This window comes from Triticum dicoccoides, chromosome 7A, assembly GCF_002162155.2.
Source record: "Triticum dicoccoides isolate Atlit2015 ecotype Zavitan chromosome 7A, WEW_v2.0, whole genome shotgun sequence".
NCBI classification, from domain to species: domain Eukaryota; kingdom Viridiplantae; phylum Streptophyta; class Magnoliopsida; order Poales; family Poaceae; genus Triticum; species Triticum dicoccoides.
The window spans coordinates 711597455-711669543 of NC_041392.1; the positions used below are offsets into that span (position 1 = coordinate 711597455).

General features: G+C 42.1%; 2 protein-coding genes across 2 annotated transcripts; both read right to left on the bottom strand.

Moving 5' to 3' along the window:
* Positions 1 to 32070: 32070 nt before the first annotated feature.
* On the bottom strand, positions 32071 to 56193 carry LOC119333994. The gene is made up of 3 exons (XM_037606678.1): positions 56165 to 56193; positions 55891 to 56051; positions 32071 to 33329 (listed from the first exon to the last, which is right to left on the bottom strand). Exons 1-3 carry the CDS (start codon positions 56191 to 56193, stop codon positions 32071 to 32073), a joined length of 1449 nt encoding a protein of 482 aa, XP_037462575.1.
* A 4168-nt stretch (positions 56194 to 60361) lies between these two features.
* Positions 60362 to 62451, bottom strand: LOC119328389 (F-box/FBD/LRR-repeat protein At3g26920-like). The gene is made up of 3 exons (XM_037601379.1): positions 61442 to 62451; positions 61221 to 61355; positions 60362 to 61112 (listed from the first exon to the last, which is right to left on the bottom strand). The coding sequence occupies exons 1-3, from the start codon at positions 62405 to 62407 to the stop codon at positions 60750 to 60752; spliced, it is 1464 nt and encodes a 487-aa protein (XP_037457276.1). The 5' UTR covers positions 62408 to 62451; the 3' UTR covers positions 60362 to 60749.
* Between the last annotated feature and the right edge of the window lie 9638 nt (positions 62452 to 72089).

The window sequence follows — 72089 nt, forward strand, 5'->3', positions numbered from 1 at the left end:
TAGATGGATTGCTGGAGCTTGCATATTTTTGTTAACACCTTTAGGATTGACAAAACCTTCTGGTTGCATCATATACAACTCTTCTTTAAGAAATCCATTAAGGATTGCAGTTTTGTTATCCATTTGCCAGATTTCATAAAATGCGGCAATTGCTAACATGATTCGGACAGACTTTAAGCATCGATACGAGTGAGAAAATCTCATCGTAGTCAACACCTTGAACTTTGTCAAAAACCTTTTTCGACATGTCTAGCTTTGTAGATAGTAACACTACTATCAGCATCCGTCTTCCTCTTGAAGATCCATTTAATCTCAATGGCTTGCTGATCATCGGGCAAGTCAACCAAAGTCCATACTTTGTTCTCATACATGGATCCCATCTCAGATTTCATGGCCTCAAGCCATTTTGCGGAATCTGGGCTCATCATCGCTTCCTCATAGTTCGTAGGTTCGTCATGGTCAAGTAACATGACCTCCAGAACAGGATTACCGTACCACTCTGGTGCGGATCTCACTCTGGTTTACCTACGAGGTTCGGTAGTAACTTGATATGAAGTTACATGATCATCATCATTAGCTTCCTCACTAATTGGTGTAGTAGCCAAAGGAACGGATTTCTGTGATGAACTATTTTTCAATAAGGGAGCAGGTATAGTTACCTCATCAAGTTCTACTTTCCTCCCACTCACTTCTTTCAAGAGAAACTCCTTCTCTAGAAAGTTTCCGAATTTAGCAACAAAAGTCTTGCCTTCGGATCTGTGATAGAAGGTGTATCCAATAGTTTCCTTTGGATATCCTATGAAGACGTACTTCTCCGATTTAGGTTTCAGCTTATCAAGTTGAAACTTTTTCACATAAGCATTGCAACCTCAAACTTTAAGAAATGACAGCTTAGGTTTCTTGCTAAACCATAGTTCATACGGTGTCATCTCAACGGATTTAGATGGTGCCCTATTTAACATGAATTTAGCTGTCTCTAATGCATAACCCCAAAACGATAGTGGTAGATCGGTAAGAGACATCATAGATCGCACCATATCTAATAAAGTACGGTTATGACATTCAGACACACCATTATGTTGTGGTGTTCCAGGTGGCGTGATTAGTGAAACTATTTCACATTGTTTTTAACTGAAGGCCAAACTCGTAATTCAAATATTTTACTTCTGCGATCATATCGTAGAAACTTTTATTTTTGTTACAATGATTCTCCACTTCACTCTGAAATTCTTTCAACTTTTCAAATGTTTCAGACTTGTGTTTCATCAAGTAGATATACTCATATCTGCTCAAATCATCTGTGCAGATTAGAAAATAATGATACCTGCCACGAGCCTCAATATTCATCGGACCACATACATCAGTATCTATGATTTCCAACAAATATGTTGCTCGCTCCATTGTTCCGGAGAATGGAGTCCTAGTCATCTTTCCCATGAGGCATGGTTCGCAAGCATCAATTGATTCATAATCAAGTGATTCCAAAAGCCCATCAGCATGGAGTTTCTTCATGCGCTTTACACCAATATGACCTAAACGGCAGTGCCACAAATAAGTTGCACTATCATTATTAACTTTGCATCTTTTGGTTTCAATATTATAATATGTGTATCACTACGATCGAGATCCAATGAACCATTTTCATTGGGTGTGTAACCATATAAGGTTTTATTCATGTAAACAGAACAACAATTTATTCTCTTACTTAAATGAATAATCGTATTACAATAAACATGATCAAATCATATTCATGCTCAACGCAAACACCAAATAACACTTATTTAGGTTCAACACTAATCCCGAAAGTATAGGGAGTGTGCGATGATGATCATATAAATCTTGGAACCACTTCCAACACACATCATCACTTCACCCTTAACTAGTCTCTGTTTATTCTGCAACTCCCGTTTCGAGTTACTATCTTAGCAACTGAACTAGTATCTAATACTGAGGGGTTGCTATAAACACTAGTAAAGTACACATCAATAATATGTATATCAAATATACTTATGTTCACTTTTCCATCCTTCTTATCCGCCAATAACTTGGGGTAGTTCCGCTTCCAGTGACCAGTCCCTTTGTAGTAGAAGCACTTAGTCTCAGGCTTAGGACCAGACTTGGGCTTCTACACTTGAGCAGCAACTTGCTTGCTGTTTTTCTTGAAGTTCCCCTCTTTCCCTTTGCCCTTTTCTTGAAACTAGTGATCTTGTCAACCATCAACACTTGATGCTCTTTCTTCATTTCTACCTTCATCGATTTTATCATCATGAAAAGCTCAGGAGTCATTTTCGTCATCCCTTGCATACTATAGTTCATCACGAAGTTCTACTAACTTGGTGATGGTGACTAGAGAATTCTGTCAATCACTATCTTATCTGGAAGATTAACTCCCACTTGATTCAAGCGATTGTAGTACCTAGACAATCTGAGCACATGCTCGCTAGTTGAGCGATTCTCCTCCATATTTTAGCTATAGAACTTGTGGGAGACTTCATATCTCTCAACTCGGGTATTTGCTTGAAATATTAACTTCAACTCCTGGAACATCTCATATGGTCCATGACGTTCAAAACGTCTTTGAAGTCCCGATTCTAAGCCGTTAAGCATGGTGCACTAAACTATCAAGTAGTCATCATATTTAGCTAGCCAAACGTTCATAACGTTTGCATCTGCTCCTGCAATAGGTCTGTCACCTAGCGGTGCATCAAGGACATAATTCTTCTGTGCAGCAATGAGGATAAACCTCAGATCATGGATCCAATCCGCATCATTGGTACTAACATCTTTCAACACAATTTTCTCTAGGAACATATCAAAATAAACACAGGGAAGCAACAACGCGAGCTATTGATCTACAACATGATTTTCAAAATACTACCAGGACTAAGTGCATGATAAATTTAAGTTCAATTAATCATATTACTTAAGAACTCCCACTTAGACAGACATCTCTCTAGTCATCTAAGTGATCATGTGATCCAAATCAACTAAACCATGTCCGATCATCACATGAGATGGAGTAGCTTCGTTGGTGAACATCACTATGTTGATCATATCTACTATATGATTCACGCTCGACCTTTCGGTCTACGTGTTCCGAGGCCATATCTGTATATGCTTGGCTCGTCAAGTATAACCTGAGTATTCTGCGTGTGCAACTGTTTTGCACCCGTTGTATTTGAACGTAGAGCCTATCACACCTGATCATCACGTGGTGTCTCAGCACGAAGAACTTTCGCAATGGTGCATACTCAGGGAGAACACTTCTTGATAATTAGTGAGAGATCATCTTAAAATGCTACCGTCAATCAAAGCAAGATAAGATGCATAAAAGATAAACATCACATGCAATCAATATAAGTGATATGATATGGCCATCATCATCTTGTGCTTGTGATCTCCATCTTCGAAGCACCGTCGTGATCACCATCGTCACCGGCGCGACACCTTGATCACCATCGTAGCATCGTTGTCGTCTCGCCAATCTTATGCTTCCACGACTATCGCTACCGCTTAGTGATAAATTAAAGCATTACAGCACAATTGCATTGCATACAATAAAGCGACAACCATATGGCTCCTGCCAGTTGCCGATAACTTGGTTACAAAACATGATCATCTCATACAATAAAATTTAGCATCATGTCTTGACCATATCACATCACAACATGCCCTGCAAAAACAAGTTAGACGTCCTCTACTTTGTTGTTGCAAGTTTTACGTGGCTGCTACGAGCTTAAGCAAGAACCAATCTTACCTACGCATCAAAACCACAACGATAGTTTGTCAAGTTGGTGCTGTTTTAACCTTCGCAAGGACTGGGCGTAGCCACACTCGGTTCACTAAAGTTGGAGAAACTGTCACCCGCTAGCCACCTTTGTGCAAAGCACGTCGGGAGAACCGGTCTCGCGTAAGCGTACGCGTAATGTCAGGTCCGGGCCACTTCATACAACAATACCGCCAAACCAAAGTATGACATGCTGGTAAGCAGTATGACTTATATCACCCACAACTCACTTGTGTTCTACTCGTGCATATAACATCAACACATAAAACCTAGGCTCGGATGCCACTGTTGGGGAACGTAGTAATTTCAAAATTTTCCTACGCACACGCAAGATCATGGTGATGCATAGCAATGAGAGGGGAGAGTGTGATCTACGTACCCTTGTAGACCGACACCGGAAGCGTTAGCACAATGCGGTTGATGTAGTCGTACGTCTTCACGGCCCGACCGATCAAGCACCGAAACTACGGCACCTCCGAGTTTTAGCACACGTTCAGCTCGATGACGATCCCCGGACTCCGATCCAGCAAAGTGTCGGGGTAGAGTTCCGTCAACACAACGGCGTGGTGACGATCTTGATGTACTACCGTCGCAGGGCTTCGCCTAAGCACCGCTACAATATTATCGAGGATTATGGTGGAAGGGGGCACCGCACACGGCTAAGAATATGATCACGTGGATCAACTTGTGTCTAGGGGTGCCCCTGCCCCCGTATATAAAGGAGCAAGGGGAGGAGGCCGGCCGGCCCCTATTGGCGCTCCAGGAGGAGTCCTCCTCCTAGTAGGAGTAGGACTCCTACTAGGAGGGGGAAGGAAGTGGGGAGGGAGAAGGAAGGGGGGGCGCCGCCCCCCCTCTCCTAGTCCAATTTGGACCAGGGGGAGGAGGCGCGCGGCCCACCCTGGCTGCCCCTCTCTCTCTCCTCTAAGGCCCATATGGCCCATTACTTCTCCCGATAGGGTTTCGGTAACCCTCCGGCTCTCCGGTTTTCTCCGAAATCACCCGGAACACTTCCGGTGTCCGAATATAGCCGTCTAATATATCAATCTTTATGTCTCGACCATTTCGAGACTCCTCGTTATGTCCGTGATCACATCCAGGACTCCTAACTAACTTCGGTACATCAAAACACATCAACTCATAATATAACTGTCATCGAAACCTTAAGCGTGTGGACCCTACGGGTTCGAGAACAATGTAGACATGACCTAGACACGTCTCCGGTCAATAACCAATAGCGGAACCTGGATGCTCATATTGGCTCCTACATATTCTACGAAGATCTTTATCGGTCAGACCGCATAACAACATACGTTGTTCCCTTTGTCATCGGTATTTTACTTGCCCGAGATTCGATCGTCGGTATCTCAATACCTAGTTCAATCTCGTTACCGACAAGTCTCTTTACTCGTTTCGTAATACATCATCTCGCAACTAACTCATTAGTTGAAATGCTTGCAAGGCTTATGTGATGTGTATTACCGAGAGGGCCCAGAGATACCTCTCCGACAATCGGAGTGACAAATCCTAATCTCGAAATACACCAACCCAACATGTACCTTTGGAGGCACCTGTAGAGCTCCTTTATAATCACCCAGTTACGTTGTGACGTTTGGTAGCACACAAAGTGTTCCTCCAGCAAACGGGAGTTGCATAATCTCATAGTCATAGGAACATGTATAAGTCATGAAGAAAGCAATAGCAACATACTAAACGATCGGGTGCTAAGCTAATGGAATGGGTCATGTCAATCACATCATTCTCCTAATAATGTGATCCCGTTAATCAAATGACAACACATGTCTATGGTTAGGAAACATAACCATCTTTGATTAATGAGTTAGTCAAGTAGAGGCATACTAGTGACGTTTGGTTTGTCTATGTATTCACACAAGTATTATGTTTCCGGATAATACAATTCTAGCATGAATAATAAACATTTATCATGATATAAGGAAATAAAATAATAACATTATTATTGCCTCTAGGGCATATTTCCTTCAGTTGTCTCGGTGCAACTTGCCTCCGGTGACATAAGCCGCACCCAAGAGGTTGCATTTCCTACCGCATCTCAGATCTCTCTCTATTCCCAAGTGTGAATATATGGGCATTAATTTTTTTATATATGTACATTGATGACAACTTGTGGGATGAACTAAAATATTCGGTAGTTGCAAAAATTAAATTCAAAAAAACTTTGAGGCTACATGCTACCGAATACATGCTATAAGAATTTCATAAATTAAAAGAAATACATGTTCAATTGGAACCAATTTCTTTCCTCGGAAACAGAAAGTGACACCGGTTGTTGCTAAAGTGGTATATATATATATGCCTTTAAATTTATGCATTTGCCAATTGCAAAGAACAGGACATCATGTGTTACTGCTTGTTAATAATAAAAACCAACATACAACCTATGATTTATGAAACCAAACTCAAAGTTTATAATAAGTAAACCAATTATTCTTCTGTACTTAGAAGGGTTTGGCTTCTTCAGAAGTTAATAATTTAAATCAGAAAATGTAACAACCGGTTTCCAAAAATCTGAAACTAAATAACATCCTAATAATAGGATTAAGTTTGAAATACTAAAATGGACATACCTCACTCCCAACTACCCGAGCCCTACAAATGAATCATACAACTAGAAGTATCTTTCCTAATATGTTGATCTTGAACAAGTTATGAGTTGTGGTTCGAAGGGGGGTACGAGAACTACTTATATAGATGCACGTGGGATCAAAGCGGAACCATTTATCACGTACTCTAAAGAATAAACATATTTTTTGGTAATGTCATTTGTGGGCCATCCTTCATTCCACGAGCACAGTCAAGAACATGTGTTAGTGCAATTTTAGTGAGAAATGTTTGGTGAATGCAATACAATACTTCATGGTAATAATTAACTAAGGGTTTTGTTTAACATGCACATAGATTATTATGCAACAATGTGAAAGGTCATGTGTTACTAAAGTGCATGCAAATACTCCAAACATATAAAAAGCAAAGTTAATACGTAGGCAAGTGTTGGCTAAAAATATGCTAAGCAGCATTGAAGGTTGTAATTATTTGCTAAACATAGGTTGTCGGATAAGGACACTTAAATACAATCATTGAGAAACATATCTACAAATTTCCAATGTTGAAATTGCGAAACTACATGTTCTTGTTTGATAACAAAATTACAAGGTCAAGACAACACACTCTTTAGAATTAGTAAGTAAAGTAATAATTTACACGCGTTATAAAATTAGAATACACACGACCTTGAAATGTGAGATGGAAAATTAATTATGCAAAGGTGACAATATATAGCATCTAAGGACAATGACAAGCAAAAGAAAACTTCCAACTTATAAAGAATATCACTATATTCTGCAAGCATATTGTATAATCCGATTCCTTGCTATTCGTAGAGCTCAGGATATGAAAATTACAATTGTGATTGTGTTGTTTTCATGCTTGGTCCCATAGAATCTAAAGGCAACTACTGTGCAATTTCTTGCTTGGTCAGAATTACATCTTGGAAATACTCTTTACACTCCTCATGGTTAAGATCATCTTCTTTCATAAAGACATACCTAGCCACCATCACATGCTCTCTTCCTTGATATTCTCAAAGTTTTGGATGCACTGTTGTTGCTCTGTGATTCTCCACCATTAGATATATCTCTAACTGGACAACATCCTTTTCCAACAAAGACGTCATTTGCTGCTTCTCCTAATCCTTGAAATTCCCCACAGTCGGCCTCCTCCCTCTCTTTGGCATAATTAAATTGGAGTGAATCTATAGTGTTTCATCACCATATGTATATATGAGAAGAAGGATCTCACTTCATGTATTCATCTTGCTCAAAACAGGAGTTGTTATCAGAAAGTGGGTATAGAAACACCTTATATAGGTGGAAGTGCATCTAAATTGGAACCATAAATCCATCTCTCAACAACATCCCTCCCACATAAGCATTTTGTGCCACTAGAGAGAAAGTCCACCAACCCCAAACACCGTCTTCCTCATCCCATGCCAGGCTCGACGCTGTTGTCTCGCTGGAACTCGCCTCCGGTGACATTAGCCGCACCCAAGAGGTTGCATTTCCTACCGCATCACAGACCTCTCTCAATTCCCAAGTGTCAATTTATGGGCATGCATTATTTTATAGTAAGTACGTTGATGACAACTTGTGGGATGAACTAAAAGATTCGGTAGTTGTAAAAATTATATTCAAAAAAATCTTTGAGGCTACATGCTACCAAATACATGCTCTAAGAATTTCATAAATTAAAAGCAGCACATGTTTAATTGGAACCAATTTCTTTCCTCGGAAACAGAAAGTGACACGTGTTGTTGCTCAAGTGGTCTATATATATATGCGTGTAAATTTATGCATTTGCCAATTGCAAAGATCGGGACAACATGTGTTACTGCTTGTCAACAATAAAAACCAACATACAGCCTACGATTTATAAAACCAAACTCAAAGTTTATAATAAGTGAACCAATAATTCTTCTCTATTAGATGAGTTTGGCTTGTTAAAAAGTTAATAATTTAAATCAGAAAATGTAACAACCACTTTCCAAAATTTGAAACTAAATAACATTCTGATAATGATTAAGTTTGAAATACTAAAATGTACATAACTCACTCCCAGCTACCCGAGTCCTACAAATGAATCATACAACTAGAAGTATCTTTCCTAATATTTTGATCTTGAACAAGATATGAGTTGTGGTTCGAAGGAGGGTATGAGAACTACTTATATAGATGCACGTGGGATCAAAGCAGAACCATTTATCATGTACTCTAAAGAATAATCATATTTTTTGGTAATGTCATTTGTGGGCCATCCTTCATTCCACGGGCACAGTCAAGAACATGTGTTAGTGCAATTTTAGTGAGAAATGTTTGGTGAATGCAATACAATACTTCATGGTAATAATTAACTAAGGGTTTTGTTTAACATACACATCGATTATTATGCAACAATATGAAAGGTCATGTGTTACTAAAGCGCATGCAAATACTCCAAACATATAAAAAGCAAAGTTAATACGTAGGCAAGTGTTGGCTAAAAATATGCTAAGCAGCATTGAAGGTTGTAATTATTTGCTAAACATAGGTTGTCGGATAAGGAAACTTAAATACAATCATTAAGAAACATATATGCAAACTTCCAACGTTGAAATTGCAAAACTACATGTTCTTGTTTGATAACAAAATTCAAGGTCAAGACAACACACTCTTTAGAATTAGTAAGTAAAGTAATAATTTACACGCGTTATAAAATTGGAATACACACGACCTTGAAATGTGAGATGGGAAATTAATTATGCAAAGGTGACAATATATAGCATCTAAGGACAATGACAAGCAAAAGCAGACTTCCAACTTATAAAGAATATCACTATATTCTGCAAGCATGTTGTATAATCCGATTCCTTCCTATCCTTAGAGCTCAAGATATGAAAATTACAATTGTGATTGTGTCGTTTTCATGCTTGGTCCCATCGAATCTAAAGGCAACTACTGTGCAATTTCTTGTTTGGTCAGAATTACATCATGGAAATACTCCTTACACCCCTCATGGTTAAGATCATCTTCTTTCATAAAGACATACCTAGCCACCATCCCGTGCTCTCTTCCTTGATCTTCTCAAAGTTTTGGATGCACTATTGTTGCTCTGTGATTCTGCACCATAAGATACATCTCTAACTGGACAACATCCTTCTCCAACAAAGACATCATTCACTGCTTCTCCTAATCCTTGAAATTCCCCAAAGTCGGCCTCCTCCCTCTCTTTGGCGTACTTAAATTGGAGCGAATCTGTAGTGTTTCATCACCATATGTATATATGACAAGAAGAATCTCACTTCATATATTCGTCTTGCTCCAAATAGGAGTTGTTGTCAGAAAGTGGGGATAGAAACACCTTATATAGGTGGAAGTGCATCTAAATTGGAACGATCAATCCAGCTCTCAACAACATACCTCCCATTTATGCATATTGTGCCACCGGAGAGAAAGTCCGCCAACCCCCAACACCGTCTTCCTCATCCCATGCCAGGCTCGACGTTGTTGTCTCGGTGCAACTCGCCTCCGGTGACATTAGCCGCACCCAAGAGGTTGCATTTCCTACCGCATCTCAGACCTCTCTCTATTCCCAAGTGTGAATATATGGGCATGCATTATTTTATAGTAAGTATATTGATTAAAACTTGTGGGATGAACTAAATGATTCGGTAGTTGTAAAAATTATATTTTAAAAACTTTGAGGCTACATGCTATCGAATACATGCTCTAAGAATTTCATAAATTAAAAGCAGCACATGTTTAATTGGAACCAATTTCTTTCCTCGGAAATAGAAAGTGACACATGTTGTTGCTGAAGTGGTCTATATATATGCGTGTAAATTTATGCATTTGCCAATTGCAAAGATCGGGACATCATGTGTTACTGCTTGTCAACAATAAAAACCAACGTATAGCCTGCGATTTATGAAACCAAACTCAAAGTTTATAATAAGTAAACCAATAATTCTTCTCTACTTAGAAGGGTTTGGCTTGTTCACAAGTTATTAATTTAAATCAGAAAATGTAACAACCACTTTCCAAAATCTGAAACTAAATAACATCCTAATAATAGGATTATGTTTTAAATACTAAAATGGATATACCTCACTCCTAGATACCCGAGCCCTACAAATGAATCATACAACTAGAAGTATTTTTCCTTATATATTGATCTTGAACAAGATATGAGTTGTGGTACAAGAACTACTTATATAGATACACGTGGGATCATAGTGGAACCATCTATCGTTTCCTCTAAAGAATAATCATATTTTTTGGTAATGTCATTCGTAGTCCATCCTTCATTCCACGGGCATAGTCAAGAACATGTGTTAGTCTAATTTTAGTGAGAAATGTTTGGTGAATGCAATACAATACTTCACGGAAATAATTAACTAAGGGTTCTGTTTAACATACACATCGATTATTATGCAATAATATGAAAGGTCATGTTTTACGAAAGCGCATGCAAATACTCCAAACATATTAAAAGCAAAGCTAATACGTAAGCATGTGTTGGCTAAGAATATGCTAAGAAGCATTGAAGGTTGTAATTATTTGCTAAACATAGGTTGTCGGATAAGGACACATAAATACAATCACTGAGAAACATATGTGCAAACTTCCAACATTGAAATTGCAAAACTACATGTTCTTGTTTGATAACAAAATTACAAGGTCAAGACAACACACTCTTTAGAATTAGTAAGTAAAGTAATAATTTAGATGCATTAGAAAAGTGGAATACACACGACCTTGAAATGTGAGATGGGAAATTAATTATGAAAAGGTGACAATATATAGCATATAAGGACAATGACAAGCAAAAGCAGACTTCCAACTTATAAAGAATATCACTATATTCTGCAAGCATATTGTATAATCCGATTCGTTCCTATCCTTAGAGCTCAAGATATGAAAACTACAATTGTGATTGTGTCATTTTCATGCTTGGTCCCATAGAATCTGAAGGGAACTGGTGCACAATTTCTTGCTTGGTCAGAATTACATCTTGGTAATACTCCTGACACTCCTCATGGTTAAGATCACCTTCTTTCATAAAGACATACCTTTCCACCACCCCGTGCTCTCTTCCTGATCTTCTCAAAGTGTTGGATGCACTATTGTTGCTATGTGATTCTCCACCACAAGATATCTCTCTAACTGGACAACATCCTTTTCCAACAAAGACATCATTCGCCGCTTCTCCGAATCCTTGAAATTCCTCACAGTCGGCCTCCTCACTCTCTTTGGCATACTTAAATTGGAGTGAATCTATAGTGTTTCATCACCATATGTATATATTAAAAGAAGAGTCTCACTTCATATATATATCTTGCTCAAAATAGGAGTTGCTGTCAGAAAGTGGGGATAGAAACACCTTGTATAGGTGGAAGTGCATCCAAATTGGAACCATCAATCCATCTCTCAACCGCATCCCTCCCATATATGCATTTTGTGCCACCGGAGAGAAAGTCCGCCAACCCCCACCACCATCTTCCTCATCCCATGTTAGGCTCGACGCTGTTGTCTCGGTGCAACTTGCCTCCTGTGACATTAGCCGCACCCAAGAGGTTGCATTTCCTACCGCATCTCAGACCTCTCTCCATTCCCATGTCTGAATATATGGGCATGCAGTTTTTTATAGTAATTACATTGATGACAACTTTTGGGATGAACTAAAGTATTCGGTAGTTGTAAAAATTAAATCCAAAAAAACTTTGAGGCTACATGCTACCGTATACATGCTCTAAGAATTCATAAATTAAAAGCAGCACATGTTTAATTGGAACCAATTTCTTTCCTCAGAAACAGAAAGTGACACATGTTGTTGCTGAAGTGGTCTATATATATATGCGTGTAAAATTATGCATTTGCCAATTGAAAAGATCGGGACATCATGTGTTACTACTTGTCAACAATAAAAACCAACATACAGCCTGCGATTTATGAAACCAAACTCAAAGTTTATAATATGTGAACGAATAAGTCTTCTCTACTTAGAAGGGTTTGGCTTCTTCACAAGTTAATAATTTAAATCAGAAAATGTAACAACCACTTTCCAAAGATCTGAAACTAAATAACATCCTGATAATAGGATTAAGTTTGAAATACTAAAATGGACATACCTCAGTCCCAGCTACCCGAGCCATACAAATGGATCATACAACTAGAAGTATCTGTCCTAATATATTGATCTTGATCAAGATATGAGTTTTGATTTGAAGGAGGGTACGAGAACTCCCTACATAGATGCATGTGGGATCAAAGTGGAACCATCTATCATGTCCTCTAAAGAATAATCATATTTTTTTGGTAATGTCATTTGTAGGCCATCCTTGATTCCACGGGCACAGTCAAGAACATGTGTCAGTGCAATTTTAGTGAGAAATGTTTGGTGAATGCAATACAATACTTCACAGTAATAATTAACTAAGGGCTCTTTTTAACATAGACATCGATTATTATGCAACAATACCAAAGGTCATGTGTTACTAAAGCGCATGCAAATACTCCAAACATATAAAAAGCAAAGCTAATACGTAAGTGATATGTCTCAAACGTATCTATAATTTTTTATTGTTCCATGCTATTATATTTCCCGTTTTGGATGTTTATGGGCTTTATTATACACTTTATATTATTTTTGGGACTAACCTATTAACCGGAGGCCTAGCCCAAAATGATGTTTTATTGCCTATTTCGGTGTTTCGAAGAAAAGGAATATCAAATGGAGTCCAAACGGAATGAAACATTCGGGAGAGTTATTTTTGAAACGGAAGCAACCCAGGAGACTTGGAGTAGACGTCAGGGAAGCTTCGAGGAATCCACGAGGCAGGGAGGCGTGCCCTACCCCCCTAGGCGCGCCCCCACCCTCGTGGGCCCCTCATGGCTCCCTGACCGACTTCTTTCGCCTATATATGTCCATATACCCTAAAAACATCGAGGATCGGAATAGATTGGGAGTTCCGCCGCCGCAAGCCTCTCTAGCCACCGAAAACCAATCTAGACCCGTTCCGGCACCCTGCCGGAGGGGGGAATCCCTCTCCGGCGTCCATCTTCATCATCCCAGCGTTCTCCATTACGAGGAGGGAGTAGTCCACCCTCGGGGCTGAGGGTATGTACCAGTAGCTATGTGTTTGATCCCTCTCTCTCTCTCTCTCTCGTGTTCTTGAGTTGGCACGATCTTGATGTATCGCGAGATTTGCTATTATAGTTGGATCTTATGATGTTTCTCCCCCTCTACTCTCTTGTAATGGATTGAGTTTTCCCTTTGAAGTTATCTTATCAGATTGAGTCTTTAAGGATTTGAGAACACTTGATGTATGTCTTGCATGTGCTTATCTGTGGTGACAATGGGATATCACGTGATCCACTTGATGTATGTTTTGGTGATAAAATTGCGAATTCTGTGACCTCGTGAACTTATGCATAGGGGTTGGCACACGTTTTCGTCTTGACTCTCCGGTAGAAACTTTGGGGCACTCTTTGAAGTTCTTTGTGTTGGTTGAATAGATGAATCTGAGATTGTGTGATGCATATCGTATAATCATACCCACGGATACTTGAGGTGACATTTGAGTATCTAGGTGACATTAGGGTTTTGGTTGATATGTGTCTTAAGGTGTTATTCTAGTATGAACTCTTGAATAGATTGATCCGAAAGAATAACTTTGAGGTGGTTTCGTACCCTACAATAATCTCTTTGTTTGTTCTTCGCTATTAGTGACTTTGGAGTGACTCTTTGTTGCATGTTGAGGGATAGTTATATGATCCAATTATGTTATTATTGTTGAGAGACTTGCACTAGTGAAAGTATGAACCCTAGGCCTTGTTTCCTAGCATTGCAATACCATTTACGCTCACTTTTATCATTAGTTACCTTGCAGTTTTTATATTTTCGGATTACAAAAACCTATATCTACCATCCATATTGCACTTGTATCACCATCTCTTCGCCGAACTAGTGCACCTATACAATTTACCATTGTATTGGGTGTGTTGGGGACACAAGAGACTCTTTGTTATTTGGTTGCAGGGTTGTTTGAGGGAGACCATCTTCATCCTACGCCTCCCACGGATTGATAAACCTTAGGTCATCCACTTGAGGGAAATTTGCTACTGTCCTACAAACCTCTGCACTTGGAGGCCCAACAACGTCTACAAGAAGAAGGTTGTGTACTAGACATCAAGCTCTTTTCTGGTGCCGTTGCTGGAGAGGTTAGTGCTTGAAGGTATATCTTTAGATCTTGCAATCGAATCTTTCTGTTTCTTATTTTACCACTAGTTTAGTTTATAAAAGAAAATTACAAAAAAATGGAATTGAGTTTGCCTCATACGCTTCATCTTTTTAATATTTTTCATGAGAATGATGGAAAGGAAAATTGTGCTCAAGTGCTAGAAGAAGAAGTCTATAAAATGTTTGGCACTAAATTTTTGAATGATGAGCATGATTGCAATGTTGTTAGTATGAATTCCTTGAATATCCATAGTACTAATGATGATTGCACTAGTCATAATGAAAATGTCTCTTATAAGCATGTCAATTTTTGTGGAGTGCATAGAGTTTGCAAGTGCACACCAAATAGGGAAGATAGATTTTGCAAGAGGCATAAGTATTTGGAAACTAAGTGGTTGCAAGAAAGGCTAGATGTTTGTGCTGAAAATTTAAAATTTCTTCGCCATACTTGTGAACTTTGCAATGAACATTGTCATTTAAATCTCCAATGCAAATTGTTTCATGATCGTATCATGTCCAAAAATTGTGATGATTTGATTTCCCTTGCACATCATAATGAACTTAGTTTGCTTTCGGGTTATGAAGAAATGAAACATATAACTAAGCATATTCCAGAATATAACCTTGAGAAATCCCTCGATATTGATCTAGAAGAAATTTTTATGTATTGTGTGGTGAATTGCATTGAAAACCCTTATATTGCCAATTACATAAAGAAAAGAAAACACATAGAGGATGAAGAGAATAGTAATGAAAGGGAAGAGACTTCCCAATATTCTCCAATTATTTCTTATGATGAATCAGGTAACGAGGAGGAGCCTCCTATTCAACCAATCTCATCAATAAGGAGCTCCAAAAAGAGGATTGAACCCACACATAATGTGAAGAAGAAAAAGAAAAGACAGAGAAGTAAAGGTGAAAATGTATCCCTCCCAAATGATGTTGCCCCTATTAGTCATTGTGACGATGATAATTGCTATACTATTGGTGCTATCCATATTATTAATGATGAGAGTGATTATGCTTATGATATGAAAAGTCCCAAGCTTGGGGATGCTATGTTTGATGAGAATGACATGTTTGAGAATATATTTTCTGCAATTAATGTTTGTCCCAAGCTTGGGGATGCTATGTTTAATGAACATGATATTTCTAGCCTCTCAAGTTTTGATATGCAAATTTGTTATGATGATAGCATGCCTCCTACTTATGATGATTATATTGATGAAAGTGGGTTTGGAAGAGTGTCAACTTTAGGAAGTAATGATCCCACTATTTTGGAGGATGTTGAATCTTATTGTGATAATTATGAAAGTGGATTTGGAGAGGCCATGACTTTATTTAGTAATGATTCCACTATCTTGGAAGAGGTTTCAATTGATTATTATGAGAACAAAGTTGCTACTTATGATGATTATTGTGATGATACTTATGCTATAAAAAGTAGTGATGATTATATTTATAAAACTTGTCATGATTATGATTACCCTTTTTCTGAACATTACTCCTTTAATGTGGAAACAATTTATAGTATTCGAGTTTCTTATGATACTCTCACTATTCCGAACGAGAAGAATTTTGCTTATGCGGAGAGTAATAAAATTTCTATGCTTGTAGATCATGAAAATAATGCTTTATGTGATGGTTATACTGTTGAATTCATTAATGATGCTACTGAAAATTATTATGAGGGAGGAATATATGCTTGTAGGAATTGCAATAATATCAAGTTTCCTCTCTCTATGTGCTTAAAGTTTTAAAGTTATGCTTGTTTTGCCTTCCTATGCTAGTTGGTTATTGTTCCCATAAGTTGTTTGCTCACAAAATCGCAATGCATAGGAAGTGGGTTGGACTTAAATGTGCTAGTCATATTCTTCATGATGCTCTCTTTATGTTTCAATTCTTATCTTTTATGTGAGCATCATTGAAATCATCATGCCTGGCTAGGGGCGTTAAACGATAACGCTTGTTGGGAGGCAACCCAATTTTATTTTTGTTCTTTGCTTTTTGTTCCTGTTTAGTAATAAATAATTCGTCTAGCCTCTGTTTAGATGTGGTTTTATGTTTTAATTAGTGTTTGTGCCAAGTAGAACCTTTGGGAAGACTTGGGTGAAGTCTTTGCGATCTTGCTGTAAAAAACAGAAACTGTAGCGCTCACGAGTTTTGCTTCCATTTTTTACTGGAGAGTGCGATTAGGTTGATTCTTTTTGGAGATGATTAATAGACAAATTCCTCACGTCCAGTAATTTATTTTAGAATTTTTGGGTTTCCAGAAGTATACGTTTGATCCAGATTACTACAGACTGTTCTATTTTTGACAGATTCTGTTTTCTATGTGTTGTTTGCTTATTTTGATGAATCTATGAGTAGTATCAGAGGGTATGAACCATAGATGAGTTGGAATACAGTAGATATTACACCAATATGAATTTAGAATGAGTTCACAACAGTACCTAAGTGGTGATTTATTTTCTTATACTAACGGAGCTTACGAGTTTTCTGTTAAGTTTGGTGTTGTGAAGTTTTCAAGTTTTGGGTAAAGATTCTATGGACTATGGAATAAGGAGTGGAAAGAGCCTAAGATTGGGGATTCCCAAGACACCCCAAGCTAATATTCAAGGATAACCAAGAGCCTAAGCTTGGGGATGCCCCAGAAGGCATCCCCTCTTTCGTCTTCGTTCATCGGTAACTTTACTTGGAGCTATATTTTTATTCACCACATGATATGTGTTTTGCTTGGAGCGTCAATTTATTTTGTTAGGATTTGCTTACTGTTATTTAGAACAATGTTTTGCATATTTTATTTCAATAAAAGTGGCATTGATGGCCTTTGCTATGCCTATTTTACAAGTCTACATGTTGCTGTTTGAAAACAGAAAGTTTACCACTGTTGCAAAAATTCCCTAGAAAATTCAGAATGTGATAAAATGTTGAAACCTTTTTCATAATAAGCTCTGATAAATTTAATACAGTGGGGATTTTCTTTCATAGTTTTTGGAGCTAAGGAAGTATGGATCTTGCTGCATTCTTCACAGACTGTCCTGTTTAGGCAGATTGCTGTTATGTTTGCTTGTTTAATGATTCTATTTGAGGATAGGACTATTAAATATGCGGAGGCATTTAGTATGCAATGTTGATTAATAATTTTAGTGATTTTATACAGAAGAGTAGGATAAGGTTTTTTCATTGGTTTATACTAACTTATCTCACGAGTCCTTGTTAAGTTTTGTGTGGCCGAAGCTTTTGAGATTTAGGGAGACCGTGATATGAGAGGAATTAAGGAGACACAAAAGCTCAAGCTTGGGGATGCCCAAGGCATCCCAAGATAATATTTCAAGAAGTCTCAAGCGTCTAAGCTTGGGGATGCCCCGGTTGGCATCCCACCTTTCTTCTTCAACAACTATCGGTTAGTATCGGTTGATCCTAAGCTTTTGCTTCTTCACATGATGTTTGCTATTCTTAGCTATCATTTTATTTTATTTTGTTTTTCTTGCTGTTTGAATAAAATACCAAGATCTGAAATTCTTAAACGTTAGAGAGTCTTCATATAGTTACATAATTATTTGACTACTCATTGATCTTCACTTATATCTTTTGGAGTAGTTTGTCGTTTGCTCTAGTACTTCACCTATATCTTTTTAGAGCATGGAGGTGGTTTTATTTTGAAGAAATAAACGAACTCTCATGCTTCACTTATATTATTTTGAGAGTCTTTAGGACAGCGTGGTAATTTGATTTGGTTATAAATTTAGTCCTAATATGATGGGCATTCAAGATGGGTATAATAAAAACTTTCATATAGAGTGCACTGAATACTATGAGAAGTTTGATACTTGATGATTGTTTTGAGATATGAAGATGGTGATATTAGAGCCATGCTAGTTGAGTAGTTGTGAATTTGAGAAATACTTGTGTTGAAGTTTGTGATTCCCATAGCATGCACGTGTGGTGAACCGTTATGTGATGAAGTCGGAGCATGATTTTTTTATCGATTGTCTTCCTTATGAGTGGCGATCGGGAACGAGCGATGGTATTTTCCTACCAATCTATCCCCCTAGGAGCATGCGCGTAGTACTTTGTTTCGATAACTAATAGATTTTTGCAATAAGTATGTGAGTTCTTTATGACTAATGTTGAGTCCATGGATTATACGCACTCTCACCCTTCCACCATTGCTAGCCTCTCTAGTACCGTGCAACTTTCGCCTGTACCACAAACCCACCATTTACCTTCCTCAAAACAGCCACCATACCTACCTATTATGGCATTTCCATAGCCGTTCCGAGATATATTGCCATGCAACTTTCCACCGTTCCGTTTATTATGACACGCTTCATCATTGTCATATTGCTTTGCATGATCATGTAGTTGACATCGTACTTGTGGCAAAGCCACCATTCATAATTATTTCATACATGTCACTCTTGATTCATTGCACATCCTGGTACACCGCCAGAGGCATTCATATAGAGTCATATTTTGTTCTAAGTATCGAGTTGTAATTCTTGAGTTGTAAGTAAATAAAAGTGTGATGATCATCATTATTAGAGCATTGTCCCAGTGAGGAAAGGATGATGGAGACTATGATTCCCCCACAAGTCGGGATGAGACTCCGGACAAAAAATAAAAAAAAGGAGAAAAAAGAGGCCATAAAAAAAGAGAAGGCCCAAAAAATGAGAGAAAAAGAGAGAAGGGGCAATGCTACTATCCTTTTACCACACTTGTGCTTCAAAGTAGCACCATGATCTTCATGATAGAGAGTCTCCTATGTTGTCACTTTCATATACTAGTGGGAATCTTTCATTATAGAACTTGGCTTGGATATTCCAATGATGGGCTTCCTCAAAATGCCCTAGGTCTTCGTGAGCAAGCGAGTTGGATGCACACCCACTTAGTTTCTTTTTGAGCTTTAATACACTTATAGCTCTAGTGCATCCGTTGCATGGCAATCCCTACTCACTCACATTGATATCTATTGATGGGCATCTCCATAGCCCGTTGATACGCCTAGTTGATGTGAGACTATCTTCTCCTTTTTGTCTTCTTCACAACCACCAGTCTATTCCACCTATAGTGCTATGTCCATGGCTATTGCGTGAAGATTGAAAAAGTTTGAGAACATCAAAAGTATGAAACAATTGCTTGGCTTGTCATCGTGGTTGTGCATGATTTAAATATTTTGTGTGATGAAGATAGAGCATAGCCAGACTATATGATTTTGTAGGGATAGCTTTCTTTGGCCATGTTATTTTGATGAGACATGATTACTTTGTTAGTATGCTTGAAGTATTATTATTTTTCTGTCAATATTAAACTTTTGTCTTGAATCTTATGGATCTGAATATTCTTGCCACAATAAAGAAGATTACATTGATAAATATGTTAGGTAGCATTCCACATCAAAAATTCTGTTTTTATCATTTACCTACTCGAGGACGAGCAGGAATTAAGCTTGGGGATGCTTGATACGTCTCTAACGTATCTATAATTTTTTATTGTTCCATGCTATTATATTACCCATTTTGGATGTTCATGGGCTTTATTATACAGTTTTATATTATTTTTGGGACTAACCTATTAACCAGAGGCCCAGCCCAAAATGTTGTTTTATTGCCTATTTCAGTGTTTCGAACAAAAGGAATATCAAATGGAGTCCAAACGGAATGAAACCTTTAGGAGAGTTATTTTTGGAACGGAAGCATCCCAGGAGACTTGGAGTAGACGTCTGGGAAGCTTCGAGGAAGCCACGAGGCAGGGAGGCGCGCCCCCACCCTCGTGGGCCCCTCGTGGCTCCCCTGACTGACTTCTTTCGCCTATATATGTCCATATACCCTAAAAACGTCGAGGAGCAGAATAGATCGGGAGTTCCGCCGCCGCAAGCCTCTCTAGCCACCGAAAATCAATCTAGACCCGTTCTGGCACCCTGCCGGAGGGGGGAATCCCTCTCCGGCGACCATCTTCATCATCTTGGCGCTCTCCATGACGAGGAGGGAGTAGTACACCGTCGGGGCTGGGGGTATGTACCAGTAGCTATGTGTTTGATATATATATATATATATATATATATATATATATATATATATATATATATATATATATATATATATATATATATATATATATATATATATATCGTGTTCTTGGGTTGGCACGATCTTGATGTATCGCGAGCTTTGCTATTATAGTTGGATCTTATGATGTTTCTCCCCCTCTACTCTGTTGTCATGGATTGAGTTTTCCCTTTGAAGTTATCTTATCGGATTGAGTCTTTAAGGATTTGACAACACTTGATGTATGTCTTGCATGTGCTTATCTGTGGTGACAATGGGATATCACGTGATCCACTTGATGTATGTTTTGTGATCAACTTGCGAGTTCTGTGACCTCATGAACTTATGCATAGGGGTTGGCACACGTTTTCGTCTTGACTCTCCGGTAGAAACTTTGGGACACTCTTTGAAGTTCTTTGTGTTGGTTGAATAGATGAATCTGAGATTGTGTGATGCATATCGTATAATCATACCCATGGATACTTGAGGTGACATTGGATTATCTAGGTGACATTAGGGTTTTGGTTGATATGTGTCTTAAGACGTTATTCTAGTACGAAATCTTGTATAGATCGATCCGAAAGAATAACTTTGAGGTGGTTTCGTACCCTACAATAATCTCTTCGTTTGTTCTCCGCTATTAGTGACTTTGGAGTGACTCTTTGTTGCATGTTGAGGGATAGTTATATGATCCAGTTATGTTGTTATTGTTGAGAGAACTTGCACTAGTGAAAGTATGAACCCTAGGCCTTGTTTCCTAGCATTGCAATACCGTTTACGCTCACTTTTATCATTAGTTACCTTGCAGTTTTTATATTTTTAGATTACAAAAACCTATATCTACCATCCATATTGCACTTGTATCACCATCTCTTCGCCGAACTAGTGCACCTATACAATTTACCATTGTATTGGGTGTGTTGGGGACACAAGAGACTCTTTGTTATTTGGTTGCAGGGTTGTTTGAGGGAGACCATCTTCATCCTACGCCTCCCACGGATTGATAAACCTTAGGTCATCCACATGAGGGAAATTTGCTACTGTCCTACAAACCTCTGCACTTGGAGGCCCAACAACGTCTACAAGAAGAAGGTTGTGTAGTAGACATCAGTAAGCAAGTGTTCGCTAAAAATATGCTAAGCAGCATTGAAGGTTGTAATTATTTGCTAAACATAGGTTGTCGGATAAGGACACTTAAATACAATCACTGAGAAACATATGTGCAAACTTCCAATTGCAAAGCTACATGTTCTTGTTTGATAACAAAATTACAAGGTCCAGAAAACACTCTATTTAGAATTATTAAGTAAAGTAATAATTTACATGCGGTAAAAGTGGAATACACATGACCTTCAAATGTCAGATGGGAAATTAATTATGCAAAGGTGGCAATATATAGCATCTAAGGACAATGACAAGCAAAAGTAGACTTCCAACTTATAATGAATATCACTATATTCTGCAAGCATATTGTATAATCCGATGCCTTGCTATCCTTAGAGCTCAAGATATGGAAATTACAATTGTGATCGTATCATTTTCATGCTTGGTCCCATAGAATCTAAAGGCAACTAGTGTGCAATTTCTTGCCTGGTCAGAATCACCTCTTGGTAATACTCCTTATACTCCTCATGGCTAAGATTGTCTTCTTTCATGAAGACATACCTAGCCACCACCCTGTGCTCTCTTCCTTGAGCTTCTCAAAGCTTTGGGGTGCACTATTGTTGCTCTGTAATTCTCAACCATAAGATATATCTCAAACAAGACAACATCCTTTTCGAGCAAAGACATCTTTCGCTGCTTCTCCTCATCCTTGACATTCCTCACAGTCGGCCTCCTCCCTCTCTTTGGCATACTTAAATTGGAGTGGGTCTATAGTGTTTCATCACTATATGTATACAAGAAGAATCTTACTTCACATATTCATCTTGCTCAAAATAGGAGTTGCTATCAGAAAGTGGGGATAGAAATACCTTATATAGGTGGAAGTGCATCAAAATTGGAACCACCAATCCATCTCTCAATGTCATCCCTCCTGTATATACATTTTGTGCCACCGGAGACAACGTCCGCCAACCCCCACCACCATCTTCCTCATCCCATGCCAGGCTTGACGTTGTTTTCTCAGTGCAACTCGCCTCCGGTGAAATTAGACACACCCAGGAGGTTGCATTTCCGGCCACATCTCGCACCTCTCTCTATTCCCAAGTGTGAATATATGGGCATGCATTTTTTTATAGTAAGGATATTGATGACAACTTGTGGGATGAATGTAAAGATTTGGTACTTGTAAAAGTTAAATTCAGAAAAGCTTAGAGGCTACATGCTACCAAATACATGCTCTAAGAATTTCATATATTAAAAGCGGCACATGTTTAATTCGAATTTTTTCCCTCGAAAATAGAAAGTAACACCTGTTGTTGTTGAAGTGATCTATATATGCATGTAAATTTGTGTATTTGCTAATTGTAAAGATCAAGACATCATCTGTTACTGATTGTCGACAACAAAAACCAACATATACCCTGGGATTTATGAAACCAAACTCAAAGTAAACAATAAGTGAACCAATAAGTCTACTCTGCATAGAAGGCTTTGGCTAGTTCACAAGTTAATAATTTAAATTAGAAAATGTAACAACCACTTTCCAAATATCTAAAATTAAATAAGATCCTGATAATAGGATTAAGTTTTAAATACTAAAATGGACATACCTCATTCCCAACTATCCGAGCCCTAGATATGAATCATACAACTAGAAGTATATGCCCGAACATATTTATCTTGAATAAGATATGAGTTGTGGTTCGAAGGAGGGTACGCGAACTCCTTATATAGACGCATGTGGGATCAAAGCGGAACCATCTATCATGTCCTCTAAAGTATAATCATATTTTTTGGTAATGTCATTCGTAGGTCATCCTTCATTCCATGGGCACAGTCGAGAACATGTGTCAGTGCAATTTTAGTGAGAAATGTTTGGTGAATGCAATACAATACTTCATGGTAATAATTAACTAATGGTTTTGTTTAACATAAAAATGGATTATTATGCAACAATATGAAAGGTCATGTGTTACTAAAGCCCATGCAAATACTACAAACATATAAAAAGCAATAACAGCCGGCGCACCCGAGCCGAACCCGGCGCGCTGGGGGCGCCCGCACAAGCGAAAAGGGCGTGTGGGACCGCTCTGTCGGCGAGAGGAGGGCCTTTTCCCGCTGTTTCTTCCAGCTTTCCCCTCGACTTCCCTCTCATTCTCTCCATTCCTCCCGCCAATCTCCTCCTGCTCTCCTCCCCGCCAGCCGCCATGCCGCCGAAGAAGTACGTGGTCCCCCGTGCCGTGACGGGTGCAACCTTCATCGTCGCCCAGCCGAAGCAAAGGAAACTAAGGGCGCCGCCGTCCAAGCCCCCGGGCATGTCCAATGCCGACTGGAGGGCTGAAGTTCAGCGCCGGGAGGCAGTCACCACCGACCGGCAGAACAGGGCCAACGCCAAGAAGGCCAGGGACAGCGCAGCGATCGCGGCTGCGGTGGCGGCGGATCAGGCGGAGCGCTCGGCGGAACAAGCCGAGGTGGCTCGCGTGGGGATGATGAATCCACCAGGTGTCCACGGCCAGTACGCGCCTTGGAGCTAGCAAAGCGTCAGCTCTCCGGCCGGCTTCTCGGCCTTGCTGCAACCCTGGGGCTGCTCGCCGTCGCCGGGCTATGCCGACGGGGACGCGCACGGTGGGTTCAACCCCAACATCACCTTCCCCCATGGTCACCCGGCCCAGCGGACGCCCTTGCCCGCCTTCGCCAGCGTGCAATACCCTCCGTACAACTACTCGTCGCCGGCCTACGCATCCTCCCTGACACCCCCTCTCCGTCGTGGCGCGCTGCCCTTCTCCCAAGCCTCCACGTTGCACCTCGGCGACACCAACGCTACCAAAGCCGACATGGACGACAACATCACGGTAGGCTCGGCCGCCGCAGCCGCGTCCCCCGGATTCAGTACGTAGGATGACACGGTAGACCTCAATGGCGACATGGCCGGCGAGCTCGACTACGGCGAGGAGGGGCCGGATGAGGAGGAGGAGGACGGCGAGGAGGAGGAGGAGGAGGAGGAGCCGACGCCTGCGTCAGCGAGGAAGCGAATGAAGAAGAAGGGGGTGACCAGGACCGGCGAGCCGCGCATCAAGTGGACGTCTAAGGAGTAGGAGTGACTCGCTGAAGCATGGAAAGTCGTTTGCCTCGACCCGATCACCGGCACAAACCAGAGCATCGACAAGTATTAGGAGCGCATCAAGGCCGAGTTCGACGAGCGCAAGCTCGTCAACCCCTACTTCAAAGGCACCCACACACAGCGCGGGTCGAAGGCGATGGCGAACCATTGGGGGCTCATCCAAACGACATGCAACAAATGGCATGGGATTGTCGAGGAGATCACGGCTCGCCCGGAGAGCGGCGCCAGCATTGAGGATCAGGTATGGCACGCTGGTTTCCCACTTCTTTTCGCCGTGGACGCCCGCCAACTGTTTGTTCCTCGTCGTGGCTGGTGCGGATGTTCGCCATGTATCGCCAGGACAGCAGCGACCAAGACTTCAAGTACCTCCACGTCTTCAAGTGGATCGAGAAGTGCGAGAAGTGGGCGGATGTCCGGCGCACCCTCGCCAAGGCCAAGGAGACCTACAAGCCGAACGCGCCAATGCCGGGCGTGGGCGACGGGCGCCCCGAAGGCAACAAAGGGGCCAAAAAGGGGAAGCATGTCGAGTCGGCCACCGCGCGAGTGCAAGAGTCCATCGAGCATTGCCTCGCTGACGCACAGGCCCGGGCCGCCCTACGGGAGGAGAAGACTGAGGCGTGCTGGTCGGCGTTGATAACGAACAGCGCCCTCAAGCTCGACCTACTCCGCACCAACGTCGCCATGAAGAAGAGGAACACCGACCTGGCTTTTCTGATGGGGGGGCGGACATGCTCCAGAGCAATGACGAGCAGCTCAAGGCGTGGTACCTAGCGGAGCGCGGCCTCATCCTGAACCAGCTGCCATCGATGGCGGCGCCAACTCCCACGCCCACGCCGACGACGCCAAGTCCGAGCGAGGATGCCTCCACGAGGCCCAGCAGCACAGAAGCTGCGCCGACACCGCCAAGCCCGTGCACGCCGACTCTGCCGACGCGAGAGGCCGACCCCGCCGTTTGATGCGTTGCCCAGGTGTCCTCTCGTTTTTTTGTACACCGAACTTTTCATCCGATCGCCGAACTTGGCCGCTGATCGCCAGACAAGGCATTTTTTGTGAGCGGGAAGGACCTAGTTTGAATTTGCCGCGACCTGGGGCGGTGCCTGGGGGCGTGGCTGGGAGCTAGATCGCCCCCAGGGGCCAATCTAGCGCCGGTTCGCCCCCGGGCGGCACTTTTTCGGCGCCCCAGGGGACCGAACGGCTGAAGATGCTCTAATTCCTCTTTTTTATGCTTGCTACCTCATGTAATCACATACCTCTTGATTTTCCGGGTGGGCCTAGCCTAAACCTGCCTAATCCCTCAGATCTGCTAGCTTCCTCATGTAATCATCTATATCTATCTATACCAATATAAAAAGACTCAAAGTGGTAGATTCAATTAATCTCGGCCATCAAATCATGTCAATCCAACGACCTAAACTGCTTCAATGTCGAGCGCTCAGCACGTTTAGTGTGCAGTTAATTTCATACCAAATATAGTGCTAATCACATAATAACACGCAAACAATACCCTACTATATACCCGCATGCATTAAATATACTTTCAAATTAACGTGCATTGTACATACACATTGAGTCTATATCTATTCTATCTATATCTATACCTCTATACCTATCTCCAATTTTTTCATCCGTTCACCGTCGAAAAGTTTTTTCTTTCTATCTGAGGTGGTACTAAACTTTTATGCATCTATCCGCTAGAAAAAAAGATTAGTACAGAATTCCATCAATGGGCCACGCGCGCTGCGGCCCAACGATGCCAGCCAATTTATTAATGCCCACAGAGTCAGGAAAGCCTTATTTGTCGCATGGACCGAAGAATAGTTGAAGTTTCGCACAGGGCGCCTATGACTGGGCCGGCCCGTTTCCCTTACTTTGTTGTTCTATTTCTATTTTTCTTTTTCTGTTCCTTTTTATTTCTCTTTTATATTTTTTTCCTTTTTTTCCTTATTTTTAATTATTCTTTATGAAGTAAAAATTTACAAAAATATTCAGAATTTCAGTTTTTATTCAAATATTCAAATAATGGTCAGAATTCCAAAATTTGCTTCTGTATTGAAAATGTTTGAAAATTTAAAATATCAAAATTTCCCGTTTCAAAATTTTCTCAATATTCAAAAAATGCTCTCCTTTTTAAAAATTATTTTGTCTTTTCCAAAAAAATTCAAGATTCTTTTATTAAAATTACATTTTATAAAATTTTCCATATTTTAAACAATTCTTGTTTGAGTGAAATGTTCAAAACCCAAAAAGAGATTGCGTCTAAAACATTTCATGCTTTTTTGAATGTTCCCTTAGAAAAATAAAAAAAATCAAAAATATTTTTGTTTTTTTAATTTAAATGTTTTCGAAATATTGTTTGTGAATTTAAAAAACTATTCATGTTTCTAATTTTGTTCGCGATTTTCTTAAGATATTGGAATTTGCAAAAACAATGTTCGCATTTTTCTAAAATTGTCCGGGATTTAAAAATTGTTAATGTTTCCAAGAATATTCACCAATTCGTTTTTTTAATGTTCAAAAAATCAAAAATATTTCTGATGTGAAACTATATTCATTTTTAAAATATTTGCGCTGGCCATTAGTTAGCTGTGCACATTCGTTCTTTGCTGGTTGACTATAAATGAAAGAAATTGTGGACACGTGTCAATAAATTATGTTATTTGGCTTTAGTTTGAGCAAAATTATGGGTACTTGATCTCTAAAATAATCGAAGAGAATAAACCCTAAAAAAAGGAACATTCATGCCTGATTATACTCATGAAATGGGATTTATGCGCTGCAATTAATAATCCACCCGGTTACGCCGTCGTAGCATAGAGTGGTCGAAGCAACCATGTCCCGAAGATCACTGCGCAGCCAACAAATGAGTAGGCAGGCACAAGCCCGAGATGAAGGCGAACCCGGAGGAAAAACGGCATGAGTTGGGTGCTCGCCACCACACCGACCAACCCCTATTACTATCAAGATTTTTGCGTGTCAAACATGTCCAGCGAGAAGATCATATCTTCTTGCTCTGTCGCCTACCATTGTCGAGACCCTTTTTTGGATGACACATCAATTATTTTCCCCGTTGCTTCTTGCAAAAAAAATATCCCTCCCGTTGCAATGCATGGGCATATGTGCTAGTAATAATAACACCCCGTTATTTTTAGGGTGAGCCCATCTAAGCCTCCTAATCCCACCGATCTCTAATTCCTTCCGATGTCTGAAACCGAGCGATGTAGGGCTCGTGCGCGGAATAGCCTCCTCCAGTTCAAAAAGGAGGAAAATAAATTAAACAAAAAAAGAAGCAAAACAGAAAAATAGAAAAGAAAAAAGGCTTAGGCCTTGGCCCAACTAGGAGACGACATCGCTTCATTGGGCGCCTGTTGGGCCGGCCCAAGCTCTCGCGGATATGAAAAAATTTCATCGATTTAAAAAATGTCCCTGTTTTGAAAATTTGTTCACAAATTCAATAACTGTTCCCATTTTCGAAATTTGTTTAAAAATAAAAAATGTTTGGGGAGTTCAAAATAATGTTCCTGTTTTAAAATTTTGATTGAAATTAAAAAAATGTTCATGTTTTCCAAAAACCAAATACAAACAATGTGTGCGCAAATTAAAAAAAAACTAGTTCCAATTTTTTGTTCGTACTTTCCCAATTTTTTATGAATTCCAAGCTCGTCTGACTACCGGCGAGCAGTCAGTAGCCGCCAACTCCACCACAGCGAGCACCAAGGTTCCCAATACCGGTTTTTTCCTTTTACAGTTTTTTTGATTTTTATTTTGCATTTCTTTGTTTTTTTGTTTCTTTTTTTATTTTTCCCCTTTCCCATTTCTTGGTTTCTTTTTTCGTTTTCATGTTTTTCTGTTTTCAAAAAATATTCATCTTTTCAGAAAAAAATGTTCTCGCTTCAGAAAAAACAAAATGTCAAAAACAATTCGCCTTTTTTACAAAGTTATTGATAAATTCAGCAAACTTTTGTCTTTTTCGAAAGTTGTTCCCGTTCAAGTATTTCTCAAAAAACACAAAACATGTTTGCTCTTATCAAAATTTGTTCAGCATTTCCAAAAAATGTTTCCACTATCAAAAAATTCACGAATTATAAAATGTCGCGTTTTTTGAGAAAATGTTCGGTAATTTTAAATAAAGGTCATTTAAAAAAATCTCATGTTCCAAAGAATGTTCATGTTTTCACGTAATTTTATGTTTTTTAAAAGATATCCTGATTTTCAATAAATTGCTCGAAATTTGGGAACATGTTAGGAATTCAATTTTTTTGTTCACATTCACCAAAAAAAATCCCATTTTTACAATAAAATTTAAGGTTTTAAAAAGTTTTCATGTTTTTAAAAAATGTTCGGAATTTTAAAAACTGTTCACATTGTAAAAACTGTTCATGGATTTGAAAAATTGTTCACTCTTTCAGAAAATGTTCAGAATTCCCTTTTTTACTTTTTGGAATATAGTTTTTTGATTTGATAATTTTTTTGTATTTCTAAAAAATATTCTTTATTTACAAAAAAATCATAAATTTGAAGAAATGTTTCAAAGAAAAATCAAAAATGTTTTCAAACCTCAATGTCGTAGTGTTCTTAAGACATTCGCGCTTACTAGCATCAACATAAGGCATCTATCCTACTGGTTAGCTGCGGTTGGCCTTGATGGCGAGGTCGCAAGTATACGTTCCAGCGGCGATCCCACCATACATACTAAAGTGGGTACGATTCGTCAAAAGTCCATATTACTCTTTACACGTTTAGTGAAGGGGTTGTACCAAAGCGGGGCTCCCGGTAAGATTCGTAACAATGTCAAATGCATTTTGGACCCTAGATTGTGAGATTCCTATCGCTTCCAGTGATGAACAATGAATCTATCCGATTCCTGTTGTTTGGAACAGTGTTGAATAATGAACGCCAAATTATTTGATTGATAGGAATTAGAGGGTGGCTCAAAGGACTTGACTGCTTTCATTCATCTTGGATAGAGTGTTAAGGCCTGGTGGTTGCAATCAGCCTCTACTGTATCCACCAACAACGAGAGAGAGAAATGCGACCTTTAAATATACAGCAGCTAGCCTTACGCAGGGCGCAGCGTGATCTAAGGTACAAGTAGCATGGTAACAAGAACAACATAGACATGACCACGACCGAGTGAAATTCTATAGACTGGCACGCGCCAAGCTGCCAACTTGTCCGAAAGGTGATAACATCTGCGAGAACTGCATGCTATCGAAACCATGGTCGCTTTGAACTCGCAGAGCTGATCTTATGACTACTACATTCAATCTGGACAAACAAAACCCAAAACAAAACGAAAACTCAGACATCGCAGAAGATTTTGTGGCCAACTAGTGCATACTAATTCAAGAGTTCTACCAGCCTAAAGGAATAAAGCTTTAGGTTCTTAGGTAGTACAAAGCAGTATATATCACAGAAGAACGCGGGATAGCATAATACTCACTTCACTGCAATTTTCTTAGGTAGTAATCTTAGCTGAATTTGAAACATGTGAGTGTAGTCAGACACTCACCTCACTGCAATCGTATACTCACTTCAGACAGAGGCATACTAAAGGAATCAGTCCTGTAAAACTCGTGCAGGAACTGGTACCATTGTTTTGCAGGAGTTGATTTACTGCCTAGGCACGCCCTAACAGTATAACAAACTTCTAACTAAAGATATGATGAACCCCATCAACTTGCGATGTGTAATCAGCATGGCAGATCTGGAATTTCCAAAGGTTGGCAGGCTGACATGGCTCCAAATGTTACCGTCCTTCACAGTAAGAAGGAAAGAGGGGTACGAGTCACATCAGCTGAAACGCCTAAACAAACTTGAAGACAAGCTGGAGATCTACAGCCTTGACTCTTCAGAATCTTCAGAGCAAGGAAGAGGCTCCTGAAGTTAATCTTGCTGGCAAGGAATAACTCACAAGTCCAGAACAACAAACATGATCACAGCCAGGTAAAATCCTGTAGATCGTCAGACGTCGTCTTGTCAGTAAGGTGACCACATTCGCGACAACTCCACGCAATCGAACCCGCCGCAGTGGCTTTGAACTCAGAAAGCTGATCTGCTAACGACTCCCCTGATTCTGGAAAAACGAGACAAAAAACTCAGACAATACACAAGATTTTCCGCCCAATTTCAACATCTTTACAAGCATGAAGGAACATAATTTAGGTACTTAGGTAGGTAGTATCCCAGCAAGGGGCAGACTAGCAAAATATTGATCTTAAAACATGTGACCGAAAACACTCACTTCAGTGTGCTTAGCATCAATACAATTTGGGATTGACTGCCTGACAAAGGCACACATGAACATAACGGAATTCAGTCATGAAAAACTCAAATAGAACTGGTTTTGCAGGAGTTCATTTTCTGCCTAGGCACACTATCAGTATGACAAATTTCTAACTAAAGAAAGTAAACAAACTGGGGGTGCTGGTAGCAAGAAACAATACAATAACCTGAAAACTCATAAGTTTCAGTCAATCATATCAACCAATATGATTTGCTTTCAGATTAGGAGCACATCCATTATATGAGGATCTATAAGAGTGCTCGAGATATGGACTGCAATAAAGAACAATTTCAGTTGCTCGCGCTGATAAGCACTCCCTTGATCTTGCGAGATTGATTTAAGATAAAACAACATCACAGGATAAAATTTCAGTTGCCTGGGAGCACAAGCTCTTCTTATTTAGAGCAGTGACAAAAGATCTTATTTGTGACGATGACTAAAAGTGAACTTATCTGCCTCCTTATATCTATCATCTATCAAAAGAGAAGTGTACAAATTGAGATGTTTTTGACTTGAATGAATTTTCTCGAGGTGATGCAATCCAAGGTAAACTGGATATAAATTAAAGTTGTATTCCTTCTATGTTTATCTTGACCAAAACTACTCCTCCAAATTAATTATAATGACATAGTGTTTTTACTAATTCCATCAGGACTCATGAATATGTTGCTCATAATATATAAAATCATTTCTCTTACTAGCCCCATTCTCTTCAAATTGCATTTGAAACAAACAAGACAATAAACGCAATTATGTTCCCGAGCTTGCTTAGAGTTTTTCTGTGAGCACAAGAAATTAAACACTAAAATCAAACAAGAATTACCAATTGCCGTAATGAATATGAAGCAACAGCAAAAGTCATGCGATAATTATGAATGGAAGGAGATACGTTGGAAGCAATAGAAACTTTACCACTTCATACTGTCCTTGAAGACAACAATGATGGTGGGAAGTTTATATATATGTATGTGTCATACGCAAGATAGTCTTGTTTCTTATAAACCCTCTGAAGCTGCAACGTCTTGACATCCATTAAGAAATATTCAAAGAGTGGCTTCTCTAGAGACAGGAGTCGATTCTCTAGAGATGAGGCTTCTATCTTTGTCAAGAGCAAGTACCTCTCTGTTGCAGCTCTGATACTATATGCGTACCCAGAATCTTGTGAGACTATCTTCTCCACCTGCCACTGGCTGGGACTCTTGCCTTTGTTTTGCGCAATGGTATAGCTGAGGCTAGATGCAATTTCACCATGGAAACCAAACATCCCAAGCCTGCCTTCCCCTGCCTCCACAATGGCTATTCCATTCTTGCTCCACTCTCCAGGTGGGAGCTCAGCAATGGAGAACTCCATCGTCCTGATGTCAAGCGCGAGTAACTTTTTGCTGTTGATCGTCAGCCAGTCCCAGTAAAAGCAGCCATAAGCATAATGGCGCCTGAGAAAAAAAGGGTTGACCTGTGACATGGCGGCCCGGTCGCCTGTGCTACTGACCAAATCACTCCAACCATTTGATGCAGCGGCTTGCCATTGTCCGGTGCTCGAAGAGAAGACGAAGGCAGACAGACTAGTTTTGCAGTGTGCCATCAAGACCACTCTGAATGTTGTCTCCCGCGCCGCCGCCTCCTCCGCTCTGAATGTTGTCTCTGGCGCCGCCGTCTCCTCCTCGCCGAGGGGAACGAGGAAGGGCTTGCACCGGACCCGTATCATGCGGACAGGTTGCTCAAGCGAAGCGGTTAGGTCGTCAGGAACCGGGGGGAGCAGCACGTACCGCCGGCACATGGGGTCGCACACCACGAGCTCCCTGAAGACCGCGGGAAACTCCTCTTCTCCGAGGTCCCGGTCGAGGAGGACGCGACCGGCGCGCATGTCCTGCACGATCCAGTGGCAGGGGGAGGGGAGGAAGGAGAAGGAGAAGTCGGCGGCGAGGTCGAGCGCGCGGGCGGCGGGCGCAGACGAGTGAGGCGGCAGGACTGGATGGAAGCCGTTGCAGTCGAGGAATCCGAGGAGGGGAGGGCCGTGGAGGCGACGGAAGCGTCGGAGGAAGGAGCCGTCGACGCAGATTTGGCGGAGGGAGACGCAGACGGCGGAGGCGCGGGTGAGATCTTCGGAGGTGGTTAGCCGGAGGAACATCTCGTACAGGAGGTGGTCCGGGATGCGTTGGAAATATGAGCAAATTACTACGAGATTTAATCCGAATAAACAGAAGATAAATCATGACCACAGCAGCAGAGATTAAACTAATCATGCGAACTAGCATAGCAGATGAACATATCACATCTAGGGCATATACTAGAAGCATGAATTCTACCACGATTTCGAACAGGAAGGATAGAATCACATACGGTGCAGCGGGTGCAGCACCGCCGGCGTTGACGGTGTCGCCCATGTCGTCGAGGACGAGGTTGCCGAGGTCGGGGAAGAAGTCGTCATTCGCGAAGTCGTCGATGCCAGCAGTCGCGCGAGTGCGCTCCCCAAAAACCTGATCGCCCCTCTCCCGTACAGGATCACGAGAGGCGGGGTTCCGGAGGCCTGCTGTCCCTTCTCGCGATGCACGCCGGAAGGAGGGATGGAGAAGACTTGCTTGGCGGCGCAATGATCTGGAACGGTGGTGAGAAACCATACGAAGCGGCGGCGGCTAGAGTAGACGTCTGCCTGACTATATAGTGCGGGCCGAGTAGGTCGTGGGAGTAAACCCTAAAGAATCGGAAATGGTTCAGTAATTAACGCGTCCGTTAATATTAATTTCCCATGCAGCAAAAATATAGACAACGTGCATAGCTCTGTCCTCGGCTCGACTCAATCCGGCGGCGCGGCGCGGCGCGGCGCGGCGCGGCGCGGCGCGGCGAGCGAGGAGGAGCGCGCGTGTAGGTCTCCTCTTCTCATGCTCATACAAGTGGTAGAAGAGCTCATCTTATAAAGAGGTGCAACTCTCTCTCAACTTCCGGGGTGGGACTAAACTTTAGCCTCACTCATTCTACTCACATGTGTGCATGAATGGGCCAAGAGAATTTCAGAATTTTAGTTGGGCTTTGGGCCAAAGGCCTACTAGCAAAATTCCAACAATCCCCCACAAAGTCTCATTGGCACATCTTATCATTTAGTTCCAAAACATTGTTTTATATATCGGTGCTTAGTGGAGACTGTGAAGTTGAACTTCCACTTAGAAATTTATGCTACACTAGATCACAACTTGAATAGTGGACTATGCCTTGAACTACAAGTTTTCTGTGAAACTAGTTTCACACAAATTCTTGACCGATACTGGGCTGCCGCAAGGCTTCCCCGCGGGTGGAGCGTATACGTCATACTCCAGGGCCTTTCATGAATTTATTAGAGAACACCCAATTCTCACAGACTGCGACGTTAACAGTCAAATTCATATAGGTGTATTCCTCAGAAGATGTTCTGCAGGACAACATCTCTGCTTACCCGAATAAGCCACTTGGAACACATTAAGATAAGTATCAACCTGCCATGCAGATCAGGAGAGTATTGCATCTTCACGAAGTGGGATAATTAATATAGGGACACTCTCCTCCCAGCTGACCAACATCTTGTCTCCCATTTCTACTTCACGGGATCTCCGATCACATAGAGTGGTTTACCACTATGGACAACTCATGCGGTGGGTCTCAAACCCATCTCCATCGATGCATTATCTATCACATTACGTGATAGACCCTTTGTGAAGGGATCTGCCAAGTTTTTCGACGTTTGGATATAATCCAACGCAATAACTCTGGAGTTCCTCAATTTTCTGACAGATTTTAGTCTCCTCTTCACATGCCTTGAGGACTTTGAAAGTGGTTTTGGTAATTCATAACAACATATAGCTCATTGAGCTAATGCTATTCCAAGATGATTATTTCAGGAAAGCTCAATGATTGGCATGGCATGGATGTGAAAGTGGAACCCTCAAAATGCTAAGGACAAAGGATTGGCTCAAGCTCAAAAGCTCAAGACTCTTCATTTTATATTTTAGTGATCCAAGATCACATTGAGTCTTTAGGAAAAGCCAATACTATCAAGGAGGGATGAGGTGTTGCTTAATGAGCCTCTTGCTTCATGTGCTTAGTGATATGCTCCAAAACCCTCAACTACTTTTCCATATCCACATATGACCTAAACCCTAAGCCAAACTCAGTCCTACCGATTCTTCCTATCCGGCGCCACCGAGTTTCACTTGTCATAAGCCACTGCCAAACCCTAGCAATTCGGTTCTACCGATAGGGATCTCGGTCTCACCGAGATGGGATTGCAAACTCTCTGTTTCCCTTTCATAACTTTTTGGTCTCACCGAAAGAGCGAACCGGTCCCACCGAGATTGCAATGTAAATTCAGTGTTTCCCCTTTGTAACTTTCGGTCTCACGAAAGAGCAAATCGGTCCCACCGAGTTTGCCTGACCAACTCTCTGGTTAGCTAATTACCAAATTCGGTCTCACCGAGTTTGTGTAATCGGTCTCACCGAGATTACGTTATGCCCAAACCCTAACCATATCGGTCCTACCGAGTTGCATGTCAGTCCCACCGAAAATCTCTAACGGTCACTAGGTTTACATTTTCGGTCCGACCGAGTTTGTTGATTCGGTCCCACTGAGATTGGAAAACTGTGTGTAACGGTTGGATTTTGTGTGGAGGCTATATATACCCCTCCACCTCCTCTTCATTTGGAGAGAGAGCCATCAGAACGCATACATCATTCCAACTCATATGTTCTGAGAGAGAACCACCTACTCATGTGTTGAGACCAAGATATTCCATTCCTACCATATGAATCTTGATCTCTAGCCTTCCCCAAGTTGCTTTCCACCCAAATCTTCTTTCCACCAAATCCAAATCCTATGAGAGAGAGTTAAGTGTTGGGGAGACTATCATTTGAAGCACAAGAGCAAGGAGTTCATTACCTACACACCATTTGTTACTTCTTGGAGAGTGGTGTCTCCTAGATTGGCTAGGTGTCACTTGGGAGCCTCCGACAAGATTGTGGAGTTGAACCAAGGAGTTTGTAAGGGCAAGGAGATCGCCTACTTCGTGAAGATCTACCGCTAGTGAGGTAAGTCCTGTGTGGGCGATGGCCATGGTGGGATAGACAAGGTTGCTTCTTCGTGGACCCTTTGTGGGTGGTTGCTTCTTCGTGGACCCTTCGTGGGTGGAGCCCTATGTGGACTTGCGCAACCGTTACCCTTTGTGGGTGGAGCCCTGTGTGGACTCTCGCAACCGTTACCCTTTGTGGGTTGAAGTCTCCATCAACGTGGATGTAGGATAGCACCACCTATCCGAACCACGGGAAAAACATCCGTGTCTCCAATTGCGTTTGAATTCTCCAAACCCTTCCCTTTACATTCTTGCAAGTTGCATGCTTTACTTTCCGCTGCCAATATACTCTTTGCATGCTTGCTTGAATTGTGTGATGATTGCTTGACTTGTCCTAAAATAGCTAAAATCTGCCAAGAACTAAAATTGGGAAAAGGTTAAGTTTTTATTTGGTAAAGTAGTCTAATCACCCCCCTCTAGACATACTTCGATCCTACAAGTGGTATCAGAGCTTTGGTCTCCATTTGCTTTGATCTCCATAGCTTTTGGTGGTCATAGCCTTGGTTTCACAACCTAGGAGAGTATGGCGTCTAGCGAGGGAAATTATCACCGTAGAGGTCCCTACTTTGATGGTACTAATTTTGCTAGTTGGAAGCATAAAATGAAAATGCACATTCTTGGACATAACCCCGCCGTTTGGACTATTGTGTGTGTTGGTTTGCAAGGTGACTTCTTTGATGGAAGAGAACCAAACCGTGAAGCTACCGCGGATGAGTTGAAGATGTTGCAATACAATGCTCAAGCTTGTGATATTCTCTTCAACGGATTGTGCCCCGAAGAATTCAACAAAATCAGTCGTCTTGAGAATGCAAAGGAAATTTGGGACACTTTGATTGATATGCACGAAGGTACCGACTCCGTCAAGGAATCCAAGTTGGATGTGCTTCAAATCCAACTTGACAAGTTCAAGACGAAGGATGGTGAAGGTGTCGCTGAAATGTACTCTAGGCTTGCTCTCATCACAAATGAGATTGCCGGCTTAGGAAGTGAAGAGATGACCGATAGATTCATCATCAAGAAGATTCTATGAGCCTTGGATGGAAAATATGATACCGTGTGCACATTGATCCAAATGATGCCCAATTACAAAGATCTCAAGCCAACGGAGGTGATTGGAAGAATTGTTGCTCATGAGATGTCACTTAAGGATAAAGAGGAACTTCACAACAAATCAAGTGGTGCCTATAAAGCCTCTTGTGAAGCCCCTACATCATCAAGTGAGAAACAAGACTTCAATGAAGAATTGAGCTTAATGGTGAAGAACTTCAACAAGTTCTACAAGAGTAGAAGCAAAGATAGAAGCTTCAAGTCAAGGTCCTACAATGACAAAAGATCTTCTAGTCGAGAGCGAAACTGCTACAGTTGTGGAAGACCCGGACACTATTCCAATGAGTGTACGACTCCCTACAAGAGAAGAGAAGATTCTCCAAAAGGAAGAAGCAAAGAATCACCACCAAGAGAGAGAAGGAGTAGAGATGATCGTTATGAACGAAGATACTCACGGAGAAGCAAGGATTCGGAAAGAAAGGAAAAATCATCAAGGAGCTACACAAGACGAAGACATCAAGCTCATGTTGGTGAATGGGTATCCGGCTCCAACTCCGACAGCCACTCCGAGAGAAGTTATCACTCCGACTTCGAAGATACTCAAGATGAAGGTGTTGCCGGTCTAGAACTTGTGTCAACCAACTCCTACGACATATTTGACTCACCAAATAAAGGAATTGGAAGATGATTCATGGCCAAAGGTCCTAAGGTAACACACCCCAAGTATGTTGATTTCAGTAGTGATGAAGATGACTTGTTAGGTGATGATTTGCTTGTTGACAACTCTAGTGATGAATACTATGATGAAACGTCAATTAAACATGCTAATCAAGATAAAATGAATGACAATGATAAGGAGAAGATTGAGGCCCTAACTAAAGAACTAAACACTCTTAAGTTAGCCCATGAAACTATCTTCGAAGATCATCGAGAACTTTTAAGAGCTCATGAGAAATTACGCTTTGAAAAGCTCAATCTTGAGCAAGAGCATGAGTTCTTAAAAGCAATCAATGATGATCTCCGCAAGAAAAGTTCTTCTCACATTGCCAAGCGTTTACTCTTATCCACTTACATGCCTCAAGTCAAGTCTAGTAACAAGAACAAGAAAGATTCTTCCTCTAGTAGTAACAATGATCATGATAAATCCAATATTGTTGCTTCTAGTAGTTCTCTTGATTCCACTAATGATTCTCTTAGCCAAGTTACACTTGAGCAAGAAAATAGCTTACTGAAGGAATTATAGAGAAAGGAGTGTACAAAAGCCTTGCCGGGAGTAAGCAATTCGAGGAAATTGTGCACAAGCAAGGAATGCACCGGAAGAATCAAGGTGTTGGTTTTGAACGAAAGTTCAATGCCAATGGAGTTGAGTGGGAAGAAGATCAATACCCCAAGACACAGTTTGTTCCTCAACAAGAGAAGTATGATACTTCTTTCAAGGAGACACAAGCTCAAGATGATCTTCCACCACAAGACTACAAGCAAAAAGGCAAGGACAAGCTTCAAGAGGAAATTGACGCGTTTGAAGAAGCTCCTAAGACCTTAGTCAAGTGGATTCCCAAGACTACTTCAAGTTCCACTTCATCAAGTACGACTACAACTCCAAGGATTCCCATCAAGATGGTGTGGATCCAAAAGAAGAAGAACTAGAGAGTTCTTGAGGGTGACTCCGCCAACATACTTCACTCTTATCATTTTGGCAAGAACAAGTGCAATCAACTTCCACATCTTGCACTAGTTCAAGGAGTCACAAACCCTCTTGTTGGTAAGACAAGGGACAAGGTAACCTAAAAGTTTTCATGGACATCATCTTGTGTGTGCATCACTCTATGTCTATGGATATCCTTGTTTGTTCCTTGTGGGACTAACCCATGTAGGTATTGAAAGTGCAATTCACTCAAATGGATAGCTCCAAGTGATCTACATCAACATTGAGCATCCACATCTTCAACATCTGCATGAAGTCATCATCGACAAAACCCAAGGTTAGTTCATCCCTCTTAGGGGGGATATCACATCTAGGGGGAGCTTTACTCTAAGACTGAGCTAAAGCAACTCTAAAGATGTGAACACAACAATGCTTTATGTAAAAGTGGTAACCCCACTTGAGCTTAAACGATGAGTATGACCTATGATCAAGTGTTCTCACTTGACTCCTAAGTCAATATACTCATATATAGATGACCTAGTCATCGCAAATTGCTTGATAGATGCTAGAATTGGTTGTGCATGCCTTGTCACATATTTCACTTGCCATCTTATTGTGTGAGCATGCTGGTTGCATATTTTACTCATTCGAGGACATCCACTTGTTGTTTTGATTGTTTGGTTTTATTTTCTTTTGCCAAGTGGATGGACAAGAATGCCTAAGAACCTCCTCTAGCTATCTATGCTTTTCTCGTCTCAAACTCTATTCATGCTGCATCACAAAATTTGATCAAGTCAGATTCAAACCACTCTGTGTGAGGAGCGCTCGGAGTCCCCGATTCATCATAGACTTAAACTTCCAAAACCTCTTTATGATTCTCGGTCTGACCGATACCCCACTTTCGGTCCTACCGAGATCATTAAGTTGATCTAGGTTTTCGATCTCGGTGCAACCGATTTGACCATTTCGGTCACACCGAGTTTCAGTAACTGCATGCAGTTATGAATCTCGGTGCCACCGAGTTGTTCCACTCGGTCACACCGACAGGGTCGGGCTATATATAGTCACGGGCAGAATTTGGAAATTTCTCCGAACCCCTTCGCCCGCGCGATAGCCTGCTCTGCCAACGTGGTCTCCGGATCGTCTCCTCGCCGCCAGCCGCCTCCAGTCGCTGGTCTCCGTCGCCGTCAACGGGAATTCTGCCCCGCTGTTGCCGCCGTAGCGAGTCTCCGCCGAACTAGGGTATGGACTCGATCTTTGTGCTATTCCCCAATCCGATTCTTAGCACATTGTGATCATCATGATTCTTGCCACAATTGAAACACTCCTATCCAGTCAATACGCTCGTAGATTAGGTTTGATTCGAAAATTTTAGGGTTAGGTTTCCGCCGAAACCATCTCGGACCCACCGAGTTGAAAAACTCAGTCCCACCGATTTGGCTTATGCCATTGCACAAGTGAGACTCGGTCTGACCGAGAATTACTTATCGGTGTAACCAATTTTGGAATTCTGTGAAACCCTAGCAGTCTCGGTGCCACCGAACTGTGACTCGGTCCAACCGAGTTCACTAGTTTAGGTTCCACAACTTCTTCGGTATCACCGAGTTTGAAAATCGGTAGATCCGAGATGATTTCAGTGGGAAACTAAAACTAAGTTTTTGGATCATTCTTTTGCAAAATATCTCTGCATTTTGTGATGCTCATCCATTCTACCTCATCTATAAACTATTCACAGGGTCAGCAGTCAGAGTTTGCAGCATGTCTGATCAGAGTGATGGCCAAAACATGTCAGAAGAGCAAGTGCAGATGAGTGAGGGCACTAGCCCCTCCAGCTCTTCAGATGATGGCAGCAGAAGCACCCCAAGCAATCTGCCAAAAGCTGCCACTAGACAGAGGAAAAAGAGAACTTCAGACTCCGAAGATGAAGATTATGTGGCAGAAGAAGAGGCCACATCAAAGAGAGTTGAGCCAGCTCAAGGCACAAAGCCAGGTCTAAAGATCAAAAGGCCAGCAGGCAGGCAGCCTATGTCAAAGGCTAGAGCTTCAACTGAAAAGCCTGCACCCAAAGAGCCAGTTGCTGTAGAAGGCAAGAAGAGGAAGGAAAGGGTCAAGAAGACCGTAGCCAGAGTGCTTGGAAAGGCTTCCATCATGGAAGAGGAATAGGAAGAAGAGGTAGCTGCACCAGCACCTAAGGCACCCAAGCTGATGGGTGATGCCATAAGATCAGGGGCTAGTGCATCTAAGCCCAAAGCTGCCTCCAAGCCAAAACCAAAGAGGAATACAAGGAGCATTCCTGCAGCTAAGAAGAACAAGGCCCCAGTGCCTGAGACTGTTGCTGAAGAAGAGGATGAAGAGCAAGTTCTTAGAAAGCTCAAGCCCAAGATCCCAGACCACAACGATGCTCATCCTGTGGCTGAGGACATGAAGCTCAGGAGAGATTCAGGGCTGAGGAAGTGGAGAGAAGCAGACCCGTATGCTTCAAGGAGAAGGACTGCTGTGGATTACAGATTTCATACCAAGGAACAGCAGGACTTCTATGAGACAGTGCTGCTAGATAAGAAGCCCATTGTTTGTGACATGAGATGGGTTGACTGGACCTACATGAAGGAAAATGAGGAACACTACCCTGGAGTGTATGACAGCTTTAGTGCTTGTGGAGTTGCTGACTTTGTTGGGCAGAAGCTCACAAAGTGGAACGAGGAGCTCATCATGCAATTCTACTCCACGGCACACTTTTATCCAGATGGGAGGATCACATGGATGTCTGAGGGTACGAGGTACCAATCAACTGTTGAGGAATGTGCAAAGTTGATCAATGCCCCAGAGGAGCAAGCAGATGACTTGGATATCTATGCCAAGAAGAAAATGGATCATAACTCAATGTCCAACATGTACAAGGAAATTCCCAATGAAGCTCTTGACACTTTCAAATTTGGCTCAGTACATTATCTACTGTCAGGGCTGCCAACCATCAATTGGATATTGAGGCACACCTTATTGCCCAAGTCTGGAGATCACAAGATGATAAGAGGCCATGCAATCAACTTGCTACATGTATTTGATATGCCACAGAAATTCAAGGTCATGAGCCTCATAGTAGAGACTATCAAGAGGACTACAGCAGATCAGAAGAGGAGCTGTGGTTATGCCCCTCAAATTCAGGAGCTCATCAACTCTAAGATGGGCACGGGCATATATTTATTGGACAAGGAACACCTGCCCATCCGTCCAGATTTTGAGGACAATCAAGTTGTAATGACTGAGAATGAGCCATCGTCTGCCCAAGCACAAGCAAAGAAGGAGAAGGCAAGGAAGGAGAAAGCTGCCAAGATGCCAACTCAAGAGGAGGCATCTGAGTATTTCTTGAAAACCAAACAAGAGAAGCTTGGTTACCTGATTGCATCCACCCTGCAGATTGAGCAAGGACTAGCCACCCTAACTCAAAACCAGGCAAGCTTAGAGAGGATCATGGAACAAAAATTCTATGACTTGGATGTCAAGGTGACAGAGATTCAGACTGCAGTGGAGCAGCTTCAGGATGACATGCAGGAGAGGAGAGGCAGGACTACCACTGATGCCTTTGCCAGAGTGCCACGAGGTCCGAGGTCGTCTATCGTGCCAGTTGCTGCCACCAGAGCCACCACCTCAGCACCAGCTACAGCCTCAGTTCCACCAGCTCCAGCATCTACTTCAGCTCCAACTCCAGCATCTACTTCAGCATCTACAGAAGCCTTCGTCCTTGGAGTGATCCGGACTCCACCACCACCAGAAGATCAAGCCTGAGCGTCGATCTAGCATTATGCATTTTCTAGGAACTTTTTGGTAACTTGTTGCCAAAGGGGGAGAAGATGTATAGATCATAGGCTTCGAGAGAGAGAGTGTTGTTTTCTCTCTTGCTTTCTTTGGTGGTTTTTCGAACTTGTTTTCTTTTGAGTGCTTGAGATACTATGTCATTGCTTGTGAGACATTGATGATCATGTGTTTGATCATAAGCTACACTTAATGCTTGCTTAATGCTATTATCTTATCTATCTTATGTGATCATTCACTATTCTTGGTGATGAGTGCATGTATTTCATTCTTATCATTTTAAGCGCTCCACCAAGATGTATGTGACATGGAAGAGTAACCCATGACTCTAACTCCTTGTGCATTTGCAGTCCAAAGCAAATTTTATATATGCACAAACTTAGGGGGAGCTCTTACTTATCACATACTTCTCAAAGCGATGATATATTTCATGCTTATTATCATTTGTCGAAGCTTTGATCTATATGTTGTCATCAATTACCAAAAAGGGGGAGATTGAAAGTGGTTTTGGTAATTCATAACAACATATAGCTCATTGAGCTAATGCTATTCCAAGATGATTATTTCAGGAAAGCTCAATGATTGGCATGGCATGGATGTGAAAGTGGAACCCTCAAAATGCTAAGGACAAAGGATTGGCTCAAGCTCAAAAGCTCAAGACTCTTCATTTTATATTTTAGTGATCCAAGATCACATTGAGTCTTTAGGAAAAGCCAATACTATCAAGGAGGGATGAGGTGTTGCTTAATGAGCCTCTTGCTCCATGTGCTTAGTGATATGCTCCAAAACCCTCAACTACTTTTCCATATCCACATATGACCTAAACCCTAAGACAAACTCGGTCCTACCGATTCTTCCTATCCGGCGCCACCGAGTTTCACTTGTCATAAGCCACTGCCAAACCCTAGCAATTCGGTTCTACCGATAGGGATCTCGGTCTCACCGAGATGGGATTGCAAACTCTCTGTTTCCCTTTCGTAACTTTTCGGTCTCACCGAAAGAGCGAATCGGTCCCACCGAGATTGCAATGTAAATTCAGTGTTTCCCCTTTGTAACATTCGGTCTCACCGAAAGAGAAAATCGGTCCCACCGAGTTTGCCTGACCAACTCTCTGGTTAGCTAATTACCAAATTCGGTCTCACCGAGTTTGTGTAATCGGTCTCACCGAGATTACGTTATGCCCAAACCCTAACCATATCGGTCCTACCGAGTTGCATGTCAGTCCCACCGAAAATCTCTAACGGTCACTAGGTTTACATTTTCGGTCCGACCGAGTTTGTTGATTCGGTCCCACCGAGATTGGAAAACTGTGTGTAACGGTTGGATTTTGTGTGGAGGCTATATATACCCCTCCACCTCCTCTTCATTTGGAGAGAGAGCCATCAGAACGCATACACCATTCCAACTCATATGTTCTTAGAGAGAACCACCTACTCATGTGACCAAGATATTCCATTCCTACCATATGAATCTTGATCTCTAGCCTTCCCCAAGTTGCTTTCCACTCAAATCTTCTTTCCACCAAATCCAAATCCTATGAGAGAGAGTTGAGTGTTGGGGAGACTATCATTTGAAGCACAAGAGCAAGGAGTTCATTACCTACACACCATTTGTTACTTCTTGGAGAGTGGTGTCTCCTAGATTGGCTAGGTGTCACTTGGGAGCCTCCGACAAGATTGTGGAGTTGAACCAAGGAGTTTGTAAGGGCAAGGAGATCGCCTACTTCGTGAAGATCTACCGCTAGTGAGGCAAGTCCTGTGTGGGCGATGGCCATGGTGGGATAGACAAGGTTGCTTCTTCGTGGACCCTTTGTGGGTGGTTGCTTCTTCGTGGACCCTTCGTGGGTGGAGCCCTGTGTGGACTTGCGCAACCGTTACCCTTTGTGGGTGGAGCCCTGTGTGGACTCTCGCAACCGTTACCCTTTGTGGGTTGAAGTCTCCATCAACGTGGATGTAGGATAGCACCACCTATCCGAACCACGGGAAAAACATCCGTGTCTCCAATTGCGTTTGAATTCTCCAAACCCTTCCCTTTACATTCTTGCAAGTTGCATGCTTTACTTTCCGCTGTCAATATACTCTTTGCATGCTTGCTTGAATTGTGTGATGATTGCTTGACTTGTCCTAAAATAGCTAAACTCTGCCAAGAACTAAAATTGGGAAAAGGTTAAGTTTTTATTTGGTCAAGTAGTCTAATCACCCCCCCTCTAGACATACTTTGATCCTACAGACTTCATATTGTCCTTACAACTGTTTATCTTGATGATCACAGTTTGATTATCACAGTTCATCAGGATAGGGGGTATTGGTTTTTCAACCATAGGTAAGTCCATCAAGAGTTCACGAAGCCACTCTGCTTCAACAGTGGCAGTGTCTAGTCCTGTGAGTTCTTCTTTCATAGTCGACCTCGTTAAGATGGTCTGCTTGCAAGACTTCCAGGAAACAGCACCACCACCAAGTGAAAAAACATAACCACTTGTGGCCTTAATCTCATCAGCATCAGATATCCAGTTTGAGTCACTATAACCCTCTAGTACCCTTGGATACCCGGTGTAGTGAATCCCATAGCTCGCGGTGCCTTTCAAATAGCGCATAACTCTCTCAAGCACATGCCAATGATCATCTCCCGGTTTTGACACAAACCGACTCAGCTTGCTCACAGCAAAAGAGATGTCAGGCCTCGTGGCACTCGCCAAATACATAAGCGAGACAATAATCTGAGAATACCTCAGTTGATCTCTAGCAATCCGTCGATTCTTTCAAAGCAACACACTAGCATCATATGGAGTTGGAGAAGGCGTGCAGTCGCTATACCCAAAATGACTCAAGACCTTTTCCACATAATGAGACTGAAGCAGTGTGATCCCACCATTCTCATCTCTCAACAGCTTGATGTTTAAGATAACATCAGCTACTCCTAGATCCTTAATCTCAAAATAGTGAGATAAGAAATCCTTAACCTCCTTGATTAAATCAAGTTTGGTTCCAAAGATCAATATGTCGTCGACATACAGACAAAGAATAACTCCTTCGCCCCCACCATAGCGATAGTACACGCACTTGTCACCATTGTTTACTACAAAGCCGGCAGCAGTTAATGTTCTTTCGAACTTCTCATGCCACTCCTTAGGAGCTTGTTTAAGGCCATATAAAGACTTTAATAACTTGCACACCTTTCCTTCTTGACCAGGTACTACAAAACCATCTGGCTGATCCATGTAAATTTCCTCCTTCAACTCTCCATTGAGGAAAGCCGTCTTAACGTCCATTTGATGAACGAGAAGACCATGTGAGGCAGCCAGTGATAGTAGCACCCGAATTGTGGTCAGTCTAGCCACAGGTGAGTAAGTATCAAAGAAGTCTTCACCTTCTTTCTGGGTATAACCCTTGGCCACAAGCCGTGCCTTGTACTTTTCAATCGTACCATCAGGTCTAAGCTTCTTCTTGAACACCCACTTACATCCTACAGGTTTGCACCCATAAGGACGGTCAGTGATCTCCCAGGTACCGTTAGCTAAGATGGAATCCATCTCGCTACGTACAGCTTCCTTCCAGTAGTCAGCATCAGGAGATGCATAGGCTTCTGAAATAGTCCTGGGTGTGTCATCCATGAGGTACACAATGAAATCATCACCAAAAGACTTTGCAGTCCTCTGTCTCTTACTCCTCATAGGAGTTCCATTGTTACCCTCAATAGGATTCTCAATGTGTTCCATCGCAATGGTGGGTTCAGGAATTACAGTGAATTCCTCACTAGATGGAGTAGGTATCTCCTGATTTGATGAACTCGACATATCCTTCATAGGAAATATGTCCTCAAAGAAAGTTGCATCATTTGATTCCATAATCGTACCAACATGCATGTCGGATACCTCAGATTTTATTATCAAAAATCTATAGCCGATGTTATGAAAAGCATAGCCCAGAAGAACACAATCCACGGTTTTTGGTCCAAGCTTGCGCTTCTTGGGAATTGGTATATTGACTTTCGCCAAACAACCCCAAGTATGTAGGTAAGAGAGTTTCAACCTTTTCCTTTCCCATTCCTCAAATGGAGTCATGGTCTTATGCTTTGTGGGAACTCGGTTTAGGACATGACACGCAGTCATTAGCGCCTCCCCCCACCATTCCTTGGATAGACCCGAAGTGTCTAACATGGTGTTAACCATATCAGTTAGAGTTCGGTTCTTTCTTTCGGCTACCCCATTTGACTGGGGTGAGTAGGGAGGCGTCCTCTCATGGATTATACCATGTTCCGCACAAAACAGATCAAATTCATTGGAAAAATACTCTCCACCACGATCGGACCTAAGCCGTTTAATTTTTCGATCAAGTTGGTTCTCTGCCTCAGCTTTATAGTTTTTAAAGAAAGTCAAAGCCTCATCTTTTGATTTCAGAAGATACACATAACAATATCTAGTGGAGTCATCAATCAACGTCATGAAGTATCTCTTTCCACCTTTTGTCAACACGCCATTCATCTCACAAAGATCAGAATGTATAAGCTCAAGTGGCGCCAAGTCTCTTGCCTCTGCAGTCTTATGGGACTTGCGAGGTTGCTTAGCTTGCACACATACTTGGCACTTGGAGCCTTTGACAGTAGAGATTTTCGGAATTAAATTCATATTGGCTAACCGCGTCATGCAACCAAAGTTAATATGACAGAGTCGTGAATGCCAAATATCAGACTCATTATTGTGGCAAACATTATTAATAACTTTAGTGTAAATATCTGACAAAAATAGGCGGAACAAGCCTCCGCACTCATAGCCTTTTCCAACAAATTGTCCACACTTAGAGATTACAACTTTATTTGATTCGAAAACCAACTTAAAACCATCTCGACATAAACGGGAACCGCTAACGAGATTTTTATTGATGGACGGCACATGATGAACGTTCTTCAGACGCACAGTCTTCCCCGAAGTAAACTTCAGATCGACCGTACCAACACCTCGAACGATGGCATGTGACCCGTTCCCCATCAGCACGGGTGAAGTCCCTGTTGCCTGGTAAGAAGAAAACATGGAGGCATCAGCACAAACATGTACATTGGCACCGGTGTCAATTAACCAATCAGGGGATTGAAATACTGAAAGGATGGTAGGAAAAATACCGTACCCTGATTCCTTCATATCAGTATCACCGATGACAACATTAGCAGACTTGCCGCTCTTCTCATGTTCGCGCTCCTCAAAGCGGTTACACACTTCGAAGCCCAGTGATTAGGATCACCGCAGACATGGCAAAGTCCCTTCCCCTTCTTATGAGAATTCTTCTTGAAGTTGGTAGAATGTGATGGCTTGTTCTTTGTATCAAACTTGCCTTTGCCCTGAGTTTTGTTCTTATTGTTTTTGAACTTGTTGGGCTGGGAGTTCTTCTTCTGTACCATGTGGGCACTAGAACCTCCCTCAGCAACTCGAGCATGTGTGTCCTTTGCTCTCGCCTTCTCTTCAACATCAAGAGTACCAATGAGATCTGCAATTGGCCTCGAGCGCAGCCCACATGTCCTTGTCGTTGTCAAACGACATATACGAATCCACAATGGAGTCATCAAGAACACTCAGAAGAGCGCCTTTAAAGAGGGTATCGATCTTCTCAAAAGCTTCCAGCTGTGCTGGATTAAGATCGCCCTCAGGCTTGCCCTTGGTGGCATCATAGCAGCCCATGGTCGGAAACCAGTAGACTGCTCTTGTGCGCCACCTCTTATATTGCGCCCCCTTAAAGGCAGGCGGCTTCAGATGCGCAGCAAAACCACTCGGAGTAAATTGCCTATAATCAGGTTTTTGGATTGTTGGAAATATGAGCAAATCACTACGAGATTTAATCCGAATAAACAGAAGATAAATCATGACCACAGCAGCAGAGATTAAACTAATCATGCGAACTAGCATAGCAGATAAACATATCACATCTAGGGCACATACTAGAAGCATGAATTCTACCACGATCTCGAACAGGAAGGATAGAATCACATACGATGCAGCGGGTGCAGCACCGCCGGCGTTGACGTTGTCGCCCATGTCGTCGAGGACGAGGTTGCCGAGGTCGGGGAAGAAGTCGTCGTTCGCGAAGTCGTCGCTGCCAGCAGTCGCGCGAGTGCGCTCCCCAAAAACCTGATCGCCCCTCTCCCGTACAGGATCACGAGAGATGGGGTTCCGGAGGCCTGCTGTCCCTTCTCGCGGTGCACGCCGGAAGGAGGGATGGAGAAGACTTGCTTGGCGGCGCAATGATCTGGAACGGTGGTGAGAAATCATACGAAGAGGCGGCGGCTAGGGTAGACGTCTGCCTGACTATATAGTGCGGGCCGGGTAGGTCGTGGGAGTAAACCCCACGTCCGAGTCGTCACGATCCAAAAGAATCGGAAATGGTTCAGTAATTAACGCGTCCGTTAATTAATTACTGACAACGTGCATAGCTTTGTCCTCGGCTCGGCTCAATCGCGCAACCCGCGGCGCGGCGCGGCGCGTCGTGCCAGGCGTGGCGTGGCGAGCGCGCGTGTAGGTCTCCTCTTCTCATGCTCATACAAGTGGTAGAAGAGCTCACCTTATAAAGAGGTGCAACTCTCTCTCAACTTCCGGGGTGGGACTAAACTTTAACCTTACTCACTCTACTCACATGTGTGCATAAATGGGCCAAGAGAATTTCAGAATTTTAGTTGGGCTTTGGGCCAAAGGCCTACTAGCAAAATTCCAACAGGATGTCCGTCAAAGGCAACGCCAATTCCTTGCTGGCCTCCATGGGCGTGGTGTGGGGCAAGTCGCTAGGTGGAGCGTGGGTTGAACTCCAACCGGCCGGCAAGGGAGGGCGAAGGATCTCGGACGCTGGGAGGAGCGTGAGTCTGCTGGGCTGGTGGCTACCGAGATGGCTAATAAGAGAAACAAAAACTCTTTCTCAACATATCATTTGCGTGTACTCTTCGACGGCTTCACATGTCTGGTGGATTTCTCTTTTCATACAAAGATGTACATATGCAAAAGAATAGTCAGGACCTTCTTAGCTGGCGAACGTAAGCCAGGATATTTCGTATGATTTCGTTGACAGATTTATTTTTGACAACTAAGTAATTGCCGTGCGTTGCTACGGGAGCCGAACAATTTTCAACACAACAAGAGTATCATGAAAAAACATGGTGTTCTGAGATCAACGAAACATCTACCCGATCTTACAAACATGGTATTTTGAGCAACATTAAAATACATAAGCATCGATTTTACAAACAAGTGTCAAAGCAAAAAAAAAAAAGAATAAACGACAGTAAACACCATGATTGTCAAGTTCAAACTAAAGGAAGCAAGTTCAGGACATGATAGCCAAGTCAACCGAAACTCTATTTCAGATTATTCCTCCTATGATGTTGCTAAAATATTCATACTTGTAGGAGTTATAAGTCAATAAATCAACTGAAAGTCCGGTCATATGCCAATAGGTCAATTAAAAAGTCCCTTCATTTTTTGCATTGATGCTCATGTGATCATTCCATGCGTAAGTCAAATGTATGTAAATCTCGTAGTTCTATATTAAAAAGGTTTCCCGGCAACGACAAGCAAACTACCACTTCAAATTAAAATGGTACGTGTTGTCCTCTTTAACCAATCCATTATGCCATATAAACCGTAACATGAAAAAAGTAATAGTGCATTATGATCACACTGCTTCTTATCCATTTAGATAGATAATCAATAGTTTCTTTGCAACAAACTAGAGCTAGTAAGATAAAAGAAACTTACCGGATTGCTAAACCAAAGTGTGAAATTCTCAGACAAGTTACATACTATGTAGCTTTTTTTTAAAAAAAACAATACTTCAAACCTTACGACATAAGCTAGCAACAAAGATTACTACTTCCTCCGTCCGGAAAAGCTTGTCTTTCAAATGGATGTATCTAACACTAACTTGATGCTAGATACATCCATTTGAGGGACAATCTTTTTCAGACGGAGGGAGTACTTAAAACTGAGACGTCCTCATGGTCCAGCTCCTCTAGAGTATCTCCTCGCCTCGTTGTTAGTCGTTCTGCGCAGGCTTTCTCTGCCGAGGTGGCATCAGCTCCTCGGTGGCCTCTTCAAAGCTCCCGTGCTCATCGACAGTCAGCCCAAGAAAAAATTGAAAAAGAATCTTGCAAGAATACATAAAATGGGAAGAAATGGACCAGATGGGAAGGGGAGAAGTGAGTCGGTTGATTTTCTCTCTGCTAGGCTGCTGGCTACCGAGATGGGTAATAAGAGAAACAAACACTCTTTCTCAACATATCTGTTGAGTGTACTCTTGGACACCTTCACATGTCTGGTGGATTTCCCTTTTCAAAAAAATGTAAATATGCATAAAATAATCAGGACCTTCTTAGCTGGCGAACGTCTGCCAGGATATTTAGTACGATTTCGCTGACAGATTTATTTTTAACAACTAAGTAATTACCTGTGCGTTGCTATGGGAGCCAAACAATTTTCAACACAAAAGAGTATCATGAAAAAATAAGGTGTTCTGAGATGAACGAAACATCTACCCAATCTTACAAACGTGGTATTTTGAGCAACATTAAGATATATAACCATCGATTTTACATACAAGTGTCAAAGCAAAAAATGAATAAAGGACAGTAAACACCATGATAGTCAAGTTCAAACTAAAGGAAGCAAGTTCACGACATGATAGCCAAGTTAACCGAAACTCTACCTCAGATTATTTTTCCTATGATGCAGCTAAAATATTCTCATATACTTGTAGGAGTTATAAGTCAATAAAACAACTGGAAGTACGGTCATACGCCAATAGGTCAATTAAAAAGTCCCTTCATAGTGTGTGGTCATTCCGTGCATAAGTCAAATATATGTAAATCTCGTAGTTCTATATTAAAAAGGTTTTCCCACAACGACAAACAAACTAGCACTTCAAGTTAAAATGGTACTTGTTGTCCTCTTTAATCAATCCATTCTCCCGTATAAGCAGGTAACATGAAAAAAGAAATAGTGCATTATGATCACACGGCTTCTATTCCATTCAGAAAGATAATCAGTAGTCCCTTTGCAACAAACTAGAGCTAGTAAGATAAAGATAACCTACCGGATTGATAAACCAAAATGTGAAATTCTCAGACAAATTACTTAGTATGTAGACGCTTTTTTTTTTTTGAATCAATACTTCAAACCTTACATATGCTAGCAACAAATATTACTACTTTAAACTGAGACCTCCCCATGGTCCAGCTCCTCTAGAGTATCTGCTCGCCTGTTGTCGTTCTGCGCAGGCTTTGTCTGCTGAGGTGGCATCAGCTCTATGCGGGCCTCCTCCGAGCTCACGTGCTCATCGACAGCAGCCCAATAAAAAATTGAAAAATAATATTGCAAGAATACATAAAATGGAAAGAAATGGACTAGATGGGAAAGGGAGTGAGTCGGGTGATTTTCTCTCAGCTGGGCTGGTGGCTACCGAGATGGGTAATAAGAGAAACAAACACTCTTTCTCAACATATCTGTTGCGTGTACTCTTCGACGGCTTCACATGTCTGGTGGATTTCCTTTTTCGAACAAAAATGCATATGCATAAAATAATCACGACCCTCTTAGTTGGTGAACGATAGCTAGGAGGTTTCGTACGATTTCGCCGACATTTTTATTTTTGACAACTAGGTAATTGCCCATGTGTTGCTACGGGAACCGAACATTTTTCAACACAACAAGAGTATCATGAAAAAACATGGTGTTCTGATATCATCGGAACATCTACCCTATCTTACAAACATGGTATTTTGAGCAACATTAAGATACATAAGCATCGATTATACATAGAAGTGTCAAAGCAAAAATTGAATAAAGGACAACAAAAACCATGATAGTCAAGTTCAAACTAAAGGAAGCAAGTTCACGACATGATAGCCAAGTCAGCCGAAACTCTATTTCAGATTGTTTTTCCTATGATGCAGCTAAAATATTCACATATACTTGTTGGAGTTATAAGTAAATAAATCAATTGGAAGCCCAGTCATACGCCAATAGGCTAACTAAAAAAGTCCCTTCATAGTGTGTGGTCATTCCATGCGTAAGTCAAATATGTAAATCTCGTACTTCTATATTAAAAAGGCTTTCCCACAACGTCGAACAAACTACTACTTCAAGTTAAAATGGTACTTGTTGTCCTCTTTAACCAATCCATTCTCCCATATAAGCTGGTAACATGAGAAAAGTAATAGTGCATTATGATTACAAGGCTTCTTATCCATTTAGATAGATGATCAATAGTTCCTTTGCAACAAACTAAAGCTAGTAAGATAAAGATAACTTACCGGATTGCTAAACCAAAGTGTGAAATTCTCATACTTTAATTTTTCTCAATCAATACTTCAAACCTTACATATGCTAGCAACAAAGATTACTACTTAAAATTGAGACCTCCACATGGTCCAGGTCCTCTAGAGTATCTGATCGCCTCGTCGTTGTCGTTCTGCACACGCTTTGTCTGTCGCGGTGACATCAGCTCCATTGTGGCTTCCTCCAAGATCATGTGCTCATCGACAGTCAGCCCAAGAAAAAATTGAAAAACAATTTTTAAAGAATATATAAAATGAGAAGAAATGCACCAGATGGGAACGGGAGGAGTGAGTTGTGTGTTTTTCTCTCAGCTGGGCTGGTGGCTATGGAGATGGGTAATAAGAGAAACAAACACTCTTTCTCAACATATCTGTTGCGTGTACTCTTCGACACCTTCGCATGTCTAGTGGATTTCCCTTTTTGAACAAAAATGTACATATGCATAAAATAATCAGGATCCTCTTAGCTGGTGAACGTCAGCTATGAGGTCTCGTGCAATCTCGCTGACAATTTTATTTTTAACAACTAGGTAATTGCCCGTGCATTGCTACGGAGCCGAACATTTTTCAACACAACAAGAGTACCATGAAAAACATGCTGTTCTGAGATCACCCGAACCTCTACCCAATCTTACAAGCATAGTATTTTGAGCAACATTAAGATACATAAGCATTGATTTTACATACAACTGTCAAAGCAAAAAATGAATAAAGGACAGTAAACATTATGATAGTCAAGTTCAAACTAAAGGAAGCAAGTTCAGGACATCATAGCCAAGTTAACCAAAACTCTATTTCAGATTATTTTTCCTACGATGCAGCTAAAATATTCCCATATAGTTGTAGGAGTTAATTATAAGTCAATAAATCAACTAGAAGTCCGGTCATACGCAAATAAGTCAATTAAAGGACAACGCTAACGCCCACACGTGTGGTGGGAGCGAAACCTGCCCATACGCTCTATAACACACAGATTGCGACACGTCACCGCATGCATGCATGTGCGAATCTTTTTGAATTTTCAGTTTTAAAATGTTTTATCTTTTAAATGAAAAATCCGATTGAAGATCCGTTTTCACCATTAAATCCCTCGCGACGAGATCTTCGAAACTAGATCTCATATCAATATATTTAGATGATTTTTTTTGTTAAAAGTTGTCATGTCTATTGCACATGAATTGCCATGGTGTTTACACTGAAGTTGCCATGGTATGTTTCAGCTATTTTCTTCTACATTTAAAAGTAAATTTTGACATATTATAAAACGGGGATTTAAGAAACTAGACTTGCCATGAACCATAAACTAAAATTGCCATGATACATGCACTTAAAATTGCCCTGGTTCATACAAAAAATAATTTTCATGGTCAAAGTACTGGAACTGCCATTATCAAAATACTAAAATTGTCATGCTCTACAAACTAAAATTGCCACATGGCAACTTTAGATTAAGCACTATGGCAACTACAGTGTAAACATCATGGCAACTTTTGGGCAAAAAAATTCGTCGAAACATATCAACATAGGGTCTAGTTTTGAAGATCTCGTCGAGACGGATTTAATGGTAAAAACGGATTTTTAATTAGATTTTTAATTAGGAGATAAAATATTTTTAAGCCGAAAACCAAAAAGATTACTGCTGATGTCATCTGTTTTGACGTGGCCAAATGACTGCTAATGGAGGCGTGTGGACGATGTGCAAGATGTCACACGTGTGGGCGTTAGTTTTTGCAATTAAAAAGTCCCTTCATAGTGTATGGTCATTCCATGCGTAAGTCAAATATATGTAAATCTTGTAGTTCTATATTAAAAAGGTTTTCCCACAACGACAAACAAACTACCACTTCAAGTTAAAATGGCACTTGTTGTCCTCTTTAACCAATCATTCTCCCATATAAGTAGGTAACATGAAAAAAAATAGTGCATTATGATCACACGGCTTCTTATCCAATAGTTCCTTTGCAACAAACTAGAGCTAGTAAGATAAAGATAACTTACCGTATTGCTAAACCAAAGTGTGAAATTCTCAGAGAAATTACTTAGTATGTGGACGCTTATTTTTTAAAATCAATATGTCAAAACCTTACATATGCTGGCAACAAAGATTACTACTTAAAACTGAGACCTCCCTATGGTCCAGCTCCTCTAGAGTATCTGCTCGCCTCGACGTTCTCATTCCGCGCAGGCTTTGTCTGCCGAGGTGGCATCATCTCCACGGTAGCCTCGTCCAAGCTCCCATGCTCATCGACGGTCAGCCCAAGAAAAAATTGAAAAAGAATTTTGCAAGAATACATAAAATGGGAAGAAATGGGCGAGATTGGGAGGGGGAGTGAGTTGGGTGATTTTCTCTCTGCTGGGCTGGTGGCTACCAAGATGGGTAATAAGAGAAACAAACACTCTTTCTCAACATATATGTTGCGTGTACTCTTCGACACCTTCACATGTCTAGTGGATTTCCCTTTTCGAACAAAAAATTACATATGCACAAAATAATCAGGACCCTCTTAGCTGGCGAACGTTAGCCAGGAAGTGACGAGGCGCCGTGCCATGTTTGCCAAGCCCGGGGACACATCATGGACGTAGGCACGTATCGCTGTTGCCAGCACCAGACGTGCATAGACGCACGAAGATGAAGTTGACGAAGCATTGCACCAGGCTTGCCAGACCCGGGGACACGTCGTGGATGAAGGCATGCACTGGTATTGCCATCAACGGGCATGCATGGACGAGGGACCTGCACAATTTGTACGCCATGCCATGGAATCGAAGGGGCGAGCAGAGAAGAAGACTCGACGACGGTTGTGTCGCCAATCGACGTGGAGCCGATGTCACCAACGGTGGTCGAAGTAGACGAAGTGGTTGGGAAAGATGACGGCAACACTGGCGACGAGCTGGTGCTGGACGAAGACGAAGAGGGTGGACGGGCGGCGGGTATGGGGGTAGCGGCGGCGGCCGAAGGAGAGCAGTGTCGGCGGCCTGATGGTGCGGCGGAGGCGGCTAGGTTAGGAGCGCGACGGCGGTGCTCGAAGTAGGTGAGGAACCCGACAACCTAACGAAGACCGGAGCGAATGTTGGTGTTCCCGCGCCGAGGGAGGCGACGGGGCGCATACCACGGGAAGTCAAGGTGAACGCGGGCCATCGTTACGGCCCGAAGGGGCGACGCAGCGGCGGCGGGCAGGTCGAAGCGACGATAGGAAGACCTCAAGGTGCCCGTGGACCACGGGCTGCGGCATTACGGTCTGAAGAGGCGGCATAACGGCAGCGCGCAGGTTGGTGATGCCGCGGGGATGGCCTCAGGCGTCGGCAGTGATCGCGCTCCGCGGCACTACAGCCCAAAGCGACGGTGTAGCAGTGGCTCGCGGTCGGGGCAGCCACAGGTAGAACCACTGACCGGGGGCGACGACCCGACGAGAGGCGGCATGGACCATGTGCCCCGGCGCGACAATCCTAAGGGGCGACACAAAGGCGACGGCGTCTACGAAGGTAGCCGACGGGAGGATCTCGGGGCGGTGGCATGGACCGCATGTCGCGCCACGACAGCCCGAAGGGGCGTCGGCGGGAGCGGCGCGTGGAGCGGGGCAGCCAGCCGGCGGGAAGACCTCGGGGCAGCGACGCAACGGTCCGAAGGGATGACGTGACAGCAACCTGTGGCTCGATAGTGTGCTCAGGGAGGTGCTTGGCGAAGACAGGCGCGTGATCGGTTGATCAGACCAACAACGGCGCTGTACGCGCCATGGCGGGGATGACCCGCAGATCGAAGTCATTGGCAACATTGTCAGTGATGTCCCGGGCGATGACGACAAAGACGGGCTGGCAATGAAGACCACGAGGACGAGCGGCCCGCAGCGACGCACGAAGGCGTGTCCAGCCTTGTCGAGTGATTGATGACGAAGTAGCTAGTGTACTTGATGCCGATGTCGGAGTAGAGGCACGGGGGTCGACGGCGGCGGCGGGTGACGCAACCGATTTTAGATTGGAAAACCAAAAATTAGAACGCCGATCAAGATGACCGACGGGAGAGAGAAAAACACAGAGTAAGGGCTCGGAAAAAGAACTCTCTAGGACAGCCGATCAATACGACCAGCGGACGAATCCTAGGTACGGACGGCGGAGCCCCCGGCGGGGATCATTGAGGCCGACCGCCCAGGGGGCGGCGCGCAGGGCAGAAACGGCGGGCAGCGGCTAGGGTTGGATCGGTAGGCTGATACCATGTTAGAAGTGATAGAGAGTGATTGGTGGAATAGATGTTTAATCCTAGTGTGTGTATATATAAATATATATATATATATATATATATATATATATATATATATATATATATATATATACAACTTGAAATACAAGACAAGGCATGATCAAATCCTTTACCATTAGCAGTCATCACAATTGCTAGTTTGTTGACCACAAAATCAGATAGCACAGAAGGCTGGATCTCGGTTCGAAATTCCATTGGTTAGGACTTGAGAAAAACCCTGGAAAAAATTTTTATGAGACCAGGTCTCACGGATTAGCAGGTGAGACCCATTCTGATGGATGACACGTGGCATTCACAAATCACAAAGCATCCACCCCACCCCTCACCTGATTTATATGAGACCTGGTCTCATATAATTTTTTCCAAAAACCCTCATGTGGAGGAAATGGAAAGGATCTTATCTCTTTGCTATAATGATCTTACACTCCAACTGAAGACCTGCCTACTGTATTTAAGTATTGATGCGGGCATGAAACTTCCTAATGCCATGCAAGCGGTCAAATTTCATCGAGGAAAGGATGGTCCTGTGCGAGAACTTTGTGGACTGGGAATCAATTTGGCACTTAGCAGATCAGAGACCAATTATATGACGCATGCATTGAAACCAGGAGATGTCATTGGCATGTTAGCGCAGAGGCCTATACGCATGTAGTCTAAAAGTGTACAAAAAAGTCACGTACACATAAAATGGCAAGAGATCAAATTGGTTTCAGAATAAAAAGGAATCAGAATGACACCATGCGTCTTACAAGAAAATAAAAGATATTAAGGCGGAGCCAGCGCTGGCTTCGGTGGAGCCTAATTTTCGTACCCCTCCGTATCAAGTGGAGATTGTGAAGAGGAACAGGGGGATGAACTATTAATCAAGCATCACCGTCAAAGATCGGACCATCTACACGTACGAATTAGCGCCTCGCTGTTCGTGCCTCATCAAGTATGTATCCGGAACATTATGAGGTCCAAATGGATTTGGTGAGGTGGTGGATAGCAGAAAGATTTGGTAGGTTGATGGTGGGAAAAAATTATCCGATGCAGGAAAAGATTATTTCAATGAACTGATAAACAGAAACATGGCCAACCAACATATAACAACTATGATGGTCAAGCAATGGCATGCCGTGTGGCGTGTGCATGATATGATCCGTGATCTCATTATATCCAAGGCAGCGGAAGAAAATGTTATCACTTCAAGTGGTCATCAAACACATACCTTGGTCTCACAGCATAAAGTTCGGCGACTCTCGATTGACTACCGTGGCCTAGAAAATGCGAAGACCGTGCCATCCATGGTCACTGCTCATGTTCGAACCCTTGGCGTATTTGGATATACTGATCAAGTACCTCCTCTTTTGGAATTTCCAGCCCTGAGAATGCTTGCTCTACACAGGAGTGAGAAGTTGGAAATTGGTTATCTTAAAAATATAACGAGGTTGTGTCTGTTGAGGTACCTGCGGATTGAAGGAAGCTGCATTACAGAATTCCCTGAACAGATCGGAGATCTACAGTGTTTGGAGATGCTGGATTTATATGGTACTTGTACAAGGGAATTGCCAGCAAGTATTGTTAAGCTGCTGCAACTGAAACTGCTACTTGTTGGTGGCGCAAAATTACCGCATGGCGTCGGGAACATGCAAGGCCTAGAGGAACAACATATTCCGATGCCTGAAGCGCTTCCTCCTCTACTGTGAGTGTGAGGTGGGTCTTCTGACGTTTGAAGCAGGAGCCATGCCAAAACTCAAAGCACTCGGATTTCAACTAGTGGCGCTTGAAGCGAGCTCTGCGTGCAGCAGCGCTCCTGACCTTGGCATCGGCCACCTCTCTGCCCTCAGTGATCTCTGCATCTGGATTGACTGCCAGGGTGAAAAGGCTGAGGAAGGGGTTCACGAGCTGGAGTCTGCATCTAGGATTGCGGCCAGCCTACTTCCCAGCCGTCAATCCAAGAAGCTACATTCAGAACGACTGATGCGGCTGATAAGAACGAGTCTGCATCTACTACGCTATTGTGTATCACTTCTTCCTATTTTACCAAGCTGGGTCTAGCAATCCAAGAAGCTACATTTGTGAGCATTGTGTCAGCTGAAATCTTTATCTGCATGTATGCTCTAACTATGTTTGGTGTACAGTGATTTTTATGCTCTAACTATGTTTTTAGTGAATTGGTGCTCTGTTTTGTGATGTGCACAGTGATGTATCAAAATCAGGTTTGAGTGGATTGCTGCTGTTGTGATGCCAAAATAGTTAACAACAATATTCACTGTTGTGGTGCCAAAATAGTTAACTGCAATATTCAGTTTGTGCAGCTAGAAACGGGAGATGGTTTAATATTCCTAAGTGATGCTTGGATTTTATTCTGCAGCTTTTATACATCTCAACAAACTCTCGTACTCTCTGCTAGAAGAACTGGAAACACACAAAGGCGGTCATGGATCCGTTGAATAATTGCTCGCATAATCTCCTGCTGGTTGTTTCAAACCCTTTTTTCAAACTGGGAGCATTCCCATTTTTCATAACCAACTCCATTTATAATGCATCCCCATTTAGAATGCTCAAGTTACCAGAAAAGTCACATGAAGCAGTTTGTTAATAATTGCTTGGCACCCAGAGGCTTGAGCTGCTGCTTTCCCTATTCTCAATTTATGGTTCGGCACTGATGCCCGCTGTAAATTTTGTCTGCAGTAACTTTATGTCTTATGCTTCTCGAAATAAAAATGATTTAGTAGCGGATTTACAGTTTAAAAGATTGTCAGCTTGTTGGAAATGAAGAATGGGAACCAGTTCTGTGTCCTCTGCTTTCCTCGGCAAATTTGAGATCTCGGACATGCTTTACCGATGGCTTCAAACTGGGGTTTGGTTGAACTGATGCTCCATCGCCAAACCACCACGGAAGAACTCACTCCATTGAGTAAACCAACCAATCTCCATCAACCTTTTTTCTGTAATATCAACATATTTGTTGACATAACAATCTTTTTCAACATGAAAAATAAGCATAGATGACAATCATTAGGTAGAGAGGTTGCTGTTTGGCGACATTGTGCACTTCAAAGTTCAATTCATGGCAGAAAACTAGATATTATAGGGCTGCCTTCATTTAAGCCAGTATAGAAGCAAAGTAGCAACCACTAGTTAAACTAGTGTAAATATATTACAACGTGACATCAAACAGGAAAGAAAAAACCACTGCACCTATACAGAAAATATGTCAAATACTAACATTCAAGCACAACGAAACAGAAAATATAACTTCTGAAATATTCAAATATTATAGCTCCTCCCTTCTAAGGCCAGTACAAAAGCTGATGGTGCAAACAGCTTACATCTTACAATAGAAAAGATACTAAATAACATTCAGGCACAACGGAACAGAGAATTAGAGGTGAAGGGTTACTTTGAACTACAAAAAGGGCCATTTCTGAAAGGCGCCGAATTTGCAAGCAGCATCAAAGCAAGGTTCTCTCAAAGGGATCGGCCATTGATAAATCATGGGTATGTTTGTCATCGATGCCATTATACCCATAACCACTCGTGAATTCAAATCGAGCATCCGAAGAAGCTCTGTTGTCCACTTGTAACAGCTTATGTTGGTCAGACCTCCATTTGTCGTTGCGGTGGCAAGTAGGTACTGCGAAGTTCATTTGTTCTTGCACTTTCGCATTCAAAACGAAAAATTTGGCGAAGTCAACATCTGCCATGTTGCCAAAGTAGTTCTCCAGCGCCACTCTTTTGAGATGGAGTTCGAGGCATTCAATTGGATCCAGTGGGTCATATTTTAGCACATTTTTCATCTCATTGCATTGGCGCGACTGGAGATGGAAAGAATAAATATCATAAAGGCAGTTGGTTAATGGATTAGAGCACAAGTGAATCATGCTGATGTTGACAATTAAAGCAAGCAAATATGAATTACTCACAATGACATACAGCCTCTCCAAGCAAGGGAAGCACTTGAGGAAGCCAATTACCGCATCAAAATTAGGGCCAACAGATTCGATAACCAAAACCTTCACGGTGCGCATTGCGGTTGTCACGCTGATGGCAATCATTTCCTGAAGAAAATGACAAACCAAAATAAGAAGAAACAACTTGCAAACATGTGAGTTCTGATTGCTTGATTGTAGAAGGGTGTTGTTACCTGAAAAACCGTGGTTCCAATGTGGAGTTTGGATATGCCCTTTGACACCAAACCAAATACCTGCAGCTTAGGTGCTCGGATTACCCGGACAGTCCCCATACAATGGTCTGGCGTGGGTGGCAGTAGCCTCTCAAGGCAAGGGGTGTCCTCGATGACCAGCTCTTTGAAAAAGAAAGTCCCTGGGAAGCTGATGCTCCTGAGAGTGGGAGAGCTGATGCATATGCGAGCAATGCCAATGTTAAAATCCAGTAAAAGGCTTTCCAATGAAAGGCAGCGAGAGAGCATGCTGTGGAGAGCCTCCCCCGAGATGGTGACTCCACGCATGGTGAGCTGCTTGAGCAGCGGAAAATGCAGAGACGGCGCAGACAAGTCCGAGATGGTGACCATGTACATGCTGAGCTGCTTGAGGTGCGGAAAATTCAAAAACTGCGTGGATAAGTCGGGGAAACTGCAGCAGCTGAAGCTGGCGACGCCGAGCGTCGGCGCAAAGCGGAGCGCGGACAACGGCAGCGGGAATATCATGTACTCTTCGCCGTCGTAGTCGAGGTGGAGCTCCTGGAGGTCGGTAAGGGCCTGGGAACGAAGCCAGCGGTTGACCTTGCCGTAGAGGCTTTGGTGGATGGAGGGGAGGTCGAGGCGGAGGGCTGGGCCAGGGTGCTTGGCGAGGATCTTGGAGACGTAGGCGACGCGTTTACGCTTATTGCCGGAGAGGTCACGGTCGGCGACGAGGTTGAGGGGCGCCGAGCGCCACAGGGGTCGCCACCGGCGGGCGACGGCCTGCGTGCGGGCGCCGTCCTTGGTGGGGAGCAGCGAGATGATGGTGCAGAGGACGGCGTCGGGGAGGGCGCCGATGAGATCGAGGCCGATGCTGCCGCTCCCCGGTGGTGATTCTTGGTCGCCCGCCCGCTCGAACATGCGCTTCTTGGGGGCGTGCGCCGGCCACGGCGGTGGCGGCAGCGCATCCATGGATGCCGCGCTTGGCTTGGTGGTGGGGGTAATGGGGTTGGATTGGGGAATGAAGAACGAGGGATTGGGCATTAGTTTTGCCTTAGTTTTGTCTTTCCTCGGTTGGCAGAAAAAATGGCGGGAACCGACAGAAGATATTGGCGCCAACTTTGTTCACATGTGCGCGTCCAAATTTTTACTTTTTTCAAGGGCCCGTAGTTCTTTCTTTATGGGCCGGCCCATCTAAAGCTGTCACGTTCCAGTTTTGGGAACATTTTGAGATTTCCCAGACTGTTTTTTTAGGGACCTTCTAGGTTCTTGAACCGATTTATTATTATTAATTTCCATTTTTTGTTTCTTATTTTATACTATTATGTTTATGTTTCTTTTTAATTTTTTTTCCTTTTTAAGTTTCTTTTTGCTTTTCAGATTTTTATTATTTAAATAGAAATTTGATAAAATGTTAGCACTTATAAAAAAATCTGCATTAAAAACACATGGTTAACATATGTTCACAAATTCAAAAACAATCAATTTTAAAAATTGTTCACAAATACAAAAACATTTCATATTTTCAAAATTTTATCGCAAATAGAATACGTTTGGGAAATTAAAAAATGCTCATGTTTTGAAAAAGTGTTCATTGTTTCTAAAAATGTTTGGGTTTTCAATTATGTTCCTGTAGTCCGAAAAATGATCGTGTTTTCAATTTTGTCCTCTTTTTTCAAGAAATTTCTATGATTCCCAAAAAATATTCATGATTCAAAAAATATTTAATTTTTTCAAACAGAAAATCACGTTAGGAAATTAAAAAAAAAGATTAAATCTATCATGGCTTATATAGTTCATATAGACTCGGATGCTTATTGTGGCCGAGAAAACATCCCTCGCGAGATAGGATGCAAAAAACCTGATGCTATGCCACCGAACCGCCAAGAGAGAAGGAACAAGTGCACAAGAAGACAAATTCATGAGAACTACTGAGTAGACCACTCTTCTTTTTACGCCTGCAGTTGAATCTTTATGGTCCTTTCTTTTTTGTAGAGAGAAAAGCCGTTGGCCGAGCCTGAAAAGAGCTCGAACCTAACCCGACTTTGAATTAATAAAGCCATCAACCGGCCAGGATTACAGAGGCACCACATTACAAAGGGAATGAATGCAAAGCAAAGCGGAAAGAAGATACAAGGTACTAGGTAGAATAATACAATGGCAACAACCGGAGCAAGCACAACATCGTTGCCGACGACCAGCACTACGCCTACACCAACTAGCCAACTAAGAGCACCGGAGGCAGGCCACGCTGTGCAAGAATTGAGCGCCGGCAACACCCATAGGCCAACCTTGGGAAACAATTGCTTTGTCTCGACCGTCGCAAAGGGACACTATCACTAGTAGAAAAAGGGTCAAATGTGAAGCACATTAGTGCCGGTTTGAATTTGAGCCGGCACTAATGTGACCATTAGTGCCGGTTCCAATGGCTAGGCGGGCGGACATCATTAGTACCGGTTTGTGGGCAACCTTTAGTACCGGTTCATGCCACGAACCGGTACTAATGAGCCCAGTGCGGCTGTGGTCAGGCTGGGACCCCCACAAAGACCTTTAGTACCGGCTCGTGGCATGAACCGGTACTAGAGTTTCTTAGTAAGCTGATTTTTAGTCCCACCTCGCCAAGAGAGAGGCAGTATGAGCGGTTTATAAGCCGTGAGTGCAGAGACAATGACGAAGAGGCGCAATGCTCACCTACACGTTGATTAGCTTCAAGCCTTTCGGAATAGCATAGATTGCATTGAGCTATGTGCAGTGCAGTCTACACTATTTCGAAAGGCTTGAAGCAAATTAACCAGCATTGCACCTCTTTTTTATTTTTAATAACTTATTTGAACTCCAGACTTCTTGTGTTCAGTATGCAGCATTCAAAGTGACGTCATCAATTTTCAATATGTTCTGACATCATTTGCTGTTTTTCAGTCATTTACCGAATTGTTTAAAGAGCTAAATGACCGTGAAATTGAAAACCACTACAAAATAAACTGTGAAAATGTTGAAATTTAGCATGGTATCATCATTTCACCCGCATAGCATGTGTGAAAGAGTAGATAGGGTCACGGTAAAAACTGGACGCACTTCGTGTACAAACTGGACAATCTCTTTCGGCGTATTAGGGTTTCGGACAAGAACTCACCTGTTACACGGGCACTTCAATGTTTTTTAAACTTATTTGAACTCCGGACTTTTTTTGTGTTCAGTATGCAGCATTTAAAGCGACGTCATCAATTTCCAACATGTTCTGACATCATTTGTTGTTTTTCAGTTATTTACCTAATTGTTTAGAGAGCTAAATGACCGTGAAATTGAAAATCACTACAAAATAAACTATGAAAATGTTGAAACTTAGCATGGTATCATCATTTCACCCGCATAGCATGTGCAAAAGAGTAGAGAGGGTCACGGCAAAAACTGGACGCACTTCGTGTACAAACTGGACAATCTCTTTCGGAGTATCAGGGTTTCGGACGAGAACTCATCTGTTACACGGGCACTTCAATGTTTTTTAAACTTATTTGAACTCCGGACTTCTTTTGTGTTCAGTATGCAGCATTCAAAGCGACGTCATCAATTTCCAACATGTTCTGACATTATTTGTTGTTTTTCAGTCATTTACCTAATTGTTTAGAGAGCTAAATGACCGTGAAATTGAAAAACACTACAAAATGAACTGTGAAAATGTTGAAAGTTGGCATGGTATCATCATTTCACCCGCATAGCATGTGCGAAAGAGTAGAGAGGGTCACGGCAAAAACTGGACGCACTTCGTGTACAAACTGGACAATCTCTTTCGGAGTATCAGGGGTTCGGACGAGAACTCATCTGTTACACGGGCACTTCAATGTTTTTTAAACTTATTTGAACTCCGGACTTCTTTTGTCTTCAGTATGCAGCATTCAAAGCAACGTCATTAATTTCCAACATGTTCTGACATCATTTGTTGTTTTTCAGTCATTTACCTAATTGTTTAGAGAGCTAAATGACCGTGAAATTAAAAATCCTACAAAATGAACTCTGAAAATGTTGAAACTTGCAATGGTATCATCATTTCACCCGTATAGCATGTGCGAAAGAGTAGAGAGGGTCACGGCAAAAACTGGACGCACTTCGTGTACAAACTGGACAATCTCTTTCGGAGTATCAGGGTTTCGGACGAGAACTCATCTGTTACACGGGCACTTCAATATTTTTTAAACTTATTTAAACTCCGGACTTCTTTTGTGTTCAGTATGCAGCATTCAAAGCGACGTCATCAATTTCCAACATGTTCTGACATCATTTATTGTTTTTCAGTCATTTACCTAATTGTTTAGAGAGCTAAATGACCGTGAAATTGAAAATGACTACAAAATAAACTCTGAAAATGCTGAAACTTGGCATGGTATCATCATTTCACCCGCATAGCATGTGCGAAAGAGTAGAGAGGGTCACAAAGAAACTAAATACAGAAAAAAATACTCAGAAATAAATAGAAGAAAATAAATAAAGCAGAAAAGAAAAAAACTATATAAAAAATTACTCAAAAATAAATAGAAGAAAATAAAAAATGCAGAAAAGAAAAAACTATATAAAAAATTACCCAAAAATAAATAGAAGAAAATAAATAATGCAGACAAGAAAAAACTATATAAAAAATTTGTTGGGGCGCTGCCCAGTGGGCCTGCCAGACCTAGGGTGTGCAAATGCAGGCCCAGAAGGGCCAGCAGGCTCACAGGGCAGCTCGCCATAGTTAGGCCCAGAAGCCTGCTATAAAGAGAAGTTCGAAGGAGCAGCCACGACTGGGTTTATAAACCAGTGCGGCTGCCCTTCGCTCGGCGAGGTGGGACTAAACATTGTGCACCGCCGGTGGCAGCGCACAACTATTAGTACCGGTTGGTGGCTCCAACCGGTACTAATGATTGGGCCTTTAGTACCGGTTCGTGGCACGAACCGGTATTAAAGGGGACATTTCTCGCCCCTTGGCCTGGCGAAAATTGGCCTTTAGTACCGGTTGGTGGCTCCAACCGGTACTAAAGGCCCCTCCTATATATATGGCACTTATGAAAAATTCAGTTTCATCGACCACCACTTCTTCTCCAACTTCTTCGCGTGACATTGCCGTCGTCGCCGCGTCGTCGCCCATCGCGTGCCGCCCTCACAGGCCCCGCCGCCATCGCCCCCACCGCCCGTTGTCGCCGTCACCGCCGTCACCCCCGCCACCCGCCGCCGCCGCCTCGTACTACGTCGTCGTCTCGTTCTCACCATCACCCCCGGCCCGCCGCTCGTCGTCGCGCCGTCCTCGTCGCATCGCCGTCTCGTGCCGCCGCCTGTACGCCGCCGCCCCCCGCTCGTACACACACACATACACACACAGACAGACACACACACACACACATTGTTTTTACTTATTTTCTGGTTTCTGTTGTTTAGATTAATGTTAGATAAATTATGTAGATAAGAATGTTAGAATGTTAATGTTAGATGAATTATATGGAAAAGATGTTAAATATTAATGTCAATTTTAGATGAATTAGCTAGATATTAATTAGGTATATATATGAGATTTGAACTAGTTGAATTAATATAACTAGTTTATTTTTAGTATGAAAATTAATAGAACAAGTTTATTTTTAGTAAGAAAATTTAGGTATATGAGATTATTTGAACTAGTTGAATTAATATAACTAGTTTATTTTTAGTAAATGCTTAGTTGAACTAGTTGAATTAGTAGAACTAGTTTATTTTTAGTAAGAAAATTTAGGTATATGAGATTTGATGATCTAATCAAAATATTACTATATAGAACTACCTACTTTATTATATAGAGATTTGATCATCTAATTAACATTTTACTATATAGAACTAGCTACCTTATTTTTAGTAAGAAAATTAATAGAACTAGTTTAGTTGAATTAGTTGAATTAATTAGTTGAACTAGTTAGTTGAATTAGTTGAGCTACTTTATTTAGGTATGTTTTTCGTAAGTGCTTAATTGAATTAGTTGAATTAATAGAACTAATAAGTGTTTAATGTTTCACCTATGAACATAGGAATGTCGTCTGACGACGAACACAATTTCATTATGTGCGAATACTGCGAAGACCAGCGCGGCCTGTGCGGCAAATTTTTTCTAGTTGATGATAGGCGCTTCAGCATCAAGCTGGATGAGAACTTCAAAGTGGATACAGTAAATCAGAACGACAAGTCTTTTTTTCATAATTAAGCATGACTTATGCTTTATTTGCTTCAACTTTTAATTTTATTTTTTCACTATTCTAGTAGCGTATCCCCTGCCATGCAAGAATTTTTGTCTTGGATAAGATAGGTTTCAGTGCTAACAAAACTATGGAGGTAAAAAGAGTTTACTTGAAGACCAAGCATGGTTATACCTTCAACGTCAAATTATACAATGCAGATACATACACCTATTTTGAATGCAAAACTTGGCAAGCACTATGCAAGGCTTATGCATTTGAGCCTGATATGGTTATCACCTTTGATATTCGTCCGAAAGATTATATTGAAGGTAATAGAGACATTTTGGTCGATGTGCAGACGCCTCCAATTTTAACATTGTGTGAGTTTCTCAACCATATTTATGTCTTCGATATTGTTTATTCAAAAAGAGTTGACAAGTAATTTATATTGACAGCTTATTTCCAATCAAGCAAACATGTCCGGCGCTTGATAGACATGACCATCCACTGTCCCGGGGCTGAACTAAACTGCGAGGAGACAAGTCATTATGTTTCATGGCTTGAGGATCTTGATGTTGTCAAGACAAATTTTTTTCCTGCACTTAGAAATGTTAGTACTCAAAACGTGCGACCAATAGTGTTCGTACTGAACTACAGTCACATATATTTAGGAAAGATGGTAATATTTCTACTATTTTCCTCAGTGCATCTTTTGTATACATTATTTTTTTAATCTAAACTTCATTGCTAAGTATGTTACTATACGATGTTCTTCAACAGGGACTCCCGATGAATGTTGTGCCTGATTGGATGGAGACTAAAGGTACCATGAATATTGTTAGCTTACGGCCAAGATATCCTAAAATGCACTTTAGTGCATTCAGGATTTCTAATAGCGAAGAATGCTTAATAGTAAAAGACTGGAACAAAATTGTGAACGATCACAGAGAAGTACTAGGGGGCAGCAATCAGAAGCGCAACCCATGATTAGGAGACAGGTTCATCTGCATGCTCCAATATGATGAATCAGGAAATCTATACATGTTCTATGCTATTTTACCTGAGAGAGAGCAGCAGGAGTGATTAGCTAGTTCATGCTCTTAGTACTTGTCCTCTCATGTCCGTGTTCTTCGTCCTGAACTTAATCTCAAAGAGTGATTTGCTTTTGTGGTGTTATGAATGCTTATATTATCATTACCATGTTGAACTCAATGATATCTTGGCTTCTGGTACAAGTGAAAGTTTCTTCTTTAAGCTAGTGTTGGTGGTGATTAGATAGCGGTAATGACTATATGATGATTAAGTAGTGGTAATGAGACGACTATTATATGATGAATTTTAGCTAGCTATGAAAACTGTTGTTGGTGATGATATATATGATGCAAGAGTTTTTATATTAATATGATGATGATGATGATGATGATGATGAGTTATTATATCATTTATGAAAGAAACCGCAGATTAGTTTCAACTGGATGGATCCTAGCTAAGTGATCAAGTATATGCCATATCCATATTAGCTCGACCAATTAATTAGGTGATCAAGTATATATAATATGGATATGGCATATACTTGATGACTTTGCTAGGATCACATGCATCCCAGTCAAACTAATCTGCGGTACTTTCACCTAATGATTTGACAACTCATTATAATGTAAAACAATCACTAAATTAAATTGAAAACACAAAATTAAAGTAAAATAAAAAATAAAACCAAAACACACCCAAACATTTAGTACCGGTTGGTGTTACCAACCGGTACTAATGTCCTACGCGCCCCCCCGGAGCTGGCTCATGCCACGTGGTTACCCTTTAGCACCGGTTCGTGCTGAACCGGTACTAAGGGGGGGGGCTTTAGTGGCCACACTTTAGTGATGGTTACCGAACCGGCACTAAAGGGCCTTATGAACCGGTGCTATTGCCCGGTTCTGCACTAGTGTATCCTTTCACCCAGGATCGATGGGTGCCGCACCGGCGACCAGCAGAGTGGCTACCATAGAGCCCAGCACAAGGTGCCCGAGCTGCCATAGGAGAAGGAGACGATGCTGACCCACGAACAACGGAAGACCAACCAGACGATAGCCAAAGCCAGCAATGGCAAAACAGAGCACATGACGCGTGTTGTCGACCGAAGGCACGAATCCATGAAGGAGGCCGAAGAGGCATCACCATGCATCGGGCGAGTCCGAGCAAGATGTATCACGAAGACCAGGTGAGGGAGTCCTGGATTAGGGGGTGTTCGGATAGCTGAATTATACCTTCAGCCGGAGTCCTGGACTATGAAGATACAAGATTGAAGACTTCGTCCTGTGTCCGGAAGGGATTTTCCTTGGCGTGGAAGGCAAGCTTGGCGATACGGATGTTCAGATCTCCTACCATTGTAACTGACTCTATGTAACCCTAACCCTATCCGATGTCTATATAAACCGGAGGGTTTTAGTTCGTAGGACAACATACACATCAACAATCATACCATAGGCTAGCTTCTAGGGTTTAGCCTCTCTGATCTCGTGGTAGATCAACTCTTGTAATACCCATATCATCAATATTAATCAAGCAGGACGTAGGGTTTTACCTCCATCGAGAGGGCCCGAACCTGGGTAAAACTTCATGTCCCCTGCCTCCTGTTACCATCCGGCCTAGACGCACAGTTCGGAACCCCCTACCCGAGATCCACCGGTTTTGACACCGACATTGGTGCTTTCATTGAGAGTTCCTCTGTGCCGTCGCCTTCAGGACCGATGGCTCCTACGATCATCAATGGCGATGCAGTCCAAGGTGAGACCTTCCTCCCCGGACAGATCTTCGTCTTTGGCGGCTTTGCACTGCGGGCTGATTCACTTGGCCATCTAGAGCACATCGAAAGCTACGCCCCTGGCTGTCAGGTCAGATTCGGAAGTTTAAACTACACGGCCGACATCCGCGGGGACTTGATCTTCGACCGATTCGAACCACTGCCGAGCGCGCCGCACTGTCACGATGAGCATGATCTAGCTCTGCCGCCGAACAGAGCCCTGGAGGCCGCACCCGCATCGGCTCCGACCCCTAGTTCGGAGCCGACCATGCCGATCGAGGATGTGCGGTTGGACGCCACCTCGGGGGCTGCGATCCCAACGGCGGTTGAGCCGAACACCAGCCCTGCACTACTAGGGAAAAGGCTAGCAGCAGCGCGGGTTTTAGACCTATCAGTAGCGCGGGGTGGTGCGCTACTGATAAGGCGCTACAGCTAACGAATAGCAGTAGCGTGCCTCCACCCACGCTACGGCTAAATCGACTTAGTAGCAGCGAGTTCCAGGAGGAGCGCTGCTGGTAATTAGTAGTAGCGCTTCTCTCTGCCCGCGCTGCTACTATTACTTCGTATTTTATTTCTTTTTTATTTCATGTTGTATTCGTACACCTTTACACAAATTTTCATACAACAGGAATTTACAAATTGTTTTTACATCATCATGAGTTATTACATCACGGGGTGAAAGAACCGTGTGGACTAGTTTCAAGTGGACGGACATCCACTTGAAACTAATCCGCGGTTCTTTCACCCAATGATATAATAAATATCATCATCATCATCATATCATTAACAACTTATCATCATCATCATCATCATCATATCATTCGTCACTAGTCATAATCACAAGTACTCCTGACATCTTCAACTCTAACACATTGTATCACATAATAAACATATTGTACCTCATAGGACCTACTACATTCTCTTAGGACCTAATATATTCTCTAAGGTAAAATAGCAAAAAACAAGATAGCCCCTCACTCTCCATTATGGAGAATGCAGATTATCCTGTCTCCAATTCTTGCCTTTCGCTTAATGTTGCTTCCAAGAACCTCCTTACAAATGTCCAAACATTTTTTCCACTCTTTGATTAGCATGTGTTCACCGGTTTCAGAAATTCGATATGCACAGGTGAGATCCGTAGGATGACCTGGCTGTAGGTTCAGAACTTCAAGGCGACCATTGTAATACATCAGATGAGGCACACAATCCATCGGGATTTTTTGTTGAAAAACATAGTAATAACTTCGTAGTTAGCAATGATGTACTAGTTTTAGAAGTATGCAAAAGATGCACGGATGTCGTAATAGTAAAATATCTTACCAGGGTATCTCCATAGAAGTTATCGTGCTTTAACACGTGCACTAGTGGCACGTATTCACCATAATTTGGAGGAGTTCGATAATAGGTATTGTAATTCTCAAAAAAAGTACAATAAGCAATCACATGATTTTTCTCCTTATAAGTTAATTTGGAGTCATCAGTGTAGTGGGTTTTGTCTACCATCTTCTGCACATTCTTTGAAGATTCAAAATAAGCTGTCAATGGAAATAAGCTGTCAACTATTTTGAAATAAACAATATAAATTAGTTAATAACTATGTTTGAGAAACTCATATTGCGGTAGAATCGGAAGCGTATCAAGAAGGACCCAAATGTCCATATTGTCTTGCTTGATGTCAGGATGA

Excerpts from the sequence above, each read along its gene's own strand:
- LOC119333994 (XM_037606678.1), bottom strand. The coding sequence starts at position 56,193 with ATGGCCCGCGTTCACCTTGACTTCCCGTG. Across the intron at positions 56,052-56,164 it reads GTTCACCTTGACTTCCCGTG|CCGCCTCCGCCGCACCATCA; the intron begins GTATGCGCCCCG and ends CTCCTAACCTAG. Across the intron at positions 33,330-55,890 it reads CTTCGTCTACTTCGACCACC|TAATTTGCTCATATTTCCAA; the intron begins GTTGGTGACATC and ends TAAATCTCGTAG.
- LOC119328389 (XM_037601379.1), bottom strand. The coding sequence starts at position 62,407 with ATGGATGCGCTGCCGCCACCGCCGTGGCCGGCGCACGCCCCCAAGAAG. Across the intron at positions 61,356-61,441 it reads TTGGAACCACGGTTTTTCAG|GAAATGATTGCCATCAGCGT; the intron begins GTAACAACACCC and ends CATTTTCTTCAG. Across the intron at positions 61,113-61,220 it reads TGGAGAGGCTGTATGTCATT|TCGCGCCAATGCAATGAGAT; the intron begins GTGAGTAATTCA and ends TTCCATCTCCAG.